The sequence below is a fragment of the Hyperoodon ampullatus genome (genome assembly GCF_949752795.1).
Source record: "Hyperoodon ampullatus genome assembly, chromosome: 14".
In the NCBI taxonomy this organism is placed as follows: Eukaryota; Metazoa; Chordata; class Mammalia; order Artiodactyla; family Ziphiidae; genus Hyperoodon; species Hyperoodon ampullatus.
Window position 1 is genome coordinate 26,329,404 of NC_136927.1, and position 72,089 is coordinate 26,401,492.

The window sequence follows — 72,089 nt, forward strand, 5'->3', positions numbered from 1 at the left end:
GGGTGGAGTGGTGAGAACTAGTACTGGTTAGAGCTGGACAGTTAGGTTCCATGTCCAGCTCCACCATTTCTGAGCCTCTGTTTTCTCATCTGTAAAATGAGCATAGTTGCACCTATCTCACCATTCTGTTGCAAAGATTAAATAAAAAGTGTATGTCATATGACAAAGATAGTGTCTGGCATATAATAACTGCTGGATAAATGTTACTTATTATTATCTATAGCAGTGGTTTTCACTGGGGAGTGATTTTGCCTCACCCCAACCCTGGGAGGGTATTTAACAATGTCTGGAGATACTTTTGTTGGCTGTAAGTGGAGGGAGGGGATGGGTTATTGGAATGCAGTGAGTAGAGGCCAGATGTCCTAGTCTGTTCAGGCTGCTGTAACAGAACATCATATTTCTCACAGTTCTGGAGGCTGGGAAGTCCAGGATCAAAGTACTGACAGATTCATTGTCTGATGAGGGCCTGCTTCCTGGTTCATAGATGGCTGTCTTCTAACTGTGTCCTCATGGCAGAAGGGGTGAGGAAGCTCTCTGGGGTCTCTTTTATAAGGGCACTGATCTCATTAATGAGGGCTCCACCCTCATGACTTAATCCTCTCCCCGAAGCCCCACTTCCTAATACTATCACATTGGGGGTTTGGTTTCAACCTGTGAATTTTGGGGGGATGCAAACATTCCATAACACCAGGGATACTGCTAAACATTTGACAATACACAGGACAGCCCCCAACAGCAGAGAATTATGCAGCCCCAAAATACTAGTAGTGCTGAGGTTGAGAAATCCCTGTCTATAGCCAACTAAAATGGGTTTAGTCAAGTTGATCTCAGTTGAGAGCTTAGGAGATGTAATCTGATTTTTGATGCTAGCCTCTTCCAAAGTCAGTTATGTATTGATTGTAGTCAGTAATTACAAAGCCCCTACTCAGTGCAAGGCACTATGCTTGGTGCTGTAGGGGATGCAGCCGTGTAGAATGCTGTGTGGCCAGCCAGCATGAAAGCAGCTAGAAAGCTGGAGGAACTACACCATATTCTGGGTCACCATTTGCCTGCACTTATCCTAGCCATTTGTGCTTTCCACGTCACAGACGATCAAGAGGCAGCTGTGGGTCTTAAATCTCTTCAAGTTGGTAGCTAAAACTTGTGGAGGAGCCTGCCTTGGATTCTTCTATTTTTCTGCTCCAAATGAAGCAGGTGTTCATCAATGGGGTGGTGGTAGCCTTCTCTTTAGGGACCAGCCAGCACTCAAGATGTTCCAGAGGCTGTGAAATTTCTCGGCATGTGGGCATCAGAGATGCTCCCTGGGACCCCTTACATTGAGGAGACAGGTGTTTTTGGCACGCCTTTTTCTCCCACGGATCCCACCCTTCTTGCGTTCACCTTTTCGCCCTGTCTGCCTGCTTTGTGCTTCGTTTCTTTCAGTGGCTGACTTTTCAGTCGTAACACCTTGAAGGAACTGCATCTTCGCTCAGGGGTTCTCAAGCCAAGCTGTCCACAAGAATCAGTCGTTATCTAGTTAAAAACACAGATTCTGGTGCCTCGTCCCAGACAGTCTGCGACAGGACTCAGTAATCTTGATGTTAACAAGTTCCTCTAAGGGTTCTTGTAGTCGAGGTGGAGAATATATGACTTTGTCCCAGAAAATGTGCTTTACATGTCAGAAAATGAGAATTCCACTCCTGGGAAATGCTGCTACTGGGTGCTTGTGGTCCAAGTTCCTTTTCCTTTTTTCCCTAATTCCTGGGACCCATAGAAGGATAATGCTGCTCTTAGTTTAAAATCCTCCTTTGGCATCTCAGTGTCTTCAGAGTAAAATACCCTCTGTCTTCTCCTGATGTACAAGCCCTGCACACTCTGCTCCTTGTCCACCCCTCTCATCATCCCGGGCTGCTCTCTCCCTGTTCACTCTGCTCCAGCTGCAGTGGCCTTCTTTCAGTTTCCTGGACAAGCTGTTTCCTATCTCAGAACTTGTGCACCTGTGAGCCATCCCCTCTGCCTTAACTACCCTGACTCTTGCTTTCCAGGCAGCTGGCTGCTTCTCCTTCAGGCTCAACTTTAAGGCCATCCCATCAGGCAGGTTGTTTCTGAGCACTTCATTGCTAAAAAAGCATACTTTCTTATCTCGTATACCATTCTCTTCCTTCCATTTCTAGCAATAGTACCAGTGACATAATATATGGGATTGTGTGTTTGCTGTCTCCCCAGCCAGTGAGGGCCACAGCGGGAGGGAGCTTTGGATCAACATTGTGGGCCCAGCGTTTGGTTCAGTGTTTAGCATATAGTTGGCACTTAGTCAATATTTAGCAGATGAATGCATGAATGAATGAATGGGTGGATGGCTAGACTTTCTTTAGCTGTTTTCCTGTGTTTGCCAGGTGCCACTAATCTTAGAGCAGATCCCAGAAAACTCAGGCTGGGTAGAAGGAGAGGTTCTGCTCCAGCCCCTCGGGCCTTCACATGGGGTCCTGGACCTGCGTTCAGAGACCTCCCGTCCACATGCCTGCAGAGGCCAGACAGGGCCACATCATGCCCCCAGAGCCCACAAAAATGGGGGCTGGTGTCAGCAGGCCCCCACCTCTCAGAGGCGTCTGCTGAAAGCAGTTGTTGGTGTGAGTGTCGAGAGAGAAGCAGAGCTGAGGAAATGTCAGAGGGTGAATGGGATAATCAGGCCCCAGCCGTCAAAACTGCCACCCACTCAAGCCTGTCAGACTCTACAAGAGAAATCTTCCAGACGTGTCAGCTTCTTCCTGTGTCTAATGGCTGAGAAAAGGGTGCACCCAAGCAAGGCTCACGGGGCCAGTGCCGATTGACTGCAGCCTTCTCAAGCCCCGGCCGGGCAAATCCAACGTGGGTATGAAGGTCATTCAGAGGGGGCAGCAGCTGGAGAGGAAGGGAATGGGGGTTCTATCTGGAGTGGGGTGTCTGATTAAGTTCCCAGTGTGTGAAATAAATGCTTCAATGAGCCTCATTATCTCATTTCCATTTCTCTTCTCATATCTTCCATGTGGGTGCCCACGAAACAGAACAAAGGCCCAGCAGTCCCTTGGCACAAAAAACAGAGCTAAGGGGAGTCTTCAGTGATATTGCATATTATTCCCATGACTCCATTTAATTAATTATCATTTAATTAATAATTAATTAAATGCATTACTCCATTTAATTATTATTTCATGGCTCTCTCAGGTATTATAGAGAGTCTGGGGGAGAGAGCAGCAAACAAGACAGACCAGATCCATCCCCTTAGAGCCGGAATTCCAGGAGGGACAGACACAAGCAATTAAGATACTTATAGACTGTGATAAATTTCACAGAAGAAGGAAGTGGGTGATGTGACAGGGAGTGGCCTGGGGGGTGGGGTGGAGGTGTCTACTTTAGATGGAAGAAGAAGCTGGAAACCTGAAGGATGAGTTATAAACCCATGTTTTCCCACTTTAAATTTTTTTCTGATAAAAAATAGATCTCTATTTCTCCTGTTTAAAGAATCAAAGAGAAATCATGATTTGAAAACGTCAGGCTGACAGAGATGTTATGTTTGTGAGCTATGCCAGGATTTTTCACTGAGCCCCAGGAGGACCAGCCTTGATTTCACCATGGCTCGCTTTGTGTGGATTAAACATCTCTCAGCTTGTGGCCATAAGTGTTTCATTCTACCCCTAATAAAACATATGGATGAAATGGGGAAATGTTTAAAGATGTGTGGCTCTGGGGGTTTGGCTTGTTCTTCTAAGGGCTGTTCAGGGTCCACCCCAGAGTTAAGTTGGGGTCAATAAAGATGCCTGTGCCTCCATCTACGTTCCTGAAAAATTGTTACCTATTCTGCTGATACTTACAAAGTAACAGCATTTGGCTTTATTGATATACCCCAGTGTTTTTATGGTGCTTGTTGCTTGTTTTGTTTTCTGGTTACATTATCAGTTGCTTTTAACTTTAGTAATTATTTACTTATATTTTCTTTGGGTTTATTTCATCCCCTCCCCACCCCTTTCTATTTTTTTTGAGTTGAAATCCTGGTTTAGTTAATTACTTTCTTGTTTTCTAATACATATATTTAAGGCTATACATTTTCCTCTGAGAACTACTTTGGCTGTATCCTGTCATTTTTGCTTTGCAAAACCTTGTCATTCAGTTCTACATAGTTTGTAATTTCCATTTTGATTTTCTCTTTAGAAGTATTATTTTAAATTACCAAGTGTATACACACATATAGATAGATAGTTGGGGGGCCAATTTTGGGTTATTTATTTCTAATTTTATAGAATTGATGGAGTGAATGTGCTTCATTAACTGTCAACTTAAACAAAATCTTGAGATTTTTTTCTGCAGTCTGGTTCATAGCCAATTATAAAAATATGTACTTGGGGCTTCCCTGGTGGCGCAGTGGTTGAGAGTCCGCCTGCCGATGCAGGGGACACAGGTTCGTGCCCCAGTCCGGGAAGATCCCACATGCTGTGGAGCGGCTGGGCCCGTGAGGCATGGCTGCTGAGCCTGTGCGTCCGGATCCTGTGCTCCACAGTGGGAGAGGCCACAACAGTGAGATGCCTGCATACTGCAAAAAAAAAAAAAAAATGTACTTGAAGATCATAAGTATCCAGTTTGTATTATTTGGGTTGATAAAATATTCTGTAGCTTTTCTTATTTTCCTGCTAGATCTTTTAATTTATCCTTTTTAGTTGACGTTTCTGTGAGGAAGCTCTTTTAGGATTAGTTTTTCTTCTTGCCTAGCTCTAGCACAAAGGCAGAAATTACAAAGTAACAATAATTAAAAGAAATAACCTCTTCATCACCTCTCCAGATTGGTCAAGGGAATGGGTCTGACAATGAGACTTTATAATGAGCTAATTAATGCAATAAAATTGCCCATGGCAAGGATATTTCTGCAGAGACAGAGGGATCTGCCTCTGGACTACTTTCAGGGGGTGGCAGTGGTTGTGTTGGTTGGCTTCTTAATGAAGCATTTCTAGAAATGCAGCACTTTGTCCACTGGGAGGGAAAAACATTCTAGCAACCACATCATCAATCAGCACACTTTTTAAAAAAGGACTTTTGAAAAGGACTGGAAAAAGTATAAAATTAAGGTCATCTCTGAGGTTTTTGGCTGAGCTGAATAAACCTTGAAGCAAAAATCATATCTTTTTCTGAAGCTTAACACAGAGCTTTAGAGATCTGTGAGAAAGAACAGCACTTTGAACATAAGGCTTGATTGGTAGCATAAAGCACTAGAGATGGCTCTAATAACTGCAGGGGCTGCTGGAAAGTACTTCTAGAGTGATCAGTGACACAGTTGTACATTCCCAGGCGTCTCCACAATCCCTTATCTGGGAGCATAAACAGACTGGATCTAGGCTGGATCGTTTTTTCCTCTTCAGATTAAACTGTAGCCTGTGAAGGCTTTGGGGAAATGACAGGTAGGTGGGTGTGCATAACTCTTCATTTAACCAAACCAGCAGCCTCTCCCTCCCCTTTCCACTGTTATAAAGATGTCACTGTTCTTCCTTTGTGTGTGGCAAAGCTTTTGACAGCAGGCTCCACCTCTCCTCCCTCACACTTCTGTTTTATATGCCTCTTTTAACACATGAGGTCATTCACCATTATCTTGGAAATATGTCTGTCTGGTCTGAAGACACTGGACTGGTAGCAGATGGAGCACACTTTTGATTCTTCCAGTGTGTTAGATACTCCCTGGCTTATTTATCTCATTCAGTTGCTCTGGGGCTGGTTGTCCATGTTTTGAGTAGGGGAAGCATTACTGCAACAGTTAGTCAGGGTTCTCCAGAGAAACAGAACCAAAAGGATAGATTATATAGGTATATAGATACACACACACACACATACAGTTATTATAATGAGTTGGTTTATGCAATTATGGAGGCTGAGAAGTCCCATGACCTGCACTTGACAAGCTGGAGACCCAGAGAGTCAATGTCAGAGTTCTAGTCCAAATCTAAATGCCTGAGAACCAGGAGAACTGATGGTTTAAGTTCAGTCTGAGTCTGTGTCTGAAGCAGAAGAAGACCACTGTCCGAATTTGAAGACAGCCAGGCAGAGAGACAACAAAATCTCCCTCACTCAGCCTTTTTGTTCTATTAGGTCTTCAAGGAATTGTGTGGGGCCCACCCACTTTTGGGCAGTCTGCTTTACTCAGTCCACTGATTCAAATATTAATCTCATCTAGAAACACTCACATAGACACACCCAGAATAGTGTTTAATCAGATATCAGGGCACTCTCTTGCCCAGTCATGTTGACGCATAAAATTAACCATCACAGCTACACAGGTCGTATTCATGGTATGTTACAAAATTTAAGTTCAAACAGTCCTTGCCCACTCGATTCATCAGTATTGTCTGAGCACCCATATAAAGTGTTGGACAACAACACCAAAAATTCTCAACTCAAAACTAAGTTCTACAAAACAAAATGTTACGTTACAAAACTGAACATTCTAGAGGATAGGGTTTTCCTGTTGCCCTGATGGAATCTGGGTCCTCTAATGATGCCTTGAGGGATCTGTCTCATTCCAACCCTATCCTCTGTTTTGGCTTCTTCTCCGACAGGCTCTCTCTTCTCAGTGGGCTGATGGCCACTAGCAGCTCCAGACTTGAGTTTTACCACCTTTGCCCACCCAGCCCCAAGTGAAAGCTGAGTTTCTGCAAAAACCCCAGGGTTTTTGTTCCTTGGATTATCCTGGGTCAATTATCCATCCCTAAACCAGTCCTGTCAAAGAGGATGAGAGTAAGCCAACTGCCTGAGGTCAAACCACAGGAAGGATCATGAGGAAAGGGTTATTCTTGCATAGAAATGTAGGGTATCAAAACTAGAAGTTAAACTACCATATGACCCAGCAGTTCCATTCCTAAGTTCATAGACCCACACAAAGACTTATACTCAAATGTTCATAGCAGCACTACTCACAATAGCCAAAAGGTGGAAATTATGTCCATCAATGGATGAATGGATAAATAAATGTGGTATATCCATACAGTGGAATATTATTCAGCCATATAAAGGAATGAAGTACTGATACGTGCTACAAGGTAGATGAACTTTGAAAGCATTCTACTTGGATGAAAGAAGCCATACACAAAAGGTCAAATATTGTATAAGTCTATGTCTATTAAATATCTACAGTAAGCAAGTTCACAAAGCAGATATGTGGTTGCTAGAGGCTGGAGGAGGGGAGATTGGGGAGTGACTGCTTAATGGGTGTGGGGTTTCATTTTGGGGTGATGAATACATTCTGGAATTAGATAGTGGTGATGGTTGCACAAAATTGTGAATGTACTAAATGTTACTAATGGTAAATTTTATGCATATTTTGCCACAATAAGAAAATAAATATTAATCCATCTTGAATTAGAAAAACTAGAGGAAGCAAAATAGAAATGCTGAGTGGGTGAAATCATTCTACAGCCCATGTCCATAGGAGACTCATCAAGAGCAAAACCAACCCCAATAAAACTAGTGATTATGGGGTGAGATGTGGAAGATAGGGAAACATCTGTGTATACACCTCTAAAACTGCAAGGTCTAATTTTCATTTGTAAGTTTCTGCCTTTTGATATTGTCTGAGGCCCTGAACATCTGCAGAAGAGGCAGCTGTCACTCCTTACAATGTGAGCCCTAGACTCACACATGCTCCTTTCTTTTTTATTTTTATTTATTTATTTATTTATTTATTTATTTTTATTTATTTTTTTGCAGTACGCAGGCCTCTCACTGTTGTGGCCTCTCCCGTTGTGGAGCACAGGCTCCAGATGCGCAGGCCCAGCAGCCATGGCTCACGGGCCCAGCCGCTCCACGGCATGTGGGATCCTCCCGGACCGGGGCACGAACCCATGTCCCCTACATCGGCAGGTGGACTCTCAACCACTGCGCCACCAGGGAAGCCCTCCTTTCTTTTTTATTTAAATACAATTTAAAGTCCTGGGCACCTCACAGAGATGTCTTTCTTATCTTTTTTTTTTACATCTTTATTGGAGTATAATTGCTTTACAATGGTGTGTTAGTTTCTGCTTTATAACAAAGTGAATCAGTTATAAATATACATATGTTCCCATATCTCTTCCCTCTTGCATCTCGGTTCAACCATATGAGTTTATTGAGTTCTTGTTAGGTGCCTGGTACTTTTCTTAGACATATCAACCACACTTGGGTGTGTGTTAATGGAAAATCTAATAACTAAGTTTAATTAGTACTATGTGTCAGAGTCTCTGCTAAAGACATTATTTACTTTCTCATCGGATTCTCAGAACAGCTCTCTGAGATAGGTACTGTCATAATCTGCACTTTACAGATAAGAAAATTGAGGATCGGAGAACTTAAGGAAATGGCACAGCTGCTAGATGGCAGAGGCAGGATTCGAAACACGGAGCCTCCTAATGCGGAAATCCCAGCTCTGAACCATCCCACATAGTAAATGTGTACATCAGCAAATGCTGGGTACTCTTAGCCCCACACAAACCAGAAAAAGATCCATTAGAAAGCACAAATTAGACCATCTTGCTCTCTTCTCTGGATTCCCTATTTATAGAGTGCCCAGTGGATGCTATTTCTAACTTAAGCTAGAAGGTTTTCTTTGAAAGTTTCAATCTGCAACTTAAAAGCAAAGCAAGAGAAGAAAAGAGCTGGGAGTGCACTTCTCCAAAAGCTGTTCTGAAATCTAAGAGCAAGGACACAGGAGGAGAAAGATTACCATCTTATTAGAGTAGGAGGATAAAGATGATCAGGCAGGGATGCTCCATTATTTATAGGAATCCAGCTCTTTTCTATACACTTCACTGAGGCATTTGATATATTTGTGCTGGAGATTAACACTGATGTTATTTTCATTAATGTCTGTTTTTAGTGTATGCGATGCATGTTGGCATTCAGGAAATTCAGCCAGAGGAGAAAAACAATAGTATTAATTAGGAATGTCAGTCATGGGTGTTATGAAATTCAAAACTGCCAAGTTTCTGGAATATTTAGTGGTAATTATAATAGACTGTGGAGACAAGCTGTTCTTCGTTTCCTATACAGAAATGCACAGTTTGATGGGCAAGTGATCAAAGTGCTAATGCAAACCTTTGTGAAAGGGTGCCTCTTTCACCCTGTTATTTTTAGGACTCAATGCTTTTGCTAATTCAGAGCTGCCCAGAGAGAGGAGACCATCTAGTGAATATAGGACTCCTTATCTTTTTATAATTTAAAATTACTACTTAATTTTTTCCAATATCTCCACACAAGTTGGAGTGTGTGTGTATGGGGGGGGTATAAATAATACCACCCACCAACTTGGCAGAATATTCAAATTTAAATCACAGCCATAGCATTTTTCCAGGTAAAGTCACACATATAATCAGTTTTCTCTCAAAGTGATGAATAATAATAACCCATGCTGTGTTCTTTGGATAACCCAGTTAAATAGGTAGAGAGATTTGCATTTTTGAGAACTGAAATAAAAGAGGTGCTACTTCTCTGGGTTGTCTCAGGTTTCTAGTTAAAAGTTTATGGTTTTTTATTTGTTTTGGAGTATTCACATCAACCTAGGGGCAGGGAATGGACGAGGTGGAACCATGGGGATGTAAGGATTCCACTGTCGGTACCCTAACTCCTTGTATTACCTTGTATGAGCCGGAGAGTGGCCCTTTGAGGCTATCTGGGCAGATCCCACCCCACCTGATGAGGAAGCTCAGTTTCAGAGATCAAGAAACTTGCCCAAGGTTATTTGGATGCAAAGTATCAGGAGGGCTCCTGACTCCATGCCTGGTGCTGTCTGCACTTCACTCTACTACTTCCTGCCATTTCTGGACATGCCACAGGGCCTTTGCACATGCTGTTAGCTATAACTGTTATGCTGAACCTCTTGAGTCTGGTTCTTTCTTAAAGAACATGTACTACTCTCTAGACTCTCTAGACTCTAGAAAGGACCCAACTTATAGGAAAGGGCACGTGTGCTATATTACCTATAAGACTGATATTTTACCAAATTAAAAAAAAGCAGTCAAACAGTGCTCAAAGAGTAAGTCATATTGTCCTAGGAAATAACACAGCAGTGGAAGAACCAGAAACATGCATCTCTGAATTCTTTTTTTCATAATCACTAACTCCATTAGCTGGAGATAATGATGTCAAGAGGAGAAAACTCTGGCTGTTGTTAGTTTGCCTGTAATTTGTGTGAATTACAAGAAGCCTGGCTAAATTCAGTGGTATCTGATGGTCCTGGCCAGATGTTTAAAATAAAGGAGGTATGTTAAGAGGTCCTTCGCCATATGCGTATGTCTCTGGGATTTTGTTTTTAATAATTAATGGTAGGTTCTTCTCCATCCTGAACTTTTTCAGAAATAATTGGGGAACTTGGGGTTGGGCCAGTAATTGCAGGGCGATGTGGTGGCCGTGGACAAGCCTCCACTCTAGGGCTGGTACTTTAGTGGGAAGGCCCCTGCCCCCTCCCAGCAGTTTGGAAGAATGTCTAGCAGCATCTCTGCATCCCTTGGAAAAGCAGGGCACGTTTTCCTGCTGACACACACAAGCCTTATAATTTAGCATTAGAAAAGAAAAATGGTTTAGAACAAGAAAATATATTTAGAGCTCATTATTCAAGTAGGAGTCACAGAGAAGGGGCAAGGACGGAACCAGTCAACGAGAAACAGCTCACATTACAGGGTCAGAAGGAAGCATGTGCCTGGCAATCAGAAGCCAGGCAGCAAGGGTGACAGGATCACTATCAAGGTCGAGAATCAGTAAGGGAAGGTGCATGGGGTTGCCATCTCCCTAAGTAAACCCGTCCTGAAGACTCGGGCCAGAACTGCTCCCTTGCATGTCCCCTCCTCTCCCTGGCTCCCAGAAAAGGTCAGTTCACAGTGAATTTCCATGTTCCAGCCCCAGGGAGGCCTCTGCTTGGCATCCAAATATTGGCATCACCATTACCAAGGCCAGAACTAGTTGTTCCATCAAACAGAAGGGGTCTGTGACTCAGCTGTTCTGACTTGGTGAAGTCAGGCCTACCTTTGGGTGGGAGACCATAGCTGCAATTTCCCCCTACCTTTGACTTGCGTTTCTTCACTCCCCCTCTCGCTACCTGCTGTGCCAGCCTGCCAACCCTCTGTCTCTACCCACTCTTCTACCTTATATATAAGGGTAAGGGGATAAGTCTCAATACAACCAGAAGAAGAGGAAAAAGAACTCATGCTTTTTGAAGACCTACCGTGTGCCAGGGACTGTGCTGGTTGCTTATAAACATCCATTGTAATACCATAATTATTTCTTGCTTATTCATTATATGTTTAGTACTGTTTGAGGAGGTGGTTATACAGAGGAAGACAGAGCAGTTTTACATCCCATTATCAAGGCTCTTAGCGTCTAGGACAGGGGACAAGTAGTTAAGAAGGAATTACAAGCATAATAAGTGTTATATGAGTAGAAGCACAGGGTATTGTGAAAATCTTTAAAAGCAACCGGATTTAACTTGATTTAGGGGCCAGAAAAGGTGTTTCTGAGTACCTGATACTTATGCTAAGACTTGGACGATGAATATGATTTTTTTTCTTTCATGTAATCTCCACTTTCCTCTAAAGTAGACATAATACTCATATCTATTTTTCAAGTGGGGGAACAGAAGTTTAGTGAGATGTGGTGCCATAGCCAGGTACAAGTCAACAGAGATAGGTCCAGGTTTGTTTGACTCTAGAATCCACCTCTCTTCTGCCAGATTCTGGTTCTTCCTGGGGCTTTTCCATCACATGTGGTAAAGTCTTGACAAAGAGATTTAGAAAGCAAAGGTAGAAGGAGGCTTTCTGGCAGTGCTCAGGTTCTGTTCTGCTTAGAACTAGAAGCACCTTATAGTATGCATGGAGCATGATATAGTGGCAAAACATCAACTTTGGAGAAATGTTTGGATGCAGCTCCTGTTTGGAGACGTGTATAAATCTAATTTTGGGTCTGCCACATCTCCATCCCTACGGTGGAAACTGGTTATACAGATTCAAAGACAGATGGGCCGGGCCGTGGCTCATGGTAGATATTTGAAAACAATGCGTCTTTGGGTCCTAAGGAAGGAGGAGAGGGATGAACAGCCCAGGAGATTCTCCTCTTTGTAAGAGGTCTTTTACTACAGAATCATTTCTGGGCTTTGGACTAAATATGTTTGTGCTGGAAAAGAGACAAGCATCTCTTTGGGTTTTCAGCCAGGCGGCCACAGATGTGGACAATAGAGAACTCAGCTCACGTGCCCAATGGGAAGAAGACAATAGCTCCCCAAACACAGCTGCCTCCTTCTCAATTGGACCCAACTTTGCCAGATAATGGAAACACAGAAAACAAGGCACGGGAAAAGCAAGCTGTTTATGTTTAAACATGGCAATCGAACCTCAACACTGAGCCTTCTTGGATGGCATCCGGGTGTCATCTCACAGCCCGTGTGACTGCTGGGCCCAGCCTATGGATTTCCAAGACTGTGCTGTGGCCCATCTGTCAGGGAGAGATGGGTGATTAATAGCATCTGTTCCCTCATCCTCTCTTGTTGGGGATGGTGTGTGTGGGAACACTCTGCTCCCCTCATCTCCTCTAGCAGCCCCTGAAAGTTATAGACATTCTTGGAAGTAAGCAAGTGAGTACAGAGCTCCTGTTGGATGCAGTTTTAGAAGACTAACTCCTGTTTCTGGGATCATCATCTGTGCATGAAGCCTCCATGGGCTAGTCCTTGTCTACAAAGCAGGCCATGATAGGGATCATTTAAAGGAAAAAGGTGTCACATCTTTCTGCCCAACTACCCATCTTTCCACTCATCCACACATCCATCTGTTCATCCATCTGTCCATCCATCTCTTATTTATTAAAATTACATTTATTAAACAATTATTGTGTACCTGTCGCCATACATTATATAGATTGCACATAAAATTTAAGGAGATGTTAAGAGTTAAGGGGACTCTGGGACTAGGCAGCCTGCTTTGAATTCCAAATCTCCCTATTACTAGTTGTTTGACCTTGAGCAAGCTCTGAGATTTTGTTTCCTAATGTTTAAAATGCAGATAACAGTATTACCAACCCACTGGGTGGTTGTGATGTTAGAATGAGATTGTGCATGAAAGTGCCTAGAAGAGCACTGGTTACACATTAATATTCAATGCATGACTGTTTTTATTCCTAAAAATTTAAAGTTGAGGTATAATTGACATATAGCATGATATTAATTTCAGGTATACAACATAATGATCTGATAGTTGTATATATTGCAAAATCACCACAATAAGTCTAAAGTGTCCATTGATGGATAAATGGATAAAACACACACACACAGAGGAATATTATTCAGCCATAAAAAGAATGAAATCTTGCCATTTGTGACAACGTGGTTGGACCTTGAGTGCACTATGCTATGTGAAATAAATCAGACAGAGGAAGACAAATAACTTGTATGAGTTCCCTTATATGTAGAATCTATTATTTTTAAACTTATACATTGATAAGTAACACTGAGGTAGCAGGATTGGATCTCAGTCCACAAACAGGTATAAAAGAAATATCTCAACTTTTTCTTTCAAAAAATTGTCTTAACCCTAACTCCAGTTCCCCATCCTGCCAGCTTGGTGGGAAATATTAGCTCTGTCATTACTGAGAGCAAGGTCAAATGGCTAACAGGGGAGGAGTCAGAAGTTGAACCCAGGTCTCTCATTTTGCTCACTACAGTGGCTTCTCTTGGATAAATAACAGCCAGCTATTTGGTGCTTCCCTGTCCTTCTGAAAGGACAGTGGTGCTAACTCTCTCTGGGCATCACCAGAGAGAAGATAGTTGCATACAGAATATTCTCACCAAGAAAGCAAAGGTTCCAGTGTGAAATTCACCTGCACACTCATGTATTTGTAAAACTGTTTCATTTTTTGAGCAGTAAGGGCTAGTAAGAGGCAGCCAGAGAAATACTGGAGAAAATTGACATCCCAAAGGTCCATGTTTACAAGGCACACTGCAGCCCACTGAATCCAGGGAAAAGATGGCATAAATAGGCCAAATGGATAAATGAGCAAAGGGATGAAGCACAGACTTTACCTACTCTTCCTCTGCTTCCTGCATGTTATTTTTATTTGATGTCAGGGTTGAGAGAAATTCATCAAACACATACATATTGAGCATTGACCATGAGCCAGAAACTCTATTAGCTGTTTGGATACAGCAGAGAACCATGAAGACATATTTCTGCGTTCATGGAATGAACACACAGTGCAAAGAGAACTTGTAAGAGGGGCTCTCAGTGGAGCCTGGAGCAGGTTTCTCTGAGTTCAGAGGTTGAGTAGCACGTATCTAGGGGAAGAATGTTCTCGGCAGAGGAAACCATGCGTGCAAAGGCCTCGTGATGAAGAAAGCGCTGTGTTCTGGAGGAATGTGTAAAGGGCTTGTGAACATGCATTATAGATGCGAGGGGGATGACGTGAGAGGCACGGCAAGGGAGATAGGAGGTCTTTAAGACGAAGGTCTTCAAGGAGCTTTGTCTTTATCCTAAGAACCATTTGCTGAAATGAGCAATAGGAGGGTCATGCGTGGTGGTGGTGTATATGTGTGTACATTTTAGCTGCTCAGCATCTGAACTCCTTTCCTGTGTTTAGGGAATCATTGTTGTGTGGGTGTAATGGGAGTCAGGAAGCTAAAAACACCAGATACTCACTCTTCCCCTCTGCTGGCAGCTTGGTGTGGGCATGTGAGTGTGGACCAATCCAATACTTTCTCTTGGCTCTGGAGGGAGGGCTTAGAGCCTGTTCTTGTGACAGTACCAGCCAGTCAGCAACCTCTGAAGAGGGCAGTGTGGTCCGAACCTGACTCTTCTGTGGTCATCCTGGTTATGGTGGCTGGTTTTATTCTTCAGCCTCCATGGCAAGTTGGTGAGCAATCCAGTATCCTTCTGAAGAACTCCTTTTCTGATTAAACACATCCCTGCCAGTTTCTTTTGTTTGTAACCAAGAACCCCGATCCATACAGGAAGTGAACAGGTCTAAGTGTGTGCTGGGGGTGGGTGGGTGGGGATGGGGATGAGGGAGTCACAATTATCTTTGTGACATTTGAAGTCAGACAGTGCTCAGAGGCTTCCCTGGTGGCTCAGTGGTTAAGAATCTGCCTGCCAATGCAGGGGACACGGGTTCGATCCCTGGTCTGGGAAGAGCCCACATGCTGCAGAGAAACTAAGTCCGTGCACCACAGCTATTGAGCCTGGGCTCTAGAGCCCGCAAGCCACTACTGAGCCCACACACCACAGCTACTGAAGACTGCACGCCTAGAGCCCGTGCTCCGCAACAAGAGAAGCCATGACAATGAGAAGCCCGCACACTGCAATGAAGAGTAGCTCCCACTCGCCCAACGTAGGAAAAAAAACAAACAAAAAACCCCACCAGCGCTCAGTAGTCAAATAAGCGCAAAGAGGGAGTCCTGTCCATGGTGCTGAATGGTTACCTGGTTAATCAGTGCTTTCTTCTGGGTGTTTGAATCCCTCCTCAGGAACCTATTAGCCACCAAAGGCAGGTAGGTGTAAACCTCAGCTGAGGTCTCTACTCTTCCTCTGGTACTTCCTACTGCTCATTTTCTTTGGATGTATACAGCATGGAGTTTGTCTACATTTGTGTTCTCAGAGGAAGGTGGTGACAATATGTGCAGGATGATGGTCATTAAAATCTATTTTGGGTCAGCCCCCTGTTCCAGTACAATTATATATGCTTCTCAAACCTCTCTCTTCCCTTTCTTATTTGCTAACCCAGCTCACGAATAAGGGTGGACAGATTCCTGGGAAAGAGAGATGGCCTAATTAATGGTAATGTGAAGGATGTAGGTGCCTCAGTGATTGGGGCTCCGTGAATGCAGAATTGGATGGAAGGCTGAGATGCAAAACGGGATAATTGAACTGTTAGCTGAACTGGAATTTAGCAGTTAATCACTTTTATGAAACCTGCATCTCAATTCATTACTCCATTTATGCCTTGTTGCAATACAGAGCTGTTCAGCTAATTGGTAAACAGGAGCCAGGCAGTGTACCCCAGAAAGGGCAAAGCTATCAAATGTACTGTGATATTTTCTATGAGTGCACATCTCCATTCCATCCAGCCAGGAGTTACCTATCAGCTTGGGCTCCATGCTGTTTCTCAGGTAGGCACTAAACATCATAGTGAAGTCGTACTCTTGCATCCCAAGCAGAACTGCTGACAGTCAATTCTGTTTCATGAAGTCCCCTACCCAATTAATACCTGATAATCAACTTTTTAGTATGGTGATTAAAGTAATGGGTTTTGGCAGCAGAGCTTTCCAAATTGGAGATGGGACTCTACATAGATTCCCTGTGTGACACTGGACAAGCTAATGCCCCTTCTGAACCTCTGTTCCAGTTGCGCCTACCTCAAGAGTGTTGTAGTGAGGATTATATGGGAAACATTTCATAATGAGAACAAAGTGTCTACTACAGTGCCTGATACACGGTGTGCATGTTCAATCAGTGCTAGGTCTTACTATTATCTTTCACCTAGAAATTCTTTTTTTGTTGTTGTTTATTTGTTTTAAGAATAGGAAGAGGGCTTCCGTGGTGGCACAGTGGTTGGGAATTCTCCTGCCAATGCAGGGGACACAGGTTCGAGCCCTGGTCTGGGAAGACCCCACATGCCACGGAGCAACTAAGCCCATGCGCCAAAACTACTGAGCCTGCACTCTAGAGCCCGTGATCCATAACTACTGAAACCCATGCCCCTAGAGACTGTGCTCTGAAACAAGAGAAGCCACCACACTGAGGTGCCCACGCACCACAAAGAAGACCCAACGCAGCCAAAAATAAATAAATAAAATAAATTAATGTATTAAAAACAACAACAGGGCTTCCCTGGTGGCGTAGTGGTTGAGAGTCTGCCTGCCGATGCCGGGGACACGGGTTCGTGCCCCGGTCTGGGAGGATCCCACGTGCCGCGGAGCGGCTGGGCCCGTGGGCCATGGCCTCTGAGCCTGCGCGTCCGGAGCCTGTGCTCCGCAACGGGAGAGGCCACAACAGTGAGAGGCCCGCGTACTGCAAAAACAAAAAAAAATAAAAATAAAAACAACAACAAAGAAAAGGAGGAGTAAGAAAATAATCTCTCCCGTTTGTTTATTAAATCAGAGACAGAAACTGAAGGGGGAAATTAGAGTAAGTAGCTGATTGATTTCATAGAGGGAAGTTTATCAACAAAGACTTCAAAAAAAGGGGGACTTTTATGAGACTGACTAGGAACAAAGGAAAGTGTAAGGGGCATAAAGTTTGGATTGGAGGTATGGATATAGGACATCATCAATAAACCTTTCATTATTTTTGGAGGGGGTCTTAATGAAAATAGGGCCTTAGTCTCCTGAAGATCTACTTGTTTTGTTTGATGGAGGAATAAAGAGGCCCCATCTGAAAAAAAAAAATCTTCATTTTGAAGCCAAGACTGTTATACCCCAATATTCTAGTGAACCTTCCTTTCCTATTTAATTTCAGAGCTCTCTCTCTCTTTCCTAGAACGCAGACATGAAACCATGGTGGGGGGTGGTGGCTAAGTTAGACACAAATCTAAGTGAAGGACTCCACTGTATACTTGGAATTGCCTTTAATGACTAAAACTTTCGTACTGAGTCAAGCTATAGGTTTTGGATTGCCTTGTAAATACATTTCTATTCCATCCCAGCAGACAGGCCTGCTGGGGGCATGGAACTGGCAATCATGAGTGTAGGTGGTAGGAGTCACAACAGTGAATGAGGGAGAAAGTGTGGAGAAGGAAGAAAAAAACCTGAGGATACAACCTTGAAGAATGCCAAACTTTAAGGACCATCAAAAGCATTGGGCTCTTGTGAAACATTTTTGGACTTTGAGAGAAGATGCTTATGTGAAGATGGTTCACCATTTATTCTCACATTCAACAAGTATTTATTGAGAACCTGCTGTGTTCCAGGCATAGTTCTAAATGCTAGAGATAGACTAAAAAACAAAATCTACATAGTCCCTTCCCTGTAGGGCTTGCATTTGTGGGGGTAATCGGACTATAAAATTAACAACTATAAACAAGATAAACTTGAAGTGTCATAAGTGCCATGAAGGAAAGAAATAAAGTCCTGATGGGTTTCTAGGGAGGACCTCTTAGATAAGGTGGTCAGGAAAGAAAGACCATTCTGGAAAAAATAAGATTTGATCTGAGACCTGTAGGGTTAAAAATATCCAGTCATGCAAAGAGCAGTGAGGAGGGGGGATGTTTCAGGCAGTGCTATCGGTGTGTGCAAAGGCCCTGAGGTGGAAATAAGCCTGAAGTGTGTGAGGAATATATAGCAGGACTAATCCAGCTGAAGAAGAGTGAGTCTGAGTGTTCTGAGATGAGTCTGGAAGAGTCAGAACTTTGAAGGTCACGGTAAGGAATTTGAATATTTTCCTGTGTGCATTGGGATGCATTAACACATCTTCCCCTTGTTGAAATGCCTGAGCACTGGGTCTAGAGGCCTGTGATACATTAACTCATGTAGGACACAGTCATAGTTTGGTTTCAGATTACTGTTTCATGTCAGGCACTGGTGTATATGACACTGAAAGCTATTAATGTAAATTAATGATTGCTCCTGCTGGCTTTGTTACAGTTTACTCCAATGAGGGATTAATAAATGTGTCATGCCTTGCAAATTTGCATCCATTAAAAACCTTACTGTCATGGGGGCACCATTGATCCCCTTTGGGGGGGTCTAAGAATAAAAAAGGAACACCATGCAGCTGCTGCACCTAGTATTCGATATAAACTGGTTAAAATAATATCATCGATGGGAAAGTACTTTGAAAAGAGAAACTCTATAATTATCAGGTGGTGCTAGAGATAATGAAAGTCACAGTCTAGGTACCTCTGACACATGCTTGCCGTGGAAGAGATTACCATGTGTTAATCCCTGACTCATGCTAGGAGCTTTCATAAATGTAATTACTTTTCATCCTGATAACCCTGGGAGGTAGGTATTATCCCCATTTTACAGATCATGCAACTGAGTTTCATAATAGATAAATAATTGGCCCCAAATCTCACAGCTGGGAACAGGAAGAGCTCAAGTTTTTATCCAAGATTATCTGACTTGAATAACACTGCATTGAAAGAGAGGTGTCTAAATCCTCGGCAGCCACACACTGAGTTGATGGAAGAGTTTGAGAGGTCCTTGAATTTTCCTCACCAGAATTGACAACCAGATATGTGAACTATATTACTGCTCTTTCTTTAAAAGTGAGAACTTCACATTTCAAAGACTGGCTGCAGTAAAATGTCGGGTGAAACGAGGAGCTTCGTAACTCATGGGGATAGGTATGAGCCCTGGCTCTGCTTCTTGCTTAAATTGTGTCTGTGGACAAATTATCTAACCTCTTTGGGACTCTGCTCATTCATTATGAAATGGGAATAATAACAGTGCCTACCTCTTAGGGATGTTGTAAGGATGTACAGAGATAAGGCATGGAAATTGCTTAGCACCATGCATGGTGTATAATAAGCTCTTACTAAAAGCTACCTATTATTTTTCTCTTCCCAGAGAGATTTGAACAATATAATATAGAGAAAGTAAAATTTATAGTTGCAACTGCCATATTAACAGCCACCATTTTGTTGGAAGAGCAGACAAGGCAATGACTGTTTTGATTTTGCTGAAGTCTAGAAAATATTACTGACGTCTCAGATTCTTTGAACTTGAGTTTCTCAACCTTGGATGCAAAATTGAATCACTTGGGGAAATTTTGATAAATACTAGGGGTCCTTCCCCAGAGATGCTGACTTAGTTGCTCTGGGGTGGAGCCTGGGTGTTGACATCTTTTAAAGCATCCTGGGTTGAGAACCACTGCTTTCTATTGGCTGTGGAGTTCAGAGGTCATGGGGTACATTCCCTATGCTTCACCAGACTTGACCTAGTTGGGATAGATGGATGACACCATAATAATGTATATCTCCTTCATGGCAGCAGTTCTCCTCTCTTTTAAGCCACTGACTGGTGTGTGTGTGTGTGTGTGTGTGTGTGTGTGTGTGTGCACGTGCCTGCCTGTCTGTCTTCCAGGACTAGCCTCATACAAACGTCAATTTCTCTTGGTTCTCTCAAGCCTTCCAAGGAAGGACACCTGTTTATAAAAATGACCCCACTACTTAGTGACTTCTGGATGTGTTTTTAATGGGACACAAAGTAGGCAGTGAGTCAGTCTTTTCAATCAGCTTCTTCCTCAGCAGGGAGCCATTGAAGCTATCAAATTATATTTCAGATATATCACCTCACACTATAATGAAGTGTATCAGAATGAATGCTTGGCTGGTGTATCTGGGTCCTGTCCTGGGTTGTTTATTTATATTTTAAGCTTGCTCAGGAGTATTTGGTTCCCTGGGTTGTGATTCAAATGAGTCTTTAAAATATTTTTATGTGATGCTGCATTTGAGTTCCAGGCATCAGGGAGCCCCAGAGCATGGGGCAGTGACAATTTATGTGGTTTAGATATGGATAGACCAAGTCATTAAAGAATGGGTGTGGGCAGCCAGCCTGTGCCTGGTTTTATTAGGATCCAGTATAAAGTGCATGTGATAGTGATTCTCCTCTTAGCTGAGATGAATTGGTCTCATAAGCAGACACGGAGAGAGGAGGAAAGAAGTATGTGTGGGGGTGCTGTGCTCTCAGCAAGATCAGCAGCAGTTGGAACTATGTAAGTTGGACAACTACATGTTGCAGCTCCAAGAGGAAGGTATCACCAACCTATTAAAGACGTCACTGGCTTTTTGATTAGACATCCAGAAATTGATGCACTGCCTTTGGTTCTATTACGTTTTCAAAGTTTAATTAAGTTTATACCTCTCCCACCTGGACCTCATAAATAGCCTTCAAGTAAGTCATTTGTCATGGAAGGGCTCTTATGAGTAGCTTCATCTTACAGACAACATTATTATTGCCTAAAGTCTTGCCTTAAATCCATCAATTCAATACAGGGTTCAGTGCCTTACTCAATTTTGACATATTATCCCAAGGGGTTATTTTCTGATTGGCAAGTGGCTAATTCATTAACTTATCACAATGTGGGAGAATGAGGATACATTATTAGCTTTTTAAATGATGCAACTGGTGATTAAAGAGAATTAAATTGAACTTCAGGGGGTCTTTTTTTCCATGTAAGTCAATCCATTCTCTTTTGTGAAAGGTCAAGCTCTTGGTCCAAGTTGAGGTCATCTCAGCCTATATCTAAAGATATCCCTGTTTGCGGTTGGGGGAGATGCTATCCTCCTTAAGGGCTCATGGGACTGTATATTGGCATGTCCTCTTTGAGAAACAAATTGGCAGAATCTACAAGTTTGAAAATGCTTATTCCTAGGACATAGAAATTCCACCTTTAATCTTGTGCCTTGGACAAACTTTTACATGTGTGCAAAGAGATGTGTACAAGAATGTTCACTGCAGCCGTATTTGCAATGGCAAACATTAGGAAATAACATAAGTGCCCATCAGTGGAGGCATGGATAAGGAACGTGTGTGTATTTATGTGATAAACTACATTGCATCAGTTAGGAATACAGGCAGTTCTTCTTTTAATGTAGTGCTGCACCTTGATTCCTTGCATCAATACGGACAGGCTCAAACAGCATACAGAGCAACACTGGGTAGGGAAACACATCAACAGAAGGACACACACGGAGCTTTTGTCAGTGGCTATCTGGGAGGGGGCGTTGGGTGGGGGGAATGGGACTGAGCACCATGGTGTCAGCATTATCTGTAATGCTCTGTTTGTTTTAAAGAGTGGAAATAATTATGACAAAATATAATATTTATATCTTAAGGTAGTATGAATATGAGTGTTTTCTCCACGACTTTTGTTCCTCTTATCACTTTTTAAAGTTCTCAAAGGATGTTGAGCCGAAGCAGGAAGGGGGAGTTCCGTCAGAGGCAAACCTGGGGTCTGCCATGGTGAGCTGTCTTCCATACCTCCAGGGAAGGATTCCAGCTTAACCTATTCAGGAGGCTATTGAGGGATTTCTACTCAACAATTGGGTCTCCTTTCTTGACTTCTGATTATTCACTGAGGAATTTGGTCTTAGTATTTGACCTACTGCTTCCCCTAGGGGGCATATAAGTCAACTTTTCTCTGTATTTGGGTTTGCCAAAACACCCCATTCCAACTACTTGACACTTACGTTGCTACATAAGAAGATTCATTGCTTTTAATGAGAATAATATCTGTGATGATAGGGGGAAAATTATGTGTCAATTGAAGGTAAGATCCCAGTTGCTGTTCGATAAACTCCCTGGACTTCTCTGCCTGCTTCTTCTCGTGCCACAGTCATCCTGGGATGGACATCAGATTCCCAAAATTTGGTCAAGAAAGGGAAAGAAGAGGCTTGTTCCTTCTGAGATGACATAAAGATTTTAGTCCCTAGTATCAGAAATTCCAACCAGTATTTTTTTTGGCACCTGGACACTTACTCAGCATTTAGTTTAGGCATGGTGTGATTGTGACTTCAACGACAAGCATGAAAATGAGGGGGTAGTGAAGCCAGTATTGGACTTCAGACTGCAGGGCAGGGTGGGGCTGGCTACTGCCTTTGCAGTTTTCACTGGTGTCATGAGTGGGATGGGAACCAGGGAGGTAGACTGACTGAGAATGCATGAGGCTTCCAAGAGAGCAATCCAACCTCCCAATGCTCTTCAGTTTTGTCTTTGCCTTGGAACCCGTGACTTACCTATCAATACCTTATTTGACACTTGGAGCGGTATTTTGAAGTCATTTTCTAGAATGTCATCTAAATTTGGAGTTAGATATTCATTAATGTATTAATTCAACTGATACTTATTGACCCACTAACCATTTGGTAGACCTTGGGCTTGTTACTTGGGAAAAAAAATGGTGCAAAGAAAGACTTGTACCCTCAAGGTGCTCCCAATATAGTAGGACAAAGAGACAATTAAGGTTGAGTGTAATGTATGTTTAATAGGCATTGAACATGTACGAAAGTCCAAGACTGGAGACTGTGGTGCCTTTGTGAAACTCAAGGCACTTCAGTATCGTGGAGTGTGGACTGAGAGGGAGAGGGATGTAAAATAGACTGCCTGTAACTTCCTCCTCACTAATTACTGGCTGTATAACTTTGGGCCAGTCATTTAACTTCTTAGCTCTCTCATCTGTAAAATGTGATACTGATGATAACCTCTTAAGGCTAGTATGAATATTAAATGAGGCAGCAAAGATAAAGACCCATTTTGAAAGCTATGTTCAGATGCTTTGGTACTATTACACAGATTAGGTAAATGGAACCAACATAAAAGTTATCCTAAAGTTTATGTCTAGGACGTTGGCTTCCCTGAAAGACATGTTAGAGAAAGTCATTGTAATGTCACTCTCAAATCAGCATCCCCCTAGGGTGACCAACTACCCCAGTTTGTCTGGTACTGTTTCAGTTTTTAGCACTGAGAATTCCATATCTGGGAACCTCCCCCACTGCCCCCACCCCCAGTCCCAGGCAAACTGGGACAGTTGATCACCCTGATCTCCACTCCTGGCTCCACTGTGAGAGTCTAAAGTATCTGGTACCTATGGTCTCAATGTTGAGTACACATTTTACATTTAAAAAAATTACTTCAGATTGTGGTTGCCATCTCCATCTACCAGCTTCAGAGAGAAAGCTCTCTCTACTCTGTACAGTTAAGTAAATAGGCAGAGGATGTATTGGTTTTGGTTTTTTTACCTAAACTCATAGTTGAAGCATTTCTTCTCTTTCTCTGCAAGAGTCCAGGTTTTAGTAAAAAATGTACTTTGAGAAATCAATACAAGATTTGATCCAACCAGGTCAAGGTCTCCAGCTGACCTAATCTTAATTCATTGTGAAAGTACTTCTATTTATTAAACTCTTTTAAGTCTACGCAAAAGCTGCAAGAAATGGTGTTTAGGTATGAAAGAAAGGGAGCTCAGAAGGCTAAATTTAGATAACACCTGAGTCACTTTGCTGCTAAGTAGAATTTAATAGAGGTGCATCTCTGCAATCTTTATATGTGTTTGGCATGACAATTTATTTTGTTTGCCAGGAACGAATACTTAAGGGAAAAAAAAACCCTTTTTGAATTGCAACATGAATTTCATATCAACAAGGGCCATTTTGATTTAAAGGCCCATTTTCCATAGCAAGGGATAATTTATGTTTGGTGCAAAGCTGCTGCCCTTGTTTTGCCAGGCAGAATTCTTGAATACATTTTAGCCTCTTAAAACAGGTATTTCCTGTATGTGGGAATAGAGAGAGGTGGTTTCTTCATATCCAAAGTGCCCTAGGATACCCTTTTCTCTCCAGCTCTGAGATATTGTGATTGGACCGGTCCAAACTTGAACTGAGTTGTTAGTGGCCTGAACTGGTCTCCATGGGTTATATTAGAGAGAAGTTCATTACCTACACAGTGCCTCACATGCAATTAGTGAGACAGGTTGGGCTACAAAATGGCAAAGATTAAATTAAAGATCACTCAGACAAAATGGAGAATTTATTGCAGATATATTAGTACATCCCAGGTAATCTGAGGACGTGGCATGGAACATCTGGGCCTCAAAAAGACTAGAACTAGAGACTCAGAAGTTGCCGGGATCCTCTTTTTCTGTCTCTCATCGCTGCTTATATGAGTTTCGACATCTCTTCCCACAGACCAGCTATGAGAATGTGAGTGGCAACTCTAGAGGCTCAAACCTTATGATTCCACCTACCAAAGAGGGACCCCATTCCTTCCTTTGATAACTACTCAAAAAACTCAAAGGCAAGATTTTATTTGGACCATCTTGGGTCAAGTACCCAACTTCGAATCAGTAATCTCAGATCTGCAAGCCTTGGTTATGTAACACAAACATGGCACTTGGGAGTCCCACTCTGGGTATCAGGGTCATGTCCAGAGACCTGGACTTGTGGGGGTAGGGGAGGACAGCCATTCCAGGTAATGGTAACTATGGTGCCCACTAGTGGTGTTGGTCTCAGCTCCATCACTTACAGTTGTAAGGCTTGGAGCAAATCATTTACCAGTTACCTGGTAATGTGGTTATCACAATATCTACCTTATAGTGTTGTTAGAAATAGTTAAATCACATATATTCAGGACATAGTATGGTGCCTGGTATATAGGAGGCAGCTGATAAATGGTAATAGTGACTATAACAGTGTGAATTTGGTAATGGTGATAAGGAAAGGGGAAGATAGTATTAGTTGCCTGCTCAAATTTCTGTGGAATCTTAAAGATTGTTCATCATATAGGAAATGTTGCACTAAGTTGAATAGGAGGTCTTATTTTGCGTATCAGCAAAGTCTTTTTTGGGTCTTAGAGCATTTCTCTTTGTCCTCTGCAAATACCAGAGACTTATCAAGACAAAGATTTCTTTTTTTTTCTTTATTTATTTTTTATTGAAGTATAGTTGAATCACAGTGTTGTGTTAATTACTGCTATGCAGCAAAGTGACTCAGTTATACATATATATACATTCTTTTTCATATTCTTTTCCACTATAGTTTCTCACAGGATATTGAATATAGTTCCCTGTACTATACAGTAGGACCTTGTTGTTTATCCACTCTATATATACCAGTTTGCATCTGCTAATCCCAAACTCCTAATCCAACCCTCTCCCACTCCCTCCCCCTTGGCAACCACCAGTCTATTCTCTATGTCCTTGATTCTGTTTCTGTTTCATAGATAGGTTCATTTGTGTCATATTTTAGATTCCACATATAAGTGATATCATATGGTATTTAAGACAAAGATTTCTTATAGAATTTCTGTGTTATGGTCACATTCATTCATTCATTCATTCATTTATTCTTACATAAAATATATATTTGAACTATTATGTCCCAGGAACTTTTCAGAACAGGTTTTACAGTAGAGAGCAACACAGATAAGGTCTGTTTCATCTTGCAGCAATCACTTTAGTTGGGGTGGGGGGTGGACACAGACGAACAAAAACTGGAGGAACAAATCAATCAATAAGTTAATTGTATATTGTGGTAACCACGAGGAAGGAAATACGCTGGGTGATGTGGGAACAATGGAATGGGATGGTCAAGAGAGGTCTTTCTGAAGAAGTGATACTGCCACTTAGAACATGAGAAGCAGCAGCCCTGCAGAGGGCCAGTGGGAGATTGTTCCTGGCTGAGGCCACAGCAGTAGCAAAAGCTTTGAAAAGGAAAAGACCTTGGTGTGCTTGGTGAAGCTAAAAGAGAGCTGGGGGCTTCCCTGGTGGCACAGTGGTTGAGAGTCCGCCTGCTGATGCAGGGGACACGGGTTCGTGCCCCGGTCCGGGACGATCCCACATGCTGCGGAGCGGCTGGGCCCGTGAGCCATGGCCGCTGAGCCTGCCCGTCCGGAGCCTGTGCTCCGCAATGGGAGAGGCCACAACAGTGAGAGGCCCGCGTACTGTTAAAAAAAAAAAAAAAAAAAAAAAAAGAGAGCTGGACAGTAGTAAATGGGGAGGAGCATGGCCTGAAAGGTCAGTGAGGTCAGCCCAGTTAAGAAACCCTGATTGGATTGTTTTTCCCGGAAAAGGAGTCTTAGTTTTCACTTAATGGTCTCATCTCTTTAACCAATTATAAGGCATATGTTGAGGACAGTCATTCATTAACTCCACCCAAATGCATTTTTTTGGTATCACAGCATCATCAGTGCAAGTGAAATCCTTCTACTATATTACAGAGGGAATCCTCTCCCCAAAGGAACACTCCACCAGCCGGTGATGTCCTTAAGAAGGGCTTGGGGTCCCGTCTGCCTATCTATTGGGATTCAGGCAAATCTGTGTACAGATGAACACTATAAACACTATTGTCAGTAGGTAATTACCTACCACAAAATGTTGTGAGAATCGGATAATATAATGGATAATATAATAAATGTAGCCCCCTTGGCACAGTGCCTGACATGAGGAAGGCACTTAGTAAATAACACCTATCATCACTACCATTACTAATTTGCTTTTGTTTAACCTCTCCCATTAGACTTTGAAGGAGTTGAGGGCAGTTTCTTGAATTTACTTCCCTGTGCATCTCAGAAGCTTAGCAGAAGGTCTAGTACATAATTAGCATTAAATAATTGTATTTTGAATGAGTAGATGGATAAAGAAAACTGATTTTTTAGGAAGTCACCTCTTTCTCTGAGAAGTCGTGTTTTCTTGAATTGGCAGCAGACCATGACAATGTACACTTCTGATTTTGTATGCCTAGGATTCATTTACCTTTATTGCAACGGCACCTGGATTTTGCTTTGGGGAACTACTTGTTCCCAGTAGATAGCAGTTTTACAGGAGACTGTAAAGGAGCCCCATACTTCCAAAGAAGGGAGGCAAGTGACTCAACACAGGTCAATCTTACTCTTTCTCCCAGAATCAAATCTTGAGTGGGGAGACACAAAGATGGAAAATAGTATGGGCTTACTCACCCTGTCTGTAACTCTCAGAGGAGGCTAGCCCATAGTCTACTGCCTGGATGCCCAGAGGTGGCTTTTAAGCTTTCCTTCATTTCTCTGAGCTTCCCAATATCCCTATAATCAAATATCTGTTTTGCATGCTCTCCATAGTTAGTTTCTGTTGCCTGCAACCAAAGAACCCTGAGTGATAAAAGAAGATTGGGATGTAGGTGATGAAGCAGAAACCCCACCTGCAACACATAGGCTCTGGGAGGCTGGTGGTCCCCTTCATGGTCTGTGTTGGTGGGAGATGCATCAGGGGTACTGGGCTGGTCCGGGCAGTTTGGTAGATCAGTTCTCTCCTATGGGGCATGCACAGTTGGAATAGTTCTGCCAAAGTCAGAGGCCAGCCAAGTAGACTGTGATCGTAGGAACATTAATTTGCCTCTACAAAGAAGAAAGCACGCTTTAGTAAATTTGAAAGGTAAACAGTAGATGGCAGAATGTTATATAATACTCTCCAATGGCTGTGTTAGGTCAGGTTCTTTGTAACCGGTGAAACGTAATAACAATTGTTTCGTCAGAAATTTTCTTCAAGAGTGCTACATGTTTGTGTGTCGGGTGATTAGGAGGTGTGATGGAAAAATTGTAACCTAACCTCAGTAATTCATGCCTCTGTATAACCCCCTCTCTTGAGTTTGGGTAGACCCGTGACTTAATTCTAACTGATAGATTAAACAAAGGTAATGCAGTGAGATGCCACTCCCTTGATTACATTTATATATATACACACTATATGTGTGTGTGTGTGTGTATATATATATATATAAATATATATATACACACACACACACACATATAATATATATATACTCCTTCCGCTATTATTGTATATATCTATTATATATACATACATACTTATAAGTATATATACTTATAATACGGTTATTATATAACACTTATATCTAATATATTTGTATATAACACATAATATATATGTGTGCATATATACATATATATGTATGTGTATGCATATACATTTGATTGTCATTAGTTACAGTAGTTACATTCTATAAAGTTGCCATACTTTATAGATATATATGTACATGCATACATATATACACATATATGCATAATATATACATATATATGTATATATACATATTTCCCCAAGAGTAATGGAACAGTTGTTTGGGATTTACTACTTCACTGTTCCCAGTGAATATATGTATATTATGTATTTGTCTCACATAAATTATAATCTTAAATCCTGAAAACAACTTATCTTGGTAGATTCTGTTTTCTCTATTTTGCAAAAGAGAAAATGGGGTTTAGAAGTGAAAAGGGACTTGCCTGAGGCCACCCCAACCAGGGGCCAAAGTTGGGATTTAAACCCCATCTACCTGGCCTCAAAGCCGGAACTTTTTGCACTGCTCTTAACTGCCTTCTCACATCTCCATCCTCCCGTCATCTCTGTAGGAGAGCTGAAACAAGAAGTCAGAGCATTGCCTTGTTCTGCCTCAGCTGGGAATGTGTATTGGGCAACTCAGATTTTTCCTGCTATGTGCATTCTTGCACAAATGTCATCAAAAGCACTTCAAGTATTGATTTGGAGGTTACAAATAAATTTTAGCAAGTAGACTAATTCACAAATACAGAACTCGCAAAGAGTGAGGATTGACTCTGTGTGTGTGTGTGTGTGTGCGCACGTGCACATGTGTGTGTATTAACACTCATAGATACATAGAGAAACTCCCCTTCTGGCTTTGAAGAAAGAAGCTGCCATATTGTGAGAGGGGCCTTTGGAAATGGCCATGGCAAGAAACTGCATGCAGCCTCTAGGAGCTGAAAGCAGCTCTGACCAGCAGCCAGCAAGAAAAAGGGACCCCAGTCCTATAGCTGCAAGGAGATGAATTTTATTGATAGTAATGACCTGAAGGAGCCTGGAGTGGATCTTTCCTCAGTTGAGCCTCTGCTGAGACGCAGCCCCAACCAGCACCTGGATTTCCATCTGGTGAAGACCCTGATCATAGGACCCCACTAAGCTTTGCCTGCACTCCTCATCCAGAGGTACGATACGATAATAAATGGGTTTGTTTTAAGGTTCTGAGCTTGTGATGGGTTGTTATTGCAGTGATAGAAAAGCCATGCAGGGAGTGAGTGCTCACACATTACTACATGGGGACCAGAATCCCTGATGGAGGAGCTCATCTTCTTCCTGTAATCCTAGTGTGATACCTGGTTGTTGAGGATCCGAGCCAGCAGGTATGGTGGGGTCACAGGACATGGCCCACCAAATGCAATAGGGTCCTGAGGCCAGGCCAGAGGGAAGTGGCCATCTGGCAGCTGAGAAATAAAGAAGTGAGGCCACACCTGGAAGACAAGGTAAACAATGGAGATGCCAAGGCTAAAGCTATGGCACAGGCAATCTGTCAGCCAAGAGGACAGAGTACGTAGGTTCTGAGATTAAAGCATTTATGCAGCTTTGCAAATGTCTAGACTCACTACGTAATTCACTGTTTTCCCAGCCACCCCTGACCTTGGGATGTCACGTTAGGGTGTTTTAAGTGTCAGGATCTCTGCGAAGGCAGTATTCTGGTTGCCATGGAAGAGAGCTTGGTGGACAGATGTGGGTGTAATGCATCCTCGTGTGAATTGTTAAGCACATCAACCTTTCTGTTGCCAGCAGTCCCCTTAGATGATAAATCTCCTCCCTCCTGCCAATGGGCACTTTAACCCTTTCCTGACACTAATTTCATAAGTAGGAGATGACAGCTGTGGGTAATGAGACTTGGAAACCATCCAAACTGTAGACTTCTGTATTAAGAGAAAATGATTTTCAGTTTACAATTAGTGCATTTCTAATTTCCTTTAAAAATATGCATAAATACTCACACATGTACATACACACACAGAACCAAAAAAAAAAAAAATCTGAAACTGCATCAAAACATTACAATGGATGTGCCAATGTGGAGGATATGGGGATGAATTTTATTTATTTTTTTCTTTTTCACTTATTCCTTTTTGTTCTACACACTTCCTGTGGAACAACAAAAGGTTAAAAAACTCATTATGTATTGGGGAAAAGGGAAAATTCTTTCTTAGAGGTCAGGCCCTTCTTTCAATCATGCTGCCGTGGACAGTAGGTGGTGATGGATTTAAGTGTGGGTGTTTGCGAAGGATGCAGCAAGCATTCTGGTTTCAGAACTTTTGGTGCCAGTGAAATTAAATAATCTTAAATGTCACCTTCAGGGACTCCCTCTTTCCCGCTCTATCCAAGCTGAAACTTTAGCTTTGATTCCCTTTGCCTAGAATACCCCTCTCTCCCTTCTTGTGAACCGTAACTTCTTGCTCCTCAAAGCCGGCTCCAGTGTTGCCTCTTTGGGGAAGCTCCGCTCACTCAGAGGAGGCTGGGGGTTCATTAGAGGACCCTCCTCTTTGCTGCCTCAGTCCCCCACCCATCACATGTTGTAATGGCCCCGGCAATGCCTATTTTCCCTAGTTCGGGTAGATGTCTTTTGTATCTATTGCCAGTGTCTGTCATAGAGCTTGGGGGCACAGAGTAAAGTGCTCCGTAAGTGAGAGAAATTTGAGCTTAGGTTTTGCCTCAGAGTTGAAAATGGATCCCAACTGTGCTTGGCTCAGAAGTAACCCTGGTAGGGTGAGAGCGAACATTGTGCGAAACCAAGATGGTTAGCCAGGGATTTTGCGTTCTGCATCTTTCATGCCCTAACTGGGGTGTGCATGCAAGCCTGAGGGGTAATGATTTACCAACCTCATTTTCCAAGACTCTTATCCTTCATCTTGACACACTATTAAAATCATTTAATTATCACTATTTTGCCTTGTCATTACGGAGCCACTGTGATCCATTATTTAGGGTTTTCAGGTTTTCTGCCTTCTACCTACTCAGTGGGGGCAGAAGTTGAGATTTCCTGTGTGATTTGGGTTCTGTAACTTCAGGAACACAGACTTATGAGTGAAATCAGCAGGAATTTGGGGAGTGATTTGGAGGATCAGCTGGTCTTCATTTTTACTAAGAGCTAAATGATGCTCAGTGCACTGTAGTTTTTCCTCTTCCACAAACACTCTAAGATCACCACTGCCCTGGGATTCAGGTTTTCTCTGCCTGGTGTACTCTTTCCCAAGGGCTTTGCCAAACCAGTTTCTTCAAATGATACCTCTTAGAGATGTTGGACCTGAATCCCGATTTAAATCGGGCCACTTACCTCTCCTGCCATTATTATTATGTTACTCTATGATTCTGTTTGATTTTCTAATTATGAATGTGATACTATATATTTTTTCTTAATAAATCTGGAAATACAGTATGTATAAAAGTCATGCCAAGTAATCCTACCACCTTGGCATTAATGATGGTAATACGTTTGGGGTATTTCCTTTCAGTTTTTTTCCTATGCATTTAGTTTTTTTACCTTGTTTTTATTTTATTTTAAAACATGTATTATAGAAAATTTCAAACACTCTGAAAAGTAGAAAGTATAACAAGTTCCCATGTACCCACCACCCAACTCCAACAATCATTACCTATATATTGGGGCAAATAGTTAAGAAAGAAAGCCCTTTATAGAAAAACCACGGAAATAAGAGCAAGCAGGATGGTAAATCACCCAGCAATCACTAACAATCACTAGAAAATCACCATCTTGCAGCTCCTAATGAAATAATAGAGGTAGTCAATAGTGATCAATAACTGCTAAAACCATGAGGTGACATGATGATGGTGAATTTGATGATGGATGGATCAGGATGACACCATCTGAACCCACTGTTCAGTCAAGTGGGAAAATCAGATATTATATATATGCAGTAGGTAATGCCCGGTACCACACATGATGTGGCCATGCTAAAAAGAAAATAAATTGTACATGAATCCAATGAAGCTTTTAGACCTAGTTGACAGTTATAGGAAATATGAGGTTAGACAAAAATGTTAAACATGCTTTTAAATTTGGATAAAATCAGAGAAATCCAGAAAGCAGGAAATCCTAGAAGAAAATTAGAGAATAATATAATGAACCTCCTGTACCCCGACCTTCTAGCTTTATTACATCTCTATTTTATATCTCATTATTATATATTCACTTCAGAATTTGTAGAGGTTTTTAAAAAACTGATTGAGTTGTCACCCCAATGACTGTTCCCCCTTCCCACTGTCTTCCTTCCTGAATTATTATTCCCTAGAAATTGTCTAAATAGTTATGAATCCACTGGCAAAATATGATAGCTCATGCATCTTTCCTCAACATTTTTTTTTATTTATCTACGTTTTCACAGGCAACACTAGTCTATTCCATTTATCTTCTGTGTAGTATTTCCCTGCATGACTATACTACAATTAGTTATCCTTCTCATACTGAGGGACATTCAGGTTATTTTGTACTTTTTCAAACAAGGCTCCAATTAAGTTTTGTCAATTTACATCCTTGTGCTGAGGTTGAATGTGTAGAAGTGAGATTGCATAGTCAGAGGGTATGTGCATCCTCAGGTTTACCAGATGTTTCTAAAACTATTTCCAAATGCCACAAAGGCTTCACTATTTTTAGTCTGTTGCACCTCTATATGAATTTAAAGAACAGTGTGTTAAAGTCTGCTAAAAAATGATTATAGCTTTTATATGAAGTACATTGATTTTACAGCTTTATCTGAGAAGAGTTTATATCCTTATGATATTATTTTCTTATCTATGCATATGGTATATGCCTCACCATTTTTGAGGACTTCCTTCATGTCTATAAATTATATATATATATATATATATATGTGTGTGTGTGTGTGTGTGTAAGTATAAGCTATACTTAGCTTGCTAAGAGTTTTTATAAAGAATGAATATCAAATTTTATAAAATGCCTGTTCTGCATCAATTGTTATGATTATATGCTTTCTCCTTAATCTTTTAATGTAGTACATTACCTTAATAGGAGTTCTGATTCTGAACCATTATTGGATTCTTGAGATAAACCCTGTTTGATTATGGTGTATTATTATTATTATTATTATTTTGCGGTACACGGGCCTCTCACCGTTGTGTCCTCTCCCGTTGTGGAGCACAGGCTCCGGATGCGCAGGCTCAGCGGCCATGGCTCACGAACCCAGCCGCTCCGTGGCATGTGGGATCCTCCCGGACCGGGGCACGAACCCGCGTCCCCTGCATCGCCAGGTGGACTCTCAACCACTGCGTCACCAGGGAAGCCCTGTATTATTGTTTTTAGACCTTGATGAATCCAGTTTTACAGTGCTGTATTTGAGACTTTTACATCTTTGTTGATGAGTGAGAATGGTTTATAATTTTCTCTTCTTATACTGTCCTTGTTTGATTTTGTTACTAAGGTAATACTACCCTCATTAAGTGAGTCATGGCTTTCTTTTTATATTTTCTGAAAAAAAATTATATAAGGCAGAAGATTATATGTTCCTTGAAAATTTGATAAAATTTTCCTAGTTTCCTTTTTTTTTTTTTTTTTTGCCTTTAGAATGAGTATATTGGACAGGAAAAGCAACTTTGATCACCAATTCTGTTTCTTTTCTAGTTATTGGTTTATTGTGATTTCTCTATTTTCTCTTGAGTCAATTTTAGTAATTTAGGTTTTTCTAGAAAATTATACATGCAGTGTACTTTTTTTGGTTTTTAGTATGTACCGACTTATAGTTTACTCTTTTGATTTTAAAAATATACCTAGCAGAAATACCATATGACCCAGAAATTCCACTCCTGGGTATAAACCCCAAATATCTGAAAATGGGTGTTAAAAATATGCATAAATATTTAAAGGATAGTTCACAATAGTCAAAAGGTGGAAACAACCCAAATATCCATCAACTGATGGATGGATACACAAAACATGATATATCCATACAATAGAAAATTATTTCTTCACAAAAAGATGCAGCTAAGTGAAAGAAGCCAGACACAAAAGGTCACATAGTGTATGATTCCATTTATATGAAATGTCCTAATTAGGCAAATCCATAGAGACAGAAAGCAAAAAATGTCATTAGGATTTTGATAGGGATTGCATTGAATCTGTAGGTCACTTTGGGTAAAATAGTCATTTTAATTACATTAAGTCTTCCAATCCATGAACCCAGCACTGTCTTTTAAAAGGTGAATTGATCTATTTACATATATTGTGATACAGAAACATTTAGACTTTTATAAACCATCGCATTTTATTATTTTTATTCACCAGATTTTCACTTTACTTCTCTTTTCCTCTCTTATACCTCTTTCTCTTGGATTAATCAAGTTTGCTTTGGAGACAATAGATGGTGTCATTTATTAGTGTAGTGGTCTCAACTAGAGGACAGTTTTGCCCCTTGGAAAACATTTGTCAATGTCTTGAGACATTTTTGGTTGTCAGTTAGGGGCTGGAATGTTCTACTGGCCTCTAGTGAGTAGAGGCCAAGGGTGCTGCCTATCATCTTACAGTGCACAGAACAGCCCTGCACCACCAGAATTACCCAACCCAAATATCAGTAGTGCTGAGGTTGAGAAACCCTTAGTGATTCCATGGCATGAATGTTACCAAGCATTATCTTTCCATTCTGTTTTGTTTTTGGCTGCCATGTAGCTTGCGGTATCTTAGTTCCCTGACCAGGGATTGAACCTGGGCCCTCGGCAGTGAAAGCATGGAGTCCTAACCACTGGACCACCAGGGAATTCCCCATTCTGGGTTTTTTGTTTTTTTTTTCCAGTACGCGGGCCTCTCACTGTTGTGGCCTCTCCCGTTGCAGAGCACAGGCTCCAGACGCACAGGCTTAGTGGCCATGGCTCACGGGCCTAGCCCCTCCGTGGCATGTGGGATCTTCCCGGACCTGGGCACGAACCCGTGTCCCCTGCATTGGCAGGCGGACTCTCAACCACTGTGCCACCAGGGAAGCCCCCCATTCTGATTTTATTAATTGAAATTTTAGCTTAATCTCTTTCAAAATAGTTATTTGTAGTTAACATTTAAAACAGATTGTCAACATATTTTATCAATTTCTGGGTTCAACTTTGTTTCTTACGTTCTTCTGTGTTTATTATCTTTATTTTGAAGCCCGCTTTGACAGTTCTTTAGACAAGTGTTAGTAGATGGGTAAAATCTCTTAGCCTTGCTATACCTGAAAATATCATTGTGTTGCCTTCACTGCTGAATCATAGTGAGATGGATCCTAATACATTAGATTCATGGTAATTTCTCCTGGTATATCATTGACTTGTGTTCCTCATGAATGTCTTTTTTTCAATTCTAAGTGTCATTTCTTTGTAGGTTGTAATCTTTTCTCTATGTCAGCTTTTAAGATTTTTCTTTATTCCTTATGTTATGCACTGTAGGTATGACGTATCTAGGTGTATGTTTTATTTATTCTGATTAGGACTTTCAGAAGACCCACGTTGCTTCAACTTTGGAAAATTCTCCACGATGATTTCTTCAATTGCTCGTTCTTTATTATTGTCTTCATTCATTTCTGGGACTCCTATTAGATGCATGTTGGAGCTTTTCAATCATTCTTTTTTTTTTGCGGTACGCAGGCCTCTCACTGCTGGGGCCCCTCCCGCTGCGGAGCACAGGCTCCGGACGTGCAGGCTCAGCGGCCATGGCTCACGGGCCCAGCCACTCCGCGGCACGTGGGATCCTCCCGGACCGGGGCACGAACCCACGCCCCCTGCATCGGCAGGCGGACTCTCAACCACTTGCGCCACCAGGGAAGCCCTCAATCATTCTTATCTCTTGCTTACCCTCCCCTTTATCTCTCTGTCTCTCTTTAGTGCATTCTGGATGAATTCTTCAGAGTTATCTTTCCTGTGAACCTGATTTGGCTCCCATGCCCAAGTGTGAGCCAGTCATGTGCTGGCCAGTCATAGGTCACGTGCCCACTCCAGGAGTTGGGGGTGGGTTTGGTTCAGCCCATAGAGGTTGAGAGTAGGCAAGGGAAGTATGGTTATTCAAAGAAAAATAAAGGAATGCTACTAACTCCAAAAGGGAGAATGACACTGGGCAGGCAGAAATGAGATGTTCACTGCAAATACGCTGTCTCCTTGATCTGGACTTTCCTTCTTTTCACTGTCTCTCATCTCCGTTTCTCCTTGCCCTGACGAGCTTAGCAAACTCTGTTTATTGTTGAAGATCCTAATGAATCAATCTTGGCTCCGTGTGTTCTGTCTCTTGTACTGCATTATTGGCTAATTGTCTGTCTGCCCTGCCAGATCATGTACTGTCAGCATCAGACATGATGTCTTCTCCACACTTAGAGCTGAAATAGGGCATAGGCAGAACTTGGGCTCCAAAGTAATAAAAAAAAATGTGCAAAAGGAAATCATGTGAAAGTTTATTGTATTTGTAAAGTTAAGAGGCTTCACAGGGGAAAACATCGTGATACCTAAGCTTGCTTCAAAAGACTACTCTGTAGCCTGAATTGTAGAGATTACTGAAGTCCTGGCTTCCTAAATGTACAAGTGGGTGGAGAATATTTTGAGGACCATCCATCCAGAGCCACATATTATCTGTGACATCCTTGAAAAATAGGTTGTCTGGAGGATTTCCAGGTCATTTCCGCTTTCCTGGAGCTTAGGTTTGAATGCCAATTTTGAATAGCCTTAACTTCCTAATTTTTATGTACCAGAGAAGTCTGTAAGTCCCTTCAAACAACATAAACTACAGGAGAGTGGAGACCTCTGTCTTGTTTGATGCTGCTCTTTCAGTGTCTAGAACAATGCCTGGCAAAGAGCAGGAGCTCAATAGGTACATGTTGACTGAGTGAATAGAAATCTAGGTTGCCATCAAGGTCATGAATAGCTATTGGTAAGAAGGATGTGGGGAATTAGCAGGAAGTCCTCATCACTTACTTGACCAGTGAGGAAACAAAAGGGTAATTGCTGTGCAGGTGTCTGAGCATTCAAACCAGTCTGCCCTAATATCCCTGGAGGGGAACAGAGGTCGGGAGAGGGGTCTAAGTTTTCTTGCTTACTTTTGTCCAACATTTAGATCTATTTTAACAACAAGCTTCTATGAGCTAAGTAAATGTTAACCATGAGGCTATGGGTGAGACTACAGGTGTTAGCCCATCTCTAAAATGGGGGTTGACCTCATAAGGACTTTGGGGGATAGAATGAGGTGATGCACATGATGCAGGGGGCCTGGCATGCAGTGAACTGTGTACGTGTATGGTGCCACTGAGCTTAGTAAATACTCTCATTTTAAAACAACACTCCTGATGCCCATATCATTGGTCTTGGTGGTTGTGAATATGGGGAAAGGGAGGATACTTCCATTTTATTGTGTCTATTCCAGTTTGACAGACTTCAGAGTACTTCAGTATGCCATGATGTACCTTAAAGTTGTTCCTCTATTAGGACATTCAGTAAATAGTTTTTATGTGTTTTCTCTGTGCCAGGGCCAGTGTAGGTACTAGGGCGACGATGATGAAAAATATACACCCAGCCCTTGCCCTCATGGCATTTACATTCCAGGGTGTGAGAGAGACAGGGAACAAATAATCAGACCAATAATTATTTAATTGCAATGGTTCTACATGTTATGAAAATGGAATACATGATACTATGAGGACATAACCTAGCTGAGTATGGGGTAGGGGGACCTTGGGAAAAGGCTTTCTGGAAGATGTGACATTTAAGCCAAGTCTTTTTGAAGGATGTGTAGGAGTTGGCCAAGCAGACAGGTCAGGGAAGGGCTGCCCGGGGAGAGGGTCACAGCCCCTGACCAGGATGGAGTTTGTTTCATTGGAGGGTCAGCAGGAGGACAGGACAGGAAGCCCAGAGAGCAAAGAGGAAAGTGGCAGGAGTGAAGCCAGGGGTGAAATCTCTCAGGCCACTCTCATATATCCTTGTAAGGATTTTGGTCATTATCTTCTGAGTCATGGAGATCTATTGGAAAATTTTAAGTGAGGTAACAATATAGACATTTTAATGCAGTCGTTAAGAACATAGACTCTGAAGCCAGGATGTTGGGATTTGGAGTCCAGCTTAGCTACTGAGTACGTTACTTAATTCTCTGAGCCTCAGTCTTCTCATCCATGAAGAGGGGGTAATAAAAGTTCTTACAGGGTCATTGTATCAAATAAGTGTGTATGTGTATAAAATAAGTGCAGGAATGTGTGTGTATGTGGTTTAGAAAGATGACTGGCATACTTGATATTCTATAGAAATTTAAACTATCTCTATTTGAACTATTACTATTATTATTTTGTCTGGGTTAAACCCTCTCAAATCCTTACACAGAAGTGCATATCTGTTCTATCTTCAGAGAGTAAAAGGGGCCAAGTTGTGCTCTTAGGTTTGCTGGGACAGACTTTTCAGGAGAGTAGAAGCCAGCCTTGCAGGTTCTTTCTCCTTAAGCAGCTCTTTGGGCCAGTAGAGAAAAGCTGGGACCCGTCTCCCAAGGTCATCTGATGGGATGTGAAGTGAGAGGAAGCTAAGAGTGTTTAGTATTCCATCCAGAGGAGGGCACGCACCACAGTTAGCCTCAGAAACTGCTGGATAAAACAGGAATAGTTTGGATCAAACTTGTGCAAAGAGATGCCCAAACCATTTGCGTGCTTGTCTGGAGGAACTCTGGAGGCTAATCCATCACTATAAGGTAGAAATGAAACACCCGCTGCTTATCTCCCAGAGAAGAGTCACACGCAGAGAGGCCCCCGGGGTCTGGGGGTCGCTGTGACACACAGGGAGGGGTGGGGTGTGATTTATTAACATGTGCCCAGCTCTCTTGCCTTTTTGTCCTTTGAGCAGTGCTGGGAGCCAACCAAGCCCAGCTACTTTGCATACTAATAAAGATTGGTGCATGTAATTATTCAGCAGTCACACCATTATTCCTCGGAGATAAATCATCCCTGGTTTATTTACCCTTCTTCCTTCAAGTTATTTTAAGTTGCCTTTAATGCACCGCATCTCAAGTTGAGTGGAAGTACCAACGACGGTAGTTTTACAGACGTTCTTAGGTGGCGAGGTTTCCACTGGCTCCGTCTACATTTATGAGGGGCTCTGCCAGCACCAGTACCCTCCCCTTGTTCCTCATCTTTGCTTGATGATCATGCGTGCCTGTGGAAGCACGTATAATAGCAGGGTGAGTTGGGTCAGGGCCAGGACCCCCTCAGCATCTAAAAGTTGTTGGGAACTTTTTTTTTTTTTTTTTCTGCAGTATGCGGGCCTCTCACTGTTGTGGCCTCTCCCGCTGCGGAGCACAGGCTCCGGACGCGCAGGCCCAGCGGCCATGGCTCACAGGCCCAGCCGCTCCGCGGCATGTGGGATCCTCCCGGACCGGGGCACGAACCCGCGTCCCCTGCATCGGCAGGCGGACTCTCAACCACTGCGCCACCAGGGAAGCCCTGTTGGGAACTTTTGACATCCTGGGGGAATTTGAATCGGGAGTGAGACCTATTTAGATTCCTACTCCTTGAGGGGTATATTGCCCTCCTTCAACCAAAAAGTCACAGGAATGAGTCAGTGGGACCTGCTCCTGTTGCCAAGGGGATGTACATGGACAACCTCTCCCCTCACCCAGGAACCTCTTCCCCCTGGTTCATTGTTTGGGCCCAGTTTTATCTACTTTGCACCCCAAACGAGGAGTAGGTCAAACTTCATCAGCAGAGTTAGAATAGGATGCATCATTTGGCTCCTGCAACCATTGGCCTGTGTCCTGGAAGGGCATCTTCCATAATGCCTTGTTTCCTTTCTGTATTCACCAAAACCAGTAAATCCATGTTTTCCTTCATATCTTAGCTCTTGAGTACCTCTGTGATGAGCAAACATTTGACATCTGTACATACATTTTTTTAAGACTAGCAACAGAGTAAAAACATTCAAAGACAAATGGAGAGAAGGCAATCAATGTGGGGTCATGAAGCGATGGAGCAAAGAGGAGAGGAGGAGAAGAGGCTTGACTTTATGGTCTCTGGCCATCCCAACAAGGGAATGGAAGAGCTGGAGCATGTGGGGGCTTTTGGGGGTAGACAGAACTGCTTTATCATTCCCCTAGAATATAATGAGTAAGGCCCCTTTGCTTTACTCACCAACAGATTCAAAGTGCTTAGAACAGTTTAGCGGGAACACAGTAGGTACCCAAAAAATGTTTGTTGAATGAAGAACTGATCTTCTTTTTTCTTCATGTTCATATCCTACTTGGAAATTTACACAAAAGAAGAAAATGTAAGAAATGTGGTCATTTCTGCATGTGAGAGATGTGGTCAGTTTAAACATGTAGTATGTCTGAGAAGATGGGGGTGGACATACAGCCCGAACCGCGGTGCCTGTTCCCCCCAGTCTTTGAGCACCGTCTTGCTTCTCCTTTAACAGAAAGCCTGCCCTCTGATTTCCCTGGTGTTCTCCCTTCATTGGTGCCCAGTGAGTCATGATGGAGAGATGATTTAAAGCATAGCCTGAGTGGGAGGGAGTCGGTCATTAAAAATGTATTTTCTCTGGGAATTTGTTTTTAAAACTTTGGGACAGAAAATATGTACAGGAATGTTTGGCTTTTAATAATTAAATCTTGCATTGTTTTAATTTTCTCCAGAGTGTCTCTCTGGAGGAAAATAAAGTTGCAAATCCAATATTTATGTCTTTCCTAAAGCATTGGCTGCCAAATGAAATGAGTTTTGCTATTTTTTTTCCGCCAATGGTTGATTTGTCTCCAGAGGTCTCCCTTTTGAATTTGCAGGAAGGGCTTAATGTTCCATGAGAGTGGGGAGGAATCATTGGAACAGGGGCAAGCGGGTGTGGGTGCTCTTGGTTTAGGAGGATGTGGATTTAGAATGCGGCCCTAGGTTGCCGGCATCTTTCCTTCACCTCATCCCACTTCACAGGCCATTTTCAGCAGGGAGCAGAGGCCTAGCATCCTGTGCAAAATCAATTATTTGTCTGAATGCTTTAGGCAGCCTCTCCCTCCTCCCTCCACCAGCCTGCCCATAAGGGAGTGTCCAGACATGTGAAATGTGAAAAACACCCGGCGCACTGAATCGGGATTTGCATTTTCTAAGACCCTTCACTTCCCAGGCAACACAAACCTCGTCACTGGGTATTTTCCTTCCAGCCCCCCACAGTGGGACCCACACCTGTAACTATCTCAGAATCAACCAAGCCCTGTTTAAGCCAAGAGATTGTGGGGACCAGGCTGCTCTGCTGTGTACGCTTGGAACTCCTCAGCTCTGCTGCAGCTGTTTCAGGGGACAAATAGCGTCTGTAATTGCTGCTTCTGATGTATTTGACTCTCCAAGTCACTTGTTCTGTAAAGGCCTTCAGGCGGTGGCGGGTGGGGGGGGCTTTCTCACAAAGCTGGGGCATCTCATGCCTTGAATGGTGAACATTAGTGCCCTGCTCATAACGGCAGTTGAACCTGCAAGTGGTTTAGTAACCACAGAAGGTGCAGGGTCCTCCCTGGATGGCTAGCACCTCTGTCTGCCATCTGCAAGGACCCTGGAGAGTAGCGGAGAAGGGCTGATATCTGCCTTCCCCCAACATGCTATCTATAATACAGCGTTTAAAAGCATAGTTGTCAAGCCCTCCAGGGAAGATACAACTGACATTCAGCACAGCTCTGTGGTTTATTAGCATTGCATCCTTGGGTGGAAACTGTAACTTCTATGAACATCAATAGCTTCTTCCGTTACATAGGAATGATGCTGGTACCTTACTGGGATCCTGTGAGGGTTGAAAAGACCCATGTAAAGGACATGGCACAACACTTGGTAATAAGAAGACGCTCAACAAAGATTTCTTAGAAAGGAAGTGTAGGAGCATTTATAATTATAGTTCAAAATTATAGTTCAAAGAATATATTCCACGCACATAAAACCAAACCAGAGTCTGCAACGGTGTCTGAAAGCAGGTCTTCTGGGTTAAAAAAAAAAACAAAAAAAATATTGGGACCAAATGGACCTGGGATCAAATTCCAGCTCTATTACTTAATACTATTTGTGACCTTGGGAATGCTTTTTCTAAGCCTTCGTTTTACAGTCTTTAGGTGAGGGCACTAACACCCACCTCAGAGGAGTTTTTAAGGATTAAATTCATCCGTATATCCCAAGTGCCACCTGGCAAGTCATTGTTGTTTTTGTTGTTGTTGTTGAAAGAGGGAATGGATAAAGGAGGTTGCTGTCCAGGCCGACCAAACCTTAGGCTGCCTGTTCTCTGGGCTCCTCCTGGAATCCTCTTTCCTAAAAACCCAAAGTAGTCAGATTGGAACTGGGTGTATGGAGAGAGAAACACATTCTCTCTTGAACTTGAATTTGCCTGACTTCATGCATTCATTCATTCATTCACCTGATTTCATTTGTGTATTCATTATAACTTCATTCATTCAAAAAATATGTATGGGGGACTTCCCTGGTGGTCCAGTGGGTAAAAGACTCCGTGCTCTTAATGCAGGGGGCCTGGGGTTGATCCCTAGTCAGGGAACTAGATCCCACATGCATGCCACAACTAAGAGTCTGCATACCGCAACTAAGAAGCCCGCATGCTGCAACTAAAGATCCCATACGCTGCAACTAAGACCCAGCGTGGCCAAAATAAATAAATAAATATTTTTTTAAAAAGCAAAAATTATGTATGAGCAAAAAAATATTGCCATTTGCAGCAATATAAATGGACCTAGAGAATATCATACTAAGTGAAGTAAGTCAGACATAGAAAGACAGATACTATATGATATCAGTTACATGTGGAATCTAAAAAGTAATACAAATGAATCTGTATACAAAACAGAAACAGACTCACAGACATAGAAAACAACAAACTTACGGTTACCAAAGGGGAAAGGGGGAGGAGGGGTAAATTAGGAGCACGGGGTTAACAGAGACACACTACCATGTCTAAAATAGATAAACAACAAGGGTTTACTGTATAATGCAGGGAACTATATTCAATATCTTGTAATAACCTATAATGACAAATAGTCTGAAAAAATATATGTATAACTGAATCACTTTGCTGTACACCTAAAACTAACACAATGTTGTTATTGTGTCAACTGTACTTCAATAAAAAAACACGTGTGAGCAGATGGACTGTCACGTACTGTCCTAGATATTGGAAATGAAGGACAGAAAGAGACAATACCTCCTCTCAAGTCCAGAACAATAACTCCTAAACTTCTGTATGTAGAAATTCTTTTGAGTGTCTAATAAAAGACACAGCTTTTCTCTTGAACAGTGGTGCAGGAGACAAGAATCTGCACAGACATTTAGTGTATAACTTTAAGCCATTAATAGACCCACCTGTGTCCAGCTTGATCTGCACCTTGCATCTAGTTTGATTCCTTTGTATCTGCCATTCTTACTGAAATAGTATCCCAGCGCTTTCAGAAGCTGATGCTCCATCCACTCCAGCTATATGTTTTCCAGTTTCCAGGAGTTGGCACATTTCATGGCCACCCTCCATCAACATACACACAGACACATAGTCATCCATCCACCCACACACACACAGAGCACCCACCACTGCTTGGTCCAGCGGTATATATAATGCAGGCTTGGCTGCTAAGAGTCTATTTGGAATATATTCAAACTGGGCCTGAAAGATAATCAGCTCTCTCTGAAAGAAGAATATGTGAGATGAGTGGCTTGAGAGCTTCCAACATTTGGGAGAAACAAGCCTGTCATTATTGAGAATGAACCTAACTTTCAAAGAGAAGCAGATATGAGAGTCAGAGAGAAAGAGAGAGTGCAATTCTGGGGGCACCATGGTAGTCGTTGAGCCCCTTATTTAATTTATTCCTGAGACTCAACTGAATTCTGCTCCTACCCAGAGTTTGGGTCTTCAACCCCATGATGAATTCCATGAGTCAACACTTCTACTTCCATTTAACCTTGTTCAAGTTGAGTTTCTGTCACTTGCAACCCAAACAACCTTGAAGAATAGAGCATCTGTGGATCAGCCTCCAGTGAAAGACAGATTAGAAAATGTGATTTCATGTCTTGGTGGGATCCGGGTCAGAACAGAAGAGGGCACAGGGTGCTGTGGCAGCACGGAGCACAGGCACTGACTCGGGAGTTCTGTGCAGAGTGGTTCCGTCGTGTCCTTCGGGAAGAGGAAGGGCTGGCTCTTCCGCCCTTTGACGAGTGAGAATGTGACCTACTGGAGATGAACCAACTGGGCTTAGTCAACCGGCAGAGTAACGAGGATTTAAAACAGATTCTCATGGTGGGAGGTTTTATGTTCACTTCCTTTCATATCCCCAGGTATCCTGGGGTGAGTCTCCAGGAAGACAAATGGCAGCTCCTGGCCTGTGTATGTCCATCACAGTATCAATCCGTCTCCCGTCCTCCCAGGTCCCCCTCTTGACACTCCTGTTTAACAGCAGGCCTCATTAGCTGGTCGCATCAGGTAACTTTCCTGCTGCCTTCTCCCGAAGGGAAATGTTGTTTCCTTCATTCAGGAGGTGAAATCAACCTGACACTTTGCTATCCCACCGTACATATATAATGTGCACATAAGGCGGCCCTCAAACTAATAGCTCCACTTATGAAGCCCCCTACCATGTATCTGTTTCCTTTTATACATCATCTCCTTTATTTTTCATAATGGCCTTGTGAAGTAGGTATTACTGCTCTTGGTTGCTGATGAGCATCTAAGAGGTTGGGGCACTTGTCCAAGAGGCTTTGGGGCTCTGACTTGGGCCTGTTTGAATCCACAGCCCATGTGCTGGAGGGCAGTGATCTTTAGCCAACAGTGAATCTTCAGAACCTGGGTCAGCTCCTGGCACATTGTTGGCCTTGGGTAATTTGTGCTGACAGATGGATCATCCATGTGTCTGAAGATATGTATAAGAGATTATATAAACTCCCAGGAAATGTCTATTCTGACACTCATGAGTTTAGAGTTAAGGGTTAGGTGATATTCTCCCAATTTACAGATGAGGAAACTGAGCCCTAAACTGTGGATCAGGCAGCCCTGTGTCCCACACTGTGTAAGGGTTAGAGCGAGGTTCGGCATCCCTGCTTTTTGCCGTTGCTTCCCCTGCCCTCTATGTTGGATGTGGGTATGGCCACCTTCTTCTGCTGCTGCTTTGGATGGATCCCCTTCATCTGTCTGCTTTCTGGCCTTCTGAGGTTGCAGGCCCCATAGATGGAGAGGAGAGACTTTGCTGGGGCTGCTACCACTGCCTTGACAACACAGGTTACAATGCCACCCTAATTGCCTGTATTATAAGCATGGCAGTCCTGGCATGTGGGTGCTCGCGAGGCAGTTCCCAATTAATCTCTTCTTCTCTGATTAAGGCTCCCATCCTGCATTTGTTGTGGTTGGGAGGGTTGGGGCACAGGATGTTTTCAAGAGTTCCATGAGATGGAGTGAGTGGAGGAATTTGGGGTTAACCATGCTCACATTATCTCAGACACGATCACTTCATGGTCCGGAACATCCGAAACAATATGGAGCCCATTACTGGCTCTGTGTCCCTGGGGAGCCCCGGCATTTGTGGGCTTGTTGGCAATGGTTGCATTAGCACATCAAGCAGGGCAGGGCTGTTGCTGCCATTTACAAGACCTGGGAAAGTCAGAAGGGGTTGGAGAGGCCTCTCTATCTTGGCAGATGCAAGGAAAATACTGATGTATGGTGTGTGTTGTTTCCCTTTATTAATCAAATACATATTTATCATGAACCCATCTTGCACCAGGTTTTGTGCCTGGAACTGGGGTACAGTGGGAAGCACAAGGAGACATGCCCCTGGATTCCTGCAGCATTTGCTCTTGAAGGGTAGACAGTGAGTAATCAAATTATCATGGTAATGAGTGCATAATTGCAGAGTAAGAGATTCTCTGGAGACAAGGGACAGTTTATTAATTTGATTTGGTAAACACTTACATAGCACTTACCATGCCTGACATTATTTTAAGTTCTTTAATAATAGTAACTCATTTAATCTTAATAGTAGCCCTATGGGGTAGGTATCATTATTAATGTTATTATCTACATTGTACAGATGAGGAAACTGAGGCACAGAGAGGTTAAATAAGTTGCCCAAGGTCATGCAGCTGGTAAGTAGTGAAGCTGGGATCTACACCCTTGCAGTCTTGATTCAGAGTTCATGCTCTTAACCACTCAGGATACCATCTCTCTTCTGAGAATATATTCCAAAGGAATCAGTCTCTGGGTTCGGAAAGGCTCCCTTGCAAAGTGACATTTGGGGTTACATTTGAAGGAGGAGGACCTGTTAACTAACAAATAGAGAAAGACAATTTCAGGTGGAAGGAACAGCATGGACAAAGGCCCTGCGGCTGGATGGCAAGTTAGAGAGACTGAAAGACGGCCACTGAAGCTTGGTGTGAGATAAGACTGGGGAGGTAAACTGGAACTGAACCTTGCAGGGTCTTGAAGGCCATACTAATGATTTTTTTGGTCTTTGTATTCAGGAAAATGAGAATACATCAAAAGGTGGTAAGCAATCAGATTTGCTTCTTGCAAGAGGTTGCTGTGAATCTGGGAAGTCCATGTGTATCTACAGAACCTAGAACTCGGCAGGTTGGAGACCTTTAGGGGATGATGATGATGACAGCAACAATAGTATTATTAACAGCTATTATTTGCTGAGCGCTGATTCAGGATTGAGCACCTGCTAAATCCTTTATGAGCAGTGTCTCATTCGGTTCTCACAACCACTCTCATGAGATTAGGAACAGTGTTACACCCATCTTACAGATGGGGGCTCTAAAGTGTAGAAGAGTTTAGCAGTTGGTTGACATTATGTGGCAGGTACCCGGCAGGACCAGTTATTGGACCCAGTGCTGTCTGATTCCAGACGCTGACCTATACCCATGATGATGACTTCTTGTTCTGAGAGAAGAGGAGGAGGGCATTTGGGAACCTCTCAGCTAATGATCCTTAGTTAGATGCCAGCACCCAAGGGGTTTTTCATCGAGTATTATCTCATAACAATCAAGTGAGTTAGACATTTTGGCCCCATTTCATAGATTGGGAAATGGAGGCTCAGATAAATGTCCAAAGTCACACAGTTCATAAGTAGCAGAGTCTGAATTTTAACCAGGTTATCTAGCTTCAAGAAAGCCAATGGTTAGTTACTTAAAGAAATAGCCCTCACTCCTTCTGGTCTAAATTCCCAGACCTTCATGCTACTTCCTTTAGCAGTTGTGCTTGGCTGTCTACGCAACTGCTATACCCCCACTTTTCCAGGCTGAAGAATTCCTGTTGTTTTAAAGTAGTAAGCAGTCATGCCCTTCAGGGGAGGCAGGGTGCCCCACCCCAAAGGATGTATCCTGATTAGTCTCTAAGGCCATCCTCGTAATGAATGCTAGTGGTCCATTTAAGAATGGTGGCTGTGACTTTATTCTGGCCAGTGAGAGGTGAGGAAAAGTCTGCTGGGTGGGGAAAGTTTTTCCTGGTTTTAGGGAGGAACTCAAAGCTTCTCTGCAGTAGAATTAAACAACCGTGAACCAAATTGCCTCTGGATTTCTTGTTATATGTCATAGTAAGTTTTTTATATGCTGTGATGAGTTAATTGGAGTTAATTCTACTGTTACTGGAGGCAAAAATTATCCTTAAATGATACACTCCTTTTGGTTAGCCTTTCAGTAACCTTTGAGCAAGCGAGGAGAGCAGAGGAGATGAAGGGTCTTTCGGAGCCCTCCTCACCCTTTAAACTGTAGGGATTGGTGGAACCTACTCTTGTTTCACTCTTGCTGTTGTTTTTTTTTTAATTAATTAATTTTATTTATCTATTTTTGGCTGATTGGGTCTTCGTTGCTGCGTGTGGGCTTTCTCTTTGCAGCGGCTTCTCTTGTTGCGGAGCACAGGCTCTAGGTGCGTGGGCTTCAGTAGTTGTGGCACACGGGCTCAGTAGTTGTGGTGCACAGGCTTAGTTGCTCCATGACATGTGGGATCTTCCCAGACTAGGACTCGAACCCGTGTCCCCTGCATTGGCAGGAGGGTTCTTAACCACTGCGCCACCAGGGAAGTCCCAACTCCTGCTATTTTTGAAGTAAAATGGTGCTTCCCCCACCTGAGCTAATGTGGGCTTTGGTTCCCTGAATTCCCCATCTTGCTCCCTCTGTGTTCTCAGTAAGGATGCCTGCCTTTCCAAAGGTTACCTCTTTTCAGGTTCTAAAAGCTGACAGTGGTTGATCTGGAAATTTCTATTTCTAATCAAACAATTTTGATTGTTTTAAAAGGTACATTCTATAAGGAGCTGTGAGGAATTTTGTCTGCTTAGCTGTGTAAGAATTTATAGATAAACTCTCGCTCTGTTTCCTCGTGGTCTTGGAGTGCACACAGCATCACAGAGAGACTCATTGGACATCCTGGTCCTGTCACCTGGGAAAATGGCTCCATTTCACCCAAGTCATTAAGGGTTGGAACTCTGAGGGCTTGACCATTGGACAATGAACTAGGATGGTGTATCGGTTTTAGATTACGTACTGAAAGCTCCAGATGTGCTGACCTCCTTGTTGGAAGTCGGGGGGAAGCCCAGAGTGTCCACTGTGTGGTGGATTAGCTGTGCCCTTCAGTGACCTCTCTGGAGGGGGTCTGGGAGATGCTCTGACAGAGCTGAGGTCTGCTGTCATATTCAAAGTTTCAGGAAGCTCACTCTGTCAGCTCTTTAACTATTTAGGAAATAAGAAAGACAACAGGGCCTTCCCTGGTGGCGCAGTGGTTGAGAGTCCGCCTGCCGATGCAGGGGACACGGGTTCGTGCCCCGGTCCGGGAAGATCCCACATGCCGCGGAGTGGCTGGGCCTGTGAGCCATGGCCACTGAGCCTGCACATCCGGAGCCTGTGCTCTGCAATGGGAGAGGCCACAACAGTGAGAGGCCCGCGTACAGCAAAAAAAGACAACAAAGTACCAGTTAATGGCACCTGGAAATTCACTAGGGTTGCCTGGGGAGCTCTTACTCACGGGTACTCTTACCTCTCACCTGGGAGCCTTGTTGAGGCCTCTCCCGCCGCGGAGCACAGGCTCTGGACGTGCAGGCTCAGTGGCCATGGCTCACGGGCCTAGCCACTCCGCAGCATGTGGGATCCTCCCGGACCGGGGCACGAACCTGTGTCCCCTGCATCGGCAGGCGGACTCCCAACCACTGCACCACCAGGGAAGCCCCTTGAGCCCTCTCTTGACAGTACCACTAGGGACTGTCTTTTATTTCCACAGCATCTCTGTGTAGACATATGTGGGGTAAGTTGCAATGATAGCCCTAGTTAGTCACCCTTCTCTCCATCCATGCCTTTTGCTCTGTGACTCTGCAGTCCCCTTCCACCCTGAATCCAGGCACAGTCGCGTGACTTGCTTGCTTTGGCTGGTAACACAGGGCAGAAATGATGGTGTCCTGATTCTGAGACTAGATTTCAAAAGGTTCTACCTGTTTTTGTTCAGCTCTCTTTGAACGGCAGCCATTACCATGAGAAGAACATGCCTGGACCAGTGCCTGGTTACAGGAAGTAGATATGAAAGTTGTGGACACACCCAGCTGAAGACAGCATTGACCAACCAAAAGTTGACCAACCCTAGGCATGTGAGCCAATCCATGTGAGAAGGCAAAGCCCTCTGGGCAACCCCTAGTGGACCTCAGATGTGTAAGCAATAAACCCTGACAGTTGAATGTCACTGAGGTTTTGGTGTTTATTGCATAGCATTGCTGTGGCAATAAATAACAGATACAAGATATGTCAGCATTTATCACATTGTTTAGTAACAGTCTTGGTTTGCCATCTCTGCAAAACTATAAACTCTTTGCAGGCAAGGAAATAATAACAAAATCCATAACGATGGTGATGTTGGTGGTGGTGATGATGATGCTGTATTATATGTATTACAGTAAGTGATTTATCACAATCATCACAGCAGCTCCACGAGATGGAAAGTATTATTGTCTCCACTTTATAGACATGGGAACTGAGGCTTAGCCCAAGGTCACATAACTAGTACTCATCTCAGCGCCTTCAGCACCAAACACAGCAGTAAGCATAGAGTTAATGCTCATATGTCTGTTGGATGAATGAGTAACTATAGTTCAAATTATGTTTGGTTGAATAAGCCTGAAGCAGATTAAAGTAAGATAGAACATCTGCCTTAAGTGAACATAAATGAGAAGGATAACTTTTCCTGCTTCTCCAGTCTTTAGCTTATGCAGCCTCTTTGTGCAGTGAACCATAAATACCTTACATTTATCCATTTTGCTTCATTCCTTGGTAACACATTAACACTAACCATTGGATTATTGTTACAAACAAGAAAACATACCCTGTTGTCTGTGGTTTTTTAACAGCACTATAAATCAGGTTTGCCTTGTTTCAAAATCTAATTCAATTACAGAGAAACTATACCTTGTGGATGATTAAACTGTATATTGTGAGTATCCACTGGGTGATTAGATTACTAAATGTGTCCCCTGCCAGAACGTACCTCTGTCCCTGTTGTATATTGTCCATGCCTACCCAAGGATGCGAACATTCCAGCCGACATATACCACATTGAAGGATATTTATGGTGCATCTCAAACTTGGAATGTCTTCTTCAAGGGGATACCAATGCATCATGCAAACTCTTAAGACTTATTATGCTTCTGTAAGTGGAAAAGTCCACTTGACAGATTTCTCTTTTTCTCTTGCCAGTGCTCAGGTATTGGAACACAGAATTATGAAATGTGACCTTTCTTCTTTTCCACAAAAATAATCTCTGAGCTGTCTCTTCTAGGTCAAGGCATGAAGGCTAAAGGCCTTGCCTTCTCTGTGATGAGTTTCTCAGGAAAGCAGGCAACGTGCTGAGGTTGGGAGTCTTTGAGTTGCGTTCATCTGCAGTAGAAGCCCACGGCTGCAAGTAGGAAATGCTGGTTACCAGGGCTTCCTTTGTTCCAAGGCAATCAGCAAAGGAAAGGGGTTTGATTTCATTCACTGACTCATCGTTCCTTTAACAAATATTTATTGATTTCAGAGTGCCAAGGCCACTTAGGTACTGTAACAACATAGAGCTATTTGTCTAGTTCTTCACAGCTTATAAAGCATCTTCCTAATAATTCTCTCATTTGCTTCTCATAAAAACCTCATGACATGGGCAGGGCAGGAATAACCATAGTATTTTTAAATTGCTAGTGATGATGTTTGGCATTAATTTAGCAAATATTATATACCAGGGATTATGATAAACACTTCACATGTGTTATCTCATTTAAGTTTCAAATGAGTGCCCTAATGTGGGTACTAGTACAGGGCTCCTTTTTTAATGTGAAGAAACTGAGGTCCAGTGAGGCTCAGTGACCTGTCCAAGAGCACACAACTATTAAGTGGCAGATCTTAGACTCAAACTTGGGTCTCTGTGGCTCCCCAAAGTCCATGCCCTTATTCACTGAGTAGCCTGCCTCCCAGCATGGGAGCTTGGATTTGCTCTCTTCTGATATGGCTCTTCCCTTGACACCAGAATGCTCTCAGGGATTCATCTTGGCACAAGAAGCTGTATCAGCAGCAAACTCTTACCCCCTAAGATTTCACCTCTATTTTCTTGTTCATTAGAAATTAGAAATTCTTGGAGGTACTGTTCTCTTTGAGAAGGTCTGAGAATCCAGTAAAAGAACCCAATTTTCTGGGACTTTCATGAGTCCAGCAGAAAAGCAGAAATTCAAAACAATAACAGTAATTTAAAATATCTCCATTTCTTCATGTGTTGTTTTCAAAAGGGATTTCTTGGGTGACAGGGACTTTGGTGATTCTACACATTTATGCTTCATGCTTCCATTTCTGCTTGAGAGGCTCCACAAGGCGATCTTTCTAATCTTTGGAGGTCTTTGGGAAATACTAATAACAATATTCTTCATGTTTTCAGAGAAATTCACTACTCAAAGAACCTCTCACAATCAGTATTTCATTTGATCTTCCTAACCATTATGTTAGATATCAATAGACATTTTCAATCATCTGTACGGATGGAAAACTCCAAAAGGTAGAAGATCTTGAGAGTCTTTATTTGAGGCATGTATATCTCTCTTAGTGGTAGATGGAATGCTTGATCACAATGCTTTATTCCCCTTCCTGGTATTCTGCTGCCATGGACTCATGATGGGCAGAGTAGACTTCCTCACTTCTTGACTTTGGGTTTGGCCACGTGACTTGCTCTGGGTGTTAGAAAATGTGACACAGACATAGGATGGAAATTTCCTTACACAGCAGGTTTTACCCTCATGTACCTCTGTCATTGTCATGTCCCCCCTGGATAGCTGCTGTGCTTTCAGCCTGGGCCCCACAGACTCCATCTGTCTTGATGGGCAGAGACCAACTCAAGCGCCATTATTAAGTACGCATGTGGAGCACCTGTGACTCCTCACCTGCAATGAGAAGCCAGGTCCAGCCAGACCTGTGGTTTGAGGTAGAGCATCCCACTTAGTCTAGCCTAGATCAGCCACTGTCCAGCCAAGCCACATATATGAGAATAATTGAGTGCTGTTTTAAGCCACTGAGTTTTGGGGTGGTTTGTTATGTGTCATTGTGACGATAGCTAACTCTCATTAGATGGGAAGGCTGGACTGTGTATATCCCTCTTTATCTCCAGTGTGAAACACAGGACCTGGCACTGAAACCAAATCAAGAACAATTATTAAGTGCATGGAGCTTTGACTGAGACTTTCCTGGGTTTGATGCTATGTCAAAACTGTGTTAAACATTCTGGCATTGTGGCCATCACATGTGTAGTGAAGTTGGCATTCCTGTCTTCATAAGGTTTTTGTTGGGTTTGAATTAGATCATATACATAAATGACCTGTGTATGTCAAGCACTCAATAAAAGTTAGCTGTTATGAGCGTGTCCTTAAGTAATATTTGTTGAATACATTTTACCCATTTAAGTGTGCAATTCAATCGTTTTTAGTATATCCATATAGTTGGACAACCATCAGCATAATTAATTTTAGAGACTTTTTAACACCCCCTAAAGAAACCCCATACCCATTAAGCAGTCACTTTGCATTTTGATTTCCTTCTAACCCTGGGCAATCACTAATCTCCTTTCTGTCTCTATAGAGTAGCCTATTCTGGATATTTCATATAAATGGAATCATATAATATGTGGTCATTTATGACTGGCTTCTTTCACTCAGCATAATGTTTTCAAGATTTCTCCATGTTGTAACATGTATCTTCATTCCTTTTTATTGCTGAAGAATATTCCATTGTATGGATATACCACGCTATCCATTTATGGTTGATATGCATTTAGGTTGTTTCTACTTTTTGGCTCTTATGGATTATGCTGTTATGAACATTAGTGTGCAAATATTATATTTGCATGGACACAGGTTTTTATTTCTCTTGGGTATATATTTAGGAGTGAAATTTCTAGGCCATGTGGTAACTCTGTTTTTAAAAAAACAATTTGAGGAATTGTCAAACTGTTTTCCAAAGAGACTGAATTGTTAAACATTTCCTTTCCCCCCAGCATCAAATGACGGTTCCAAATTTTCTACATCTTTGCCAACACTTGTTATGATTTAAAAAATTCTATCCATTCTAGTCACTGTGAAGTAGTATCCCATGGTGGTTTTGATTTGCATTTTCCAAATGACTAATGATGTTGAACATCTTTTTATGTCTTGTTGGTAATTTGTATATCTTCTTTGAGAAACGTCTATTCAGATTCTTTGCCCATTTTTAAACTGGGTTGTTTATCTTTTTAATATTGAGTTGTAAGAGGTCTTTGTATGTTCTGGATACCAGTTCTTTATCAGATCATGATTTTCAAATAGTTTTTCCTATTCTGTGTGTTGTCTTTTAACTTTCATGATGATATTTCCAGCACAAAGTTTTAAATTTCTGGGAATTCCAATTTATGTTTCTTTTTTTTATCAAAGTATAGTGGATTTATAATATTGTATACCTGATATTTTCTCTTTTGTAGCTTTTGTTTTTATTATTGCCTAACCCAAGGTCATGAAGATTTACTCCTGTGTTTTCTTCTAAGAGTTTTGTAATTTTAGCTATTACATTTAGGTCTATGATCTATTTTGAGTTAATTTTAAAAGTACTTTGAAAGGAGGTCCAATTTCATTCTTTTGTATTTGCATATTCAGTTGTTTCAACATAATTTATTGACAAGGCTATTCTTTCCCCATTGATTCTTGATACTTTTGTCAAAAATCAATTGATCAGGGCCTCCCTGGTGGCGCAGTGGTTGAGAGTCCGCCTGCCGATGCAGGGGATACGGGTTCATGCCCCGGTCCGGGAGGATCCCATATGCCGCGGAGCGGCTGGGCCCGTGAGCCATGGCCACTGAGCCTGTGCGTCCGGAGCCTGTGCTCTGCAACGGGAGAGGCCACAGCAGTGAGAGGCCCACGTACCACAAAAAAAAAAAAAAAAAAAAAATCAATTGATCATAAACATAAGGGTTCATTTATGGATTCTCAATTCTATTCCTTTGATCTCTATATGTTGATCTTTATGCCAATAGCACACTGTCTTAATTACTGTAGCTTTGTAGAAAGGTTTGAAATTGGGGGTGTCAGTCCTCCAACTTTGTTCTTTATTTCCAAGATTGTTTTGGCTATTGTCCCTTGTATTTTTCTGTGAATTTTAAGATCAGTTTGTCAATTTCTGAAAAGAAGAATGCACCTGGAAATTCGATAGGGATTGTGTTGAATCTGTAGATTAATTTGGAGGGTATTTTCATCTTGACAGCACTAAGTGTTCTAATTCATGAACACGGACTGTCTTTTCATTTATTTAGGTATTTTCAAGTTTCTTTCAAGAGTGTTTTACAGTTTTCAATGTACACATTTTGCACTTAAGTTTATTCCTAAGTATTTCATTCTTTTTGATGCTATTGTAAATGGAAGTTTTCTTAATTTCACTTTCATGTTGTTCATTGCTAGTGCAAAGAAATACAATTTTTGTTTTGCATATTGCTCTTGTATCATGCAACCTTGCTGAACTTGCTTATTCTCATAATGTGTGTGTGTCTGTGTGTGTGTGTGTGTGTGTGTGTTCTCTAGGCTTTTCTGTATACAAGGTCTTATCATTTGCAAATAAAGATAGTTCTACTTCTTCCTTTCCAATATGGATGCACTTTATTTCTTTTTCTTGCCTAATTGCTCTGTCTAGAGCTCCAGTATAACGTTGACTTGAAGTCACATGAAGAGACACCTTGTCCTGTTCTTGATCTTAGGGAAAATGCATTCAGTCTTTCACCATTAAGTGTGATGTTTAGCTGTGGTTTTTTCATAGATTCCCTTTATCAGTGGGAGGACTTTCCCTTCTATTCCTAGACTGTTGAGCACTTTTATCATGAAAAGTTGTTGAGTTTTGTAAAATGCTTTTTCTACATCTATTGAGATGATCATGCCATTTTTGTTCTTTATTCTATTATCTGCCCACTTTTAATTGTTATGCCCTTGGTTGTCTGACCTGTCCCAACCTTTCTCATGAGACCTTTGCAAAGGGCCTGCAGCTGGAGCATCCCAACACTGAACAAGCCCCCAAAAGAAGACCAAGTGCAAGATTCCCTGCTTTCAAATCCAGAAAAACAAATACAAGTTTTATTTTATGCCCTCTTTGTTGGGAGGGGACATCTAGGTTTTGATAGTATGTGGTATGTCGACTTTTCTCTGGATGGGTTGGGTTCTAAGCAGAGGCCCAACTTGGTAGAATCACAGATTTGTGGTTTGGGGCTCTGTCAGCCAAGAGCCCTTATAGAACCAGGTTGCTCTACTGACATTCTGCCTTTTCCATAGTTACATTGGATAATATAAGCAAGTCCTATAAAATTAAAATCAAGTTTGAAATAGGGTTTGTTAATTACAGTATTTAGCTGTTGTCGTTATTGTTTCCTTGGAGATTAATGAGGTGAGTTATTGTAACATAATTAGGCTACAGTGTATCTAATCTCTTACAAACCCTTGCGATTCAATGTTGTTCCAGTATGGTCTGAAGGTTAATTTCACTTTGCTGATATAGACTTGGCAATGTGCTTTCTATTGAAATATGTTTTTAATTATATTTGAAAGTCATTAGTCAAGGGCTCTGCTGGGTTGCTCTGCACATGCTTGGCACAGAGAAATCAGATACAATTAGACTCATCGTGGCCATCCATCCCCATGCCCAGGGGTCCCCAGGGCATTGAGGGGGATTCGCCAACACATGGTATGTGCAACCTGCTCGAGCCTCAGTCTGGTACCTGGCAGGCATCTTTGTTGGTGAAATTTTTGGGAAAAGTCCCCGCCATGGACTTAGGTCTGTGCGTCAGCCTCCAAAGTGGAATCTTTGGTGGCCTCAGAGCTGTGGACTTTCTCACACACATAGCTCTTTCCCACCTTAAGGCTTCATGGATACAGTTACTGCTACATGCTTAGAATATTCCTTATTTGTCTTACTTCTGGTCATCCATCAGCTTAAATGTCACTCCTTCCAAGGGGTCTCCCAGGACCTCTCCCTCCCAACCCTCATTAGCTCCTCTGTTGTCAGCTCCCATTTCACCCTGTGTTTTCCTGTGTGGAATTTATCACTGTGTGTAATTGCACATGTCTTTGATTATCTGTTTACTGTTTCCCTCCTCATAAGGCTGAGGCTCTGTTTGCTCACTGCCCTACCCACAAGTGCATAGAAAACCCTCAGGTGTGGTGGTTGAATGAAAGCACTGAGGACTAGCTTGCTAACCTCTGACAGCCTCACTGGCAGGAGACTCAGCCTCAGTTTCACACCTCTTCCTTGAACCCTAGTTCCACGCATGCTGAATGGCTGGACCACTCCTCCCCACTTCACCTTTTTTCCTGTCTCAGTTCACTCATCTGCATCCTGGGGGAAGCACACAGGATCTTCCTCAAGAGGATGTCCCAAGATGGTAGAGTGATCACCCCAAGGCAAACATTCACCAAAGGCCAATTTCTCATTTGGCTGAATTGTGAGGGGCTTTGTCTGGACAGTGTTTCAGGTCTGGCTTCTAAGAACCTCAATCTGAGATTGAACAGATGGCCCACAGGAAGCTTTGGAGGAGATGGTGGGGTTGGCAGCCCTGCTGACAGCCTCAAGTCAGAAGTCTGGTGCTAGACTGGGTCTTGCTCCACAGCTTTCTTTACAACAAAGCAGCTCCTATATGGGAATCTCTTTAAAGAACTCAAGCCAAGTAAGGTATTTCATAATGGCTTCCATTTTAAAAAATAGATGCTCCTTAAAAAGCGTTTTGGACTGGGCAGATTCAGAGGAGACGGGTTGACTGTTCTGTTGGTTGACTGTTCCCAATGCTAGCAAAGCCATTTGTGTGTGTGTGTGTGCATGCGTGCTTGTGCGCATGGGTGTGTCCGTTTGCATGCATATAGACTGCTCCATCCTGTTGTGGAAAGACAGAAAATTGTGCTTTTTATTGTGTTCCTAGGCTTATAAAGTCATTTCCTGAAGGGCTTCATATAATTTGAATAGAAGTCATTTTTTGGATCAGTGACCTAAGCAAAGGCTTGGAGACTGGAAAAGTCTCAAAACAAGGCCTGTGTCTGGGTGCTTGTCAGTAAGGTTGACTGGAACCCTTGCCCACCCAAAAGGCCTGGTGAAATTATGATCCAGAGCTGGCTGTCACTGCTGTTTGGGGAGGTGACACTGAGGTGCAGGTGTGAACAGCATTGCGGGGGCAAACTTTGACTCTCCCTGAGCCTCCATGTCTTCATCTTCAGGGAGGAAGAATGGTGTGGTGGTTAAAGTGGAAACTCTGGAGCCAGAGTACAGGGGTTGAAGCCTGGATCTACTGCCTCCTAGCTGTGAGGGCATGGGGAAAGCATTTGACTTCTCGGAGCTTCAGTTCCCTCCAGTGTAATCCTCATGGGGTGGTTGTGAGGATTAGAGAGACTAATGAATGTTTGGAGTAAGTGCCACACCAGTGTGAGTCATTCTTTCTTTGAAAATAGGGATGCGTTGCCCCGCCCCACCGCCACTCCTGCCATCACACAGAGCACTGGGTGGAATGATAAAAAGTGAGAGGAGGGGCTTCCCTGGTGGTGCAGTGGTTAAGAATCCACCTGCCAATGCAGGAGGCACGGGTTCGAGCCCTGGTCCAGGAAGATCCCACATGCCACAGAGCAGCTAAGCCCATGCTCCACAACTACTGAGCCTGCGCTCTAGAGCCCACAAGCCACAACTACTGAGCCTGCACCCCACAACTGCTGAAGCCCGCGTGCCTAGAGCCCGTGCTCCACAACAAGAGAAGCCACTGCAATGAGAAGCCCACGCATCACAACGAAGGGTATCCCCCACTCGCTGCAACTAGAGAAAGACTGCGTGTAGCAACAAAGACCTAACACAGCCAGAAATTAATTAATTAATTAATTAATTTTTTAAAATTTACTTTAAAAAAAAAGTGAGAGGAAAGGAAAGGATCTGACAAGTTCTGTGCACCTACTAAGTGCATGGCTTCTCTCCCTGCTGGATACTTTGTGTTTTTTACCTTGTTGAATATTCACACAAACCCACTGAGGTGGCTGAGCTCATACCCCTCCTGGAGGAAATAAAAGTTGTCCAGTCCCTACCTTGCACGTGATTCTCTCTGGGAAAGTCAGCTCTCCCATCAGGTTCCACATGGAGTTTCTATGAACCATGCCATGTATATGGAGTGAAACCAGCATCATTAACATGGCATTGGAAGCAAAACGCATATAGGCTGGGTATGGGAGAGGCCAATGTATGCAGAGGTGTCTTTGCACAAACTCTGCTCAGTGAGGATGTTCCATATTGAATGGTGAAACCCAGTCTGATCAACACTTTCACTTGGGAGGTACCAGTGCCAAGTAAGGGGAGACAGCTCCAACTCTGTCCCTAATACTAATGAGATATTTGTGGCTTCTTCTAGGAAGCCTGATACACATTGCAGAGGGACATAGTATGTTGGTTAATGAGCATGCCAGAACAGTCTCTTGTGTTGTTAACTCCCTTGCCTGGATTCTTAAGATAAATCCCTATCACCAAGCACCTGTGTGTGTGTGGGTCTCTCCCTCCAGCCCACAAGAATGACAATATGGGGCTTCCCTGGTGGCGCAGTGGTTGGGAGTCCGCCTGCCAATGCAGGGGACACGGGTTCGTGCCCCGGTCCGGGAGGATCCCACGTGCCACGGAGCGGCTGGGCCCGTGAGCCGTGGCCGCTGAGCCTGTGCGTCCGGAGCCTGTGCTCCACAATGGGAGAGGCCACAACGGTGAGAGGCCTGCGTACCGCAAAAAAAAAAAAAAAAAAAAGAATGACAGTATGATCCCCATTTTCCACACAACAAGACTCAGAAAGGCAGTTTGAGGTACACATAGAGCTGGCATGTGACAGAACCGTTGGAGCACCTTGTGGCTTGCTCACCTGTCAGGACCAGCAATGGGGCCAGCTGCCATCAGCGCCTGGCCTAGAACCTGTGCTTCCCAAGGTGGCACCACCAGCTGCCTTCTCCCCCATCAGGGCTGGTCCAGGATGCTAGATTGCCAGGTCTCCTTGTTCGCAGCCCCTTGGCTGGCACCTGGCCAGATGAGGCTGCTGAGTTTAGCAGGTTAACTGCAGGTGGGACTTGATTCTCTGCACTGACTTCACAGCATCTAACCACATACAACACTGCATTCCTGAGGTTGGGTACCAAAGGGGAAAAGTGATAACTTCCTGTTCCATTGTCTTCTGACCGCTGAATCCTGCTTCTCCCCACATCTTTTTTACTTTTTGCACCTTATTTTTTAAAAGCCCTTTTCTTCAGGTGGAATAGGTTTCTCTGATTTAAACTCCTTCCGTCCCAGTTTAATTTCCCTTCCCTAACGTGCCATATTGGCCTTTGCGAATCAATCAGTTTTGTCATACTACATCAGATGCCTCCCTGAAATGCAGATAAATTGTCCATTATGGAACCATTGTCTCCCAATTCTGGGATGTATTCAGAGAATTCAAACAGATTTGTCAGGCCTGACCTTCTTTTCAGGAACCATGCTATGACTGGCTCTCTCCAAATTAAATACTGATGAGCAGCCCCCCTCTGATGGGGCCTTGGGTGTCTCCCTGCCCACACACCCCCTGCCTTAAACAACAGCCCCTCCATTACCAAGAAAGTGGCCAGCATGCCAGGTCTTCGGCATCTTAGACCCAGACTCCTCCACTCTTCACTGGTCTGCATGCCTTGAGGTCAGCCAGGGGCAAAGCCTTATCCACAGCCTGGAGCCCAGAGGAAAGACGCCCAGAGAAAGGACTCTGCCACTTCCTGCCTCCCTGTCTGCTCTTGCCCTGAACACAGGCATTATTATATTAGTATAACTCTCATAACTAGTGTATATTATTAGCAATATTACTAACTATAGGTATTATGATCAATAATATATTATTGCTCATATTGTGACAGAGGATCATTACAAACATTTTAATATTATCAACAGTAGTAACAATAGCATATGCTGTGTGCTACAAGGCCATGCCTTTTATGCATTGAGGCTTGTTCTATCAACTTTGTGACTCAGGTACAATCGTAACAACAGTGGCAGCTACAACAAACAATAGCAATGAGGACCAGAGATTTCTGAGCCCTGTATGTGTTCCAGGAGTCTGCCGAGTGTACAGATTTCACTTCTCCCAATAATCCATGCATTGAGTCACTCACTTCTCCCAATAACCCAGTAAGGTAGATAATTATACTTTTAATGTCATTTTATGGTTAAGGAAACAGAGGCTCAGAAAGGTTTTATAACTTTCCCAAGGGCACATGGGGGGAGACTCTTATACCTGGCCTTGAATTCAAACCTAGATGTGAAGACTGATTTTGCATTTTTATTTATACTGGGTAGGAGCTCTTATGTGAAAAGTTCCTAAGTAGAAACTTCTGTGAGCAAAGAAGTGATCTGATAGGAACTCTATGGGAATATTTGCATATTTCAAGAGGTTCATTGGCACCTTCACCCAAGGGAAGGCATCCATACTGGGTGATATTTACCCAGAGGAAGGGACACATGGGGGCAAGCGCCTGCTCACCCACTTAGTAGGCTTCCAGAAGGCAGCAGAGGTCCCTGTGGGTCAGGAAGGAGGAGAAAGTGGGAACACCCTTCCCTGCTGCCACAGCGCCCCTCTGATTGCTGCTCCTGGCCTGTGAGGCAGCATGACCCTGGCTGGCCTGGTGGTTCCTCTGAGAATCTCTGTCTCTGAGCTTCTAGCTGCTGTTCCTCTCCCCATGGCCTGGAACCACCTGCAATGAGATTCCTTCCCAGCATGGAGGCAGCTCTATGTGTGGGGTCTGATGAATCCCTGCCACTGTGTGCTGTCAACCTCCTTCCCCCCTCCCACCTCTGGTGAAGCTCCAAGACCACCTCTATCTAGTCTGTCCATCCTCACCAGCAGTATGTACCTGAAACACCCCTTCCCGTGGGCACCCAGACACAATACCATCTTTCACCTTTAAAGGATGGTGACGCTCACTGGCAGGGTGAACAGCCTGCACAGCCCTGGCTCATACCCAGTGCCTCCACTGACAGGTGAGAACCCTGGAATCATCCCAGGACTTTCAGGATCTAGCTGTAGGGCAGAAGGGACAGGGAGGCAACAATGTACACTGAGGACTTGCTGTTGCTGAGGAATGTAACCAGTTAAACATAGACTTCGGAAACTGGCCGACTGACCTAAATCTGTCTCTTGCAAGCTGTGTGTCCTTGGGTGAGTGACTTAAGCTTTCTGAGCTTCAGTTTGTTGGGATACCAGTACCTTCAGTGGAGATACCTGTATGATAGGGAGTAGGAAGTCTTTATTAGTTTTCTGGTGATTTCTAATACGTGTCTTTCCAACTACCACCAGGAAAATAAGGAGGCACCAACACATCTCACACGTTACACTCTCAATCAGTGGCCCATTATCTTGTCTGTTCAGGTGCTTCTCTCTCCTGCCGACCTGAGAGCTTAATGAATCTAGAATCACCCAGCATGCATCCGTGAGCTAGGCATTCCCTTGCAAGATAGCCTCATTGCAGCCATGAACAGGGTAATATTTCTCCCTTTCTTCATATTCTAATGAATAAATGATATTCCCATTGGTAATTTATCTACTTTTAGAATTTGAATGGAATTCTACTGATAATTACGGCATTTCACAATTTGATAGGAAATTGGCACCTGCTGCATGGAGATAATAGCCCAATTCAGCATCTATGAAATATGGAATTTTCTGCTAATTCCTGCCTTGAAATTTGTAAATCATCAGTGGAGTTGGTTATTAAAATTCAGGAGTTTAAAGACCTGGAGCCAAGGGGGAGCGGCCCTTCTTCATTAAGATTATGGAAACTAACAGTGACTGCCGGGCCGAAGACTCTCAGCCCAGGAAGGCTCAGAGCAACTCAGAAGCAGGAAGCTTCTTGGTAACGTGATTATCCAGGAGACTCAGCCGCAGAATTGGAGCTAGCTGGCTGTGGGGCGCTTGTCAGAATTTGAAGAAATGAGAGATGGCAGCAAGGCATAGAGTAAAAGGCACAGGCTTTCGGGTCAGGCAGATAATGGTTAGAATTCTAGGTGCTTTTCCAAGCCTCCATGTCTGCACTGGCAAATTGAAAAAAAAACAATGTCCCTTTTGGTGATGCATAGGTACTTTCTCTTTAAATTGATCTAAGATCAAATCCATACATTTCTCATCCATTTACAACAATTTACTACAGATCACCTGAGTGCCAGGTATTCCACTGGGATCTTGGGGGGTACACTGGGGAGCAAAATCAGGCTTATTCCCTGACCTTGTGGAGATTATTCACCAAAGATGGGGTTTTAAGTCTTGAACGATGTTGTCATCAATCCTGAATGAATGTAAAGGCCTAGAAAGGAAAATTTAAAAAGAATACCATTCTCCCTAGGGCCTCCCTGGTGGCGCAGTGGTTGAGAGTCCGCCTGCCGATGCAGGGGATACGGGTTCGTGCCCCGGTCTGGGAGGATCCCATATGCCGCGGAGCGGCTGGGCCCGTGAGCCATGGCCGCTGGGCCTGCGCGTCCTGAGCCTGTGCTCCTCAACGGGAGAGGCCACAACAGTGAGAGGCCCGCATACCGCAAAAAAAAAAAAATACCATTCTCCCTGATTGAGGAGAATACCTGCCTTCCGTTAGCACCTAAAAAGTTGACTTGGGGGAACTTTTTGGGATAATGGAAATATTCAAAACAAATCAAAATACATTTTGATTGTGATGGTGATTAATGCAACTGTATATGTTTGTCAAAACTCATTAAACCGAATGCTTAAAAAAGGATACACTTCCCTGGTGGCGCAGTGGTTGGGAGTCCGCCTGCCGATGCAGGGGACACGGGTTCATGCCCCGCTCTGGGAGGATCCCTCATGCCATGGAGCGGCTGGGCCTGTGAGCCATGGCCGCTGAGCCTGTGCGTCCGGAGCCTGTGCTCCGCAACGGGAGAGGCCCCAACAGTGAGAGGCCCGCGTACTGCAAAAAAAAAAAAAAGGATACATTTTACTGTATGTAAGTTATAGCTCAATAAACCCGAGTTTCAAAACAAACACAAAAAACACCCTCTTTGGAAATGAAACAGGCAATGTGACATACTGTAGTAGTTGCTAGACCTAAAGATTTCACTGACTAGGAATTCAGATTTCCAGAGGACTAGGCACTGACACAGGGTTCCTAACCTATAGCACTTGGATGTATAAGAATATACAGGCTCCTCCAACTGCCACTGACTCACCGAGAGCTCATGACTCTGGGCTTTGGGTGGGCCCACCTGCCCACCCTTGTCGTGGTGGCCACTGGGAAAGCAAATTGTCTTAATTACTTAATCTCAAGCTAATTTAAAGATAAACCCCAATGTGCCAGTGGGCTCTCTCATCCCCAGCCCTAAAATGTCCTTCCAAGCAGCATTGTTGCCAATGGAAGAACTGCAGCAAGATGGTGGTGGTCATGCCTAGTTGATTTACCTGGCCTTGTCCAGGTCAATGAACTCAGGCTTCAGTGCCCAGAAAACCTTTGAGCTCAGCATTGTCACTTGATGCCCAAGGTCACCCCTCATGATGACTACCTGCACAGACTTCTCCCAAATGTTCTCCCTCCCTCTTTCCTTGCTGCTTCTTTCTTCCTCCTCTCCTTCCTCCCCTTCTGTCTCTTCTCTCCTCTCTTACCCTCTTTCACATTCTCACCCTTCCTTCTCAAATCTACCTGCACTAATCTTTCCCATGGCACTTCCTTGGGGAGGCTGTTTGTAGCTGAAAGAAACTCCTGCTTCCTCACCCCCTGCCTGGTTTAATGTACTTCTCCTTGCTTGCTGGGGCACGCTGGTAAGGGACTTCTCAAGTCAAAGAGCATATGCTTTAATCCCCACTGAAACATGATTTCCACGGAGCCCCAGGGAGTCTTGCTGTTGCAAAAGAAACCCTTGGTGAGGAAATGAGGTAGCATCAGCTTTTGATCTTCAGCTAAACTGATAATCTTGCTTAAGTCTGCTGAGCTCAGAGCCAGGTTAATGAGACACAGGGTGATCTTGGCTGACGTTCTCCTCTTTGGTGCCAAGTGTCCAAACTTGTATGTGGGCAACCCTGGGATGGCTTTATATCCTAACTTCCACCCTGGACAGTGAGCTCATCCAAGGCAAGGACAATGTACTGTTCTCTGCAACCCCGGGACTTAGTGCGGGATTTGACATGTAGTAAGATGTCCAATTGAACCTGGTTGAGCCAAACTGACCATAAAGAATGACGAAAGAGACAAGAAGATGTCTCCAAGGGCTACATCACGAGAGAAGCATGTACAGTCCACAGTGGCAGGAATGGTAGGGGTCTTTCCTCACAAGGATGGAGTTTGTTCAGTTTTCCTTAGTTCTTTGGTGTCCACACTGGATGCTACTCTGGTCACAGAGATATTGGTTTTGCCTAGAAAATATTAGGGGATCATTTTTAATAGCATCCTTATCTCAGTTTAACTAAAGGGAAGTGTCAGGTCCCCTGACACATTTGAAGGAGATGCCTTCAAATCTCTCTACATTTCATGGTTCCCATAGCTTTATTCAAACCCAGACAACATCAGTCCTGAAACTGTACAGAACAGAGCAGGACTGTCCCAGCTCCATTCTTCTCAGTCACATCTAAACTCCCTCCTAACAGGTAGCAAAGGTGCCCCATGACCTTGGCATTAGAAATGCATTTCCTTCTCCGTAGGCAGCTTCCCCTCTCCAAGGCCACCTGAGGACATCTCTCCTGCCCTGTCCTTCTACAATTTCCTTCTTGCTTCCCCACCTCAACCCTTCTCCCGTTCTGATTAGTAAGCACGTCAGTGTTTGCTACCCGAGTAGAGGAGAACTTAGGAACATACCTGAATCTTGTTCAGGGAACTGTGTCCACATTCATGTCATACGTGCGCACTAGATGGATGAAGCCATGGGCATGCGTGTGCTCTTTAAAGCTGGGATGTTTCCCCATTTGCAGAGGGAACCATGACAAAGACTTGTTGCCCACAGAGGGATTCTGGCATCCTCGATCTCATTGCGCTTAATTTCCAGCTCTGATGAGGTGTCCCATGGAGCAGCTCTTCACCCCTTTGCTGCAAGCCTGGACATCTGGCACCTTGCTACCTGTCTTGTGCAGGGAGGAAGTGAACTCAGCATCTGGAGAGATGCTGGAACCTGTGTTTTGGGAAGTTTGGGGTACAGGGCTTTGAAATTCTGAGCTGCCTCCTTTGTTTCAGAATCAGACGCATCACTATCTATAGCAACACTCTCTGTGATCCTTTTCACTTTCCTAAAAGTGCACCAGAGTAGCACTGGGGGGAGGTGTGATTCAGCCACCCACGGCCATCTGGGGCCGCTTCTTCCCCAGCATCTGCTCCTGCCTCCCCTCCCCCTTTCCTGCTTCCAGTGAGAGAGAAGGACTCTGCCCCCCAGTTTCCTAGGTGACCTGGAGGGAGCAAAAGGCGTCTGAACCCCCTGTGAAGAGTTCACGATGAAGGCAGGGGAAGTTTAAAATTTTCTTAATTTATTTTTTAAACACACTCACTGTATCTCTCTGCATTTTCCTGGGCCAGTGTCTCCCTGACCGTCTGTCTCTGTCTCTTTCTGCCCCCTCCCCTCTGTCCATCTGCATGTGTCTGTCTCTTTGTATCTCTGCCTTTCTCTCCATCTGTTTGTGTGTCTGTAAATCTGTCTTTCTGTCTCTTTTCAATCTCTCTCTCTCCTTCCTCCCTCCCTCCTCAATTTCCTTCTCCCCCCATCTTTCTCTCTCTGATTCTGTCTTAGTCACCCTCTCTCCTTTTTCCCCAGCACCTCCCTGGTAAAACAGGGCTGACGATCATCGGTATCTTGCATTTCCCATAATTTACTCGGGGTCCAACATGGGCCCCCTTTTCACTGGATGCCTTACTTCAGCAAGCAGTGTTATCATGCGAATTCTGTATCATTAAAATAAAATGACTCTGGAAAAGTAATTGGGGCTTAATATTGCTCAGTCCCACACATGCCCTATAATTTCCCATATTATCCTGGTGCCCCTATGTGGTTAACTCTATCCTATTTTCGTAAGTCAGTAAATCTACGTTTTTCTCACTAAGCAAAGGGTACTGAGGGTTTTCCTTCCTACCCCAAGCTCAAGCTTGGCTGTAGAGCTGTGTGAATTAACTAAAAACCATTGACTTGTATACTTTGTGGATAACACGTATGGTATGTGAATTATTTCTCAATAAGGCTGTTTTTTAAAGTAAATCTAAAGGAGGTATAAAGCACATTCCAGCGATTTTAGTCCAGCTTCAAAATTTCCACTGGGTCATTTAAATTTGGGGGGCCCACAGCATGCAAACCAGAATTTATTTATGACTCAGTATAAATGCATCACAGTGAAATACCAGACATTATCTGCTGCTGAAATCAGCTGGCTAATCTAAACCTTGGCTAGAGGGGTCTCTTGAATGTCAGCATTGAAGCAGAAAACAAGGGAAGATGGATTAACTCATAGTCGGATATGCTCTCCGTGGGTTTTCTTCTTTCTGACGAAGACAAGCCAACTCCTACTTATCCTTAGCACAAAACCCTTCCTCCAGAAGGCCTTGCTTGCCAACCTAGGTTTAGAGAAAGCTTCTTTATTGCTGTGTTCCCCAAATACCCTGAAATCCTTCTGACAGTTATCATGCCTTTTTAGCCTTCTTGGGTTAAGTAGTAGACGTCTTCTCCGTTGGACTTATAAGTGCCTTGAATGTGGGAATTTTGTCTCTTTTGCACTTAGTAGGTATGAAGTAATTGGGCAAGGGTCGATGAAACAGAAGGAAGGGGGAGATGAATAAACAAATGACTAAAGAGAACTTGCTGTCTAATATGGACGTTTTGCTGGTCCCAATCAAGTATTCGATGGCCAGCACATACCTGTTGATCACATATACAGGCAGACTTTTGTTTTATTGCGCTTCACTTTATTGTGCTTTGCAGATGTTATGTTTTTTACAAATTGAGGGTTTGTGGCAACCTTACATCAAGCAACTCCATCAGCACCCTTTTCCAACTTATTTGCTCACTTCGTGTCTTTCTGTCACATTTGGTAATTCTCATGATATTGCAAATTTTTTCATTATTATTATATTTGTTATGGTGATCTGTGATCAGGGATCTTTGCTGTTGCAAAAAGATCGCCACTCACTGAAGGCTCAGATGATGGTTAGCAATTTTTTGTTTTGAATTTTATTTTATTTATTTTTTATACAGCAGGACCTTATTAGTTATCCATTTTATACATATTAGTGTCTATATGTCAATCCCAATCTCCCAATTCATCACACCACCATCACCACCACCCCTGATGCTTTACCCCTTTGGTGTCCAAACGTTTGTTCTCTACATCTGTGTCTTTATTTCTGCCCTGCAAACCAGTTCATCTGTACCATTTTTCTAGGTTCCACATATATGCGTTAATATACATATTTGTTTTTCTCTTTCTGACTTACTTCGCTCTGTATGTCAGTCTCTAGATTCATCCACGTCTCTATAAATGACCCAATTTCATTCCTTTTTATGGCTGAGTAATATTCCATTATATATATGTACCACATCTTCTTTATCCATTCGTCTGTTGATGGGCATTTAGGTTGCTTCCATGACCTGGCTATTGTAAATAGTGCTGCAATGAACATTGGGGTGCATGTGTCTTTTTGAATTATGGTTTTCTCTGGGTATATGCCCAGTAGTGGGATTGCTGGGTCATATGGCAATTCTATTTTTAGTTTTTTAAGGAACCTCCATACTGTTCTCCATAGTGGCTGTATCAATTTACATTCCCACCAACAGTGCAAGAGCGTTCCCTTTTCTCCACACCCTCTCCAGCATTTGTTGTTTGCTGTTTCTGATGATGCCCATTCTAACTAGTGTGAGGTGATACCTCACTGTAGTTTTGATTTGCACTTCTCTAATGATTAGTGGTGTTGAGCAGCTTTTCACATGCTTCTTGCCCATCTGTATGTCTTCTTTGGAGAAATGCCTATTTAGGTCTTCTGCCCATTTTTGGATTGGGTTGTTTGTTTTTTTAATATTGAGCTGCATGAGCTGTTTATATATATTGGAGATGAATCCTTTGTCCGTCGATTCATTTGAAAATATTTTCTCCCATTCTGAGGGTTGTCTTTTCATCTTGTTTGTAGTTTCCTTTGCTGTGCAAAAGCTTTGAAGTTTCATTAGGTCCCATTTGTTTCTTTTTGTTTTTATTTCCATTACTCTAGGACGTGGATCAAAAAAGATCTTGCTGTGATTTATGTCAAAGAGTGTTCTTCCTATGTTTTCCTCTAAGAGTTTTATAGTGTCCAGTCTTACATTTAGGTCTGTAATCCATTTTGAGTTTATTTTTGTGTATGGTGTAAGGGAGTGTTCTAATTTCATTCTTTTACATGTAGCTGTCCAGTTTTCCCAGCACCACTTATTGAAGAGACTGTCTTTTCTCCATTGTATATCCTTGCCTCCTTTGTCATAGATTAGTTGACCATAGGTGCATGGGTTTACCTCTGGGCTTTCTATCCTGTTCCATTGATCTATATTTCTGTTTTTGTGCCAGTACCATATTGTCTTGATTACTGTAGCTTAGTAGTATAGACTGAAATCAAGGAGTCTGATTCCTCCAGCTCCATATTTTTCCCTCAAGACTGCTTTGGCTATTCAGGGTATTTTGTGTCTCCATACAAATTTTAAGATTTTTTGTTCTAGTTCTGTAAAAAATGCCATTGGTAATTTGATAGGGATTGCATTGAATCTGTAGACTGCTTTGAGAAGTATAGTCATTTTCACAATATTGATTCTTCCAGTCCAAGAACATGGTATATCTCTCAATCTGTTTGTATCATGTTTAATTACTTTCATCAGTGTCTTATAGTTTTCTGCATCAGGTCTTTTGTCTCCCTAGGTAGATTTATCCCTAGGTTTTTTATTCTTTTTGTTGCAATGGTAAATGGGAGTGTTTCCTTAATTTCTCTTACAGATTTTTCATCATTAGTGTATAGGAATGCAAAAGATTTCTGTGTATTAGTTTTGTATCCTGTAACTTTACCAAATTCATTGATTAGCTCTAGTAGTTTTCTGGTGGCATCTTTAGGATTCTCTATGTATAGTATCAAGTCATCTGCAAACAGTGACAGTTTTACTTCTTCTTTTCCAATTTGTATTCCTTTTATTTCTTTTTCTTCTCTGATTGCTGTGGCTAGGACTTCCAAAACTATGTTGAATAACAGTGGTGAGAGTGTACATCCTTGTCTTGTTCCTGATCTTAGAGGAAATGCTTTCACTTTTTCACCATTAAGAATGATGTTTGCTGTGGGTTTGTCATATATGGCCTTTATTATGTTGAGGTAGCTTCCCTTTGTGCCCAAATTCTGGAGAGTTTTTATCATAATTGGGTGTTGAATTTTGTCAAAAGCTTTTTCTGCATCTATTGATATGATCACATGGTTTTTATTCTTCAATTTGTTAATATGGTGTATCACACTGATTGATTTGCGTATACTGAAGAATCTTTGCATCCCTGGGATAAATCCCACTTGATCATGGTATATGATCCTTTTAATATGTTGTTGGATTCTGTTTGCTAGTATTTTGTTCAGGATTTTTGCATCTATGTTCATCAGTGATATTGGTCTTTAATTTTCTTTTTTTTGTAGTATTTTTGTCTGGTGTTGGTATCAGGGTGATGGTAGCCTCATAGAATGAGTTTGGGAGTGTTCCTTCCTTTGCAATTTTTTGGAAGAGTTTGAGAAGGATGGGTGTTAGCTCTTCTCTAAATGTTTGATAGAATTCACCTGTGAAGCCATCTGGTCCTGGACTTTTGTTTGTTGGAAGATTTTTAATCACAGTTTCAATTTCATTACTTGTGATCGGTCTGTTCATATTTTCTATTTCTTCCTGGTTCAGTCTTGGAAGCTTATACCTTTCTAAGAATTTGTCCATTTCTTCCAGGTTTTCCATTTTATTGGCATAGAGTTGCTTGTAGTAGTCTCTTAGGATGCTTTGTATTTCTGCAGTGTCTGTTGTAACTTCTCCTTTTTCATTTCTAATTTTATTGATTTGAGTCCTCTCCCTCTTTTTCTTACTGAATCTGTCTAATGGTTTATCAATTTTGTTTGTCTTCTCAAAGAAGCAGCTTTTAGTTTTATTGATCTTTGCTATTGTTTTCTTTGTTTCTATTTCATTTATTTGTACTCTGATCTTTATGATTTCTTTCCTTTTACTAACTTTGGGGTTTTTTTGTTCTTCTTTCTCTAGGTCCATTAGGTGTAAGTTTAGGTTGTTTATTTGAGATTTTTCTTTTTTCTTGAGGTAGGCTTGTATTGCTATAAGTTTCCCTCATGGAACTGCTTTTGCTGCATCCCATACGTTTTGGATCGTCGTGTTTTCATTTTCATTTGTCTCTAGGTATTTTTTGATTTCCTCTTTGATTTCTTCAGTGATCTCTTGGTTATTTAGTAACATATTGTTTAGCCTCCATGTGTTTGTGTTTTTTACAGTTTTTTCCCTGTAATTGATTTCTAATCTCATAGCATTGTGGTCAGAAAAGATGCTTGATATTATTTCAATTTTCTTAAATTTACTGAGGCTTGATTTGTGACCCAAGATGTGATCTATCCTGGAGAATGTTCCATGCGCACTTGAGAAGAAAGTGTAATCTGCTGTTTTTGGATGGCATGTCCTATAAATATCAATTAAATCTATCTGATCTATTGTGTCATTTAAAGCTTGTGTTTCCTTATTAATTTTCTGTTTGTATGATCTGTCCATTTGTGTAAGTGAGGTGTTAAAGTCCCCCACTATTATTGTGTTACTGTCGATTTCCTCTTTTATGGCTGTTAGCAGTTGCCTTATGTATTGAGGTGCTCTTATGTTGGATGCATGGTTAGCAATTTTTAGCAATAAAGTATTTTAAAATTTAGGTACATACATTATTTTTTAATACATAATGCTATTACATACCGAATAGATACAGAATAGTGTAAATGTAACCTTTATTTTGCCCTGGGAAGCCAAAAGCTTCGTGTGACTCACTTTATTGTGATATTTGTTTTATTGTCATGGAACTGAACCTGCAGTATCTCCGAGGTTTGCCTGTTATATGCGCCAGACGCTATTCTAGGCACCCGAGAACCCAGCAGTGAGCCAAAGAGACCTCTCTCGTGGCCCTTGAATTATAGTAGCGGGAAGACACAGACAATAAAAATACATCAGTTAATCATGTGGACTATTAGAAGGTGATACAAGTTGTGGAAGTGTGTGGCCATTTGTTAAATATTTTTCCTTGGTCTTTATTCATCTGGCGTCTGTAGGGAAATGAGCCTTAATATAGAGGGAGAGAAAACTGGAGAACTTTCTACAGGACAGAGACAGAGAAAATGGT